At 35.7% G+C, this 72,089-nt stretch overlaps 5 protein-coding genes, 1 long non-coding RNA gene and 1 other non-coding gene across 14 annotated transcripts in view; 4 read left to right on the forward strand and 3 right to left on the reverse strand.

The window, feature by feature from the left end:
- Positions 1-867, reverse strand: part of LOC125671223 (uncharacterized) — a 43,482-nt gene extending 42,615 nt beyond the window's left edge. Inside the window, exon 1 of one of the 2 annotated variants that reach the window (XR_008802402.1) lies at positions 1-379. This exon is cut by the window's left edge and continues 1,700 nt beyond it. This is a non-coding gene — a long non-coding RNA (uncharacterized LOC125671223). The other variant, XR_007368547.2, reaches the window with a different exon arrangement.
- Positions 1-5,170, forward strand: part of LOC125671222 (uncharacterized) — a 9,736-nt gene extending 4,566 nt beyond the window's left edge. Inside the window, exons 2-4 of the mRNA XM_048906752.2 lie at positions 777-938; positions 1,070-1,213; positions 2,477-5,170. Of these exons, the coding sequence (XP_048762709.1) occupies positions 777-938; positions 1,070-1,213; positions 2,477-4,641 (2,471 nt within the window). The 3' untranslated portion in view covers positions 4,642-5,170. The remainder of the gene's footprint in view (positions 1-776; positions 939-1,069; positions 1,214-2,476) is intronic.
- A 13,210-nt stretch (positions 5,171-18,380) lies between these two features.
- Positions 18,381-18,452, forward strand: Trnaa-ugc (transfer RNA alanine (anticodon UGC)). The gene has a single exon. It is a non-coding gene; the product is annotated as a tRNA-Ala (tRNA).
- Positions 18,453-21,437: 2,985 nt separating this feature from the next.
- Positions 21,438-33,095, reverse strand: LOC125669778 (tubulin beta chain-like). Its single transcript, XM_048904537.2, has 4 exons — positions 32,766-33,095; positions 27,113-27,221; positions 22,487-22,842; positions 21,438-22,309 (listed from the first exon to the last, which is right to left on the reverse strand). The coding sequence occupies exons 1-4, from the start codon at positions 32,820-32,822 to the stop codon at positions 21,488-21,490; spliced, it is 1,344 nt and encodes a 447-aa protein (XP_048760494.1). The 5' UTR covers positions 32,823-33,095; the 3' UTR covers positions 21,438-21,487.
- Positions 33,096-38,613: 5,518 nt separating this feature from the next.
- LOC125671197 (uncharacterized) lies at positions 38,614-40,930 on the forward strand. Of its 2 annotated transcripts, none has more exons than XM_048906723.2 (5): positions 38,614-38,748; positions 39,563-39,690; positions 40,074-40,224; positions 40,412-40,542; positions 40,669-40,930. In XM_048906723.2, exons 1-5 carry the CDS (start codon positions 38,714-38,716, stop codon positions 40,914-40,916), a joined length of 693 nt encoding a protein of 230 aa, XP_048762680.2. In that variant the 5' UTR covers positions 38,614-38,713; the 3' UTR covers positions 40,917-40,930. The 2 variants fall into 2 exon arrangements, with proteins under 2 accessions (XP_048762680.2, XP_056018599.1); XM_056162624.1 differs by having other exon boundaries at positions 40,718-40,930.
- Positions 40,931-52,100: 11,170 nt separating this feature from the next.
- On the forward strand, positions 52,101-56,856 carry LOC130054125 (protein NATD1-like). The gene is made up of 3 exons (XM_056162626.1): positions 52,101-52,520; positions 54,557-54,669; positions 56,236-56,856. Exons 1-3 carry the CDS (start codon positions 52,385-52,387, stop codon positions 56,326-56,328), a joined length of 342 nt encoding a protein of 113 aa, XP_056018601.1. The 5' UTR covers positions 52,101-52,384; the 3' UTR covers positions 56,329-56,856.
- Positions 56,857-60,987: 4,131 nt separating this feature from the next.
- The window catches only part of LOC125671164 (4'-phosphopantetheine phosphatase-like), an 18,672-nt gene continuing 7,570 nt past the window's right edge, over positions 60,988-72,089 (reverse strand). For all 6 annotated transcript variants that reach the window (XM_056162625.1, XM_048906681.2, XM_048906679.2 and 3 more), the window contains 9 exons: positions 69,393-69,474; positions 67,384-67,487; positions 66,935-67,090; positions 65,211-65,323; positions 64,998-65,085; positions 64,478-64,682; positions 62,886-63,040; positions 62,451-62,620; positions 60,988-62,307 (listed from right to left, as the gene is read on the reverse strand). In XM_056162625.1, the coding sequence (XP_056018600.1) occupies positions 62,076-62,307; positions 62,451-62,620; positions 62,886-63,040; positions 64,478-64,682; positions 64,998-65,085; positions 65,211-65,323; positions 66,935-67,090; positions 67,384-67,487; positions 69,393-69,474 (1,305 nt within the window). In that variant the 3' untranslated portion in view covers positions 60,988-62,075. The remainder of the gene's footprint in view (positions 62,308-62,450; positions 62,621-62,885; positions 63,041-64,477; positions 64,683-64,997; positions 65,086-65,210; positions 65,324-66,934; positions 67,091-67,383; positions 67,488-69,392; positions 69,475-72,089) is intronic.

Below are 72,089 nucleotides of genomic sequence, written 5' to 3' on the forward strand. Positions count from 1 at the left end.
TCACCAGCTGAATCATAGCTATGATGATCCCGACTTTATTAAACTGTGAATTAATTTGCAATTTGGTAAGTAATGGTAACATCTCCTTTATGCGGTAGTCATAATTGATGTATAACTCGAAAAGCGTTGGGAAATGCTGGTTTTACAAAAATGAAAGCACTTTTAAAGTTTGGAAAGTTTTGCAAATTTGTACTTACGTAATCAAAAAACATATACATTATGTACTTGGCGAGAGCATGCAGCAGACCATTCGTAATTTGATCATAATGTTAATTATACTTAATAATATAACAAACGTACAATTGTTTTTAAATCAATATTTCGTAAGCCTGAATTTTATCAATAAAATATGTTCAAACCATAAGTCTAAATTCTAAACAAATTTACATAAGAAATCATATATTGTCTGATTTTAATACATAAATTGCAAATTTCGCAGGATCGTGTCGCCACCTCGTTATAAATGCCAACCATGGCATATTCCGTTTATATAACTTTTAAAGAATTCATTAAAAATATGTGAAAACATGCATCTTAAAAGGGTATTGCAGTTAAGTTTTTTTGTAGATCTCATGTTAGAATTTTGTCCCTAGATTATTTAAATTTGTATATATTTGAATGCTCATGAGGCAGTGACCTATTTTTTTTTTTATTCATTGTATAGTGTATATTAATGTGGCATAACACGTTATTTCAAAATGATATTTAAAACATACATTCATCAACATTTTAGATAACTTATCTACAACTTAATTTTTCTTCTCTGTTTTTTACAGTTGAAGAAGATGAGAACTGGTACTGGTATGTCCTTATTCCCTGTATTTGCTGTGTCATCGTTCTCATCATCGTGCTTGTCATCATTCTCTACTGCATGCAGAAAAGAAAATGGCTATTTGCCATGAAAATAGTTCATTTCTTCAAGGACTATGAAGACGATGGTAAAGCTTGTATATAAATTCTAGTTGAAACAGTTACTAGTGTCTACATGTATTCATATCAAGATGTAATGAGATACCTAACATCAAATGTTGCTGTAAATTAATACGCAAAACATTTTCTTTTCCCTTAGATGGCAAGGAATATGATGCGTTTATATCGTATAAATCGTCAAAGGAAGACGAAGACTTCGTTTTGCATCAGCTGTATCCAAAACTGGAGGAAGAGATGGGGTTCAAACTGTGCATGCATTTCAGAGATTTCACACCAGGAGACAGTAAGTTTCACGGTTTATGTCCCTGTACTTTTACTTTAGCGGTATTCTGAAGTGTACTTTCAGAATTGAATGCAATATATCAAAACCATATACAGCTAGGTACGAATGGTATTAGATGACGAAAGAATAGTCTACAATGGCATAGAGAGTAACAGACACATGTTCGGTAAACTTTTTGTGCAGCATGGCCTATTGCTACTTCAGTTTTTACCTAAGTGTTCCATTAATTGTTTTCACACAAACATACATTGTTCTTTACGACGACAGCATACATAATTATGAGAAAACATAGCCGTGGGCGAATTTGTGATGAGTGCGGAGGGAATTAACGAGGCACATACGAGCATTTTGTCATTCTAGGTCACACATAAAGAATACAAATGGATTAAATTTGTTTAGCTCTTAGAAATTCATGAATTTTCCAAAAATCCTCACAATCTGAATATTTTGAAAAATGCATGTGATATTTCTCTTTCTGGAAAAGTTCCAATGAAGATGATTCAGTGATTTTTGTAAAATTTGTAGACATTATACAATTATGTAATCGTCTTCTAATAATGGCCTTAAAATCCTTCTGCTAGTACTTTGTAGTAAAAATCATAGCTTTACCTCTGGAATAAAATATACCGAAGAAGTGCTTGTCCTTATTTTCTGTACATTAAATCATTTGAATTCCACGAGTATCTTCCGCATCTACATAAATCATGAAAGTAAATCATCTACTGCAATGTATGTTTTCTATACTATTGACACTTTCGGAACCTCAGATTAATTTTTTAAGATAATAGTTCGAACGTAGAGTGCAATCCTTGTTCGTGTGATTACTACTGTACCGTATTTAAATGAGTTCCAATATGCATATGGTAGTTTATGACGGTAGCGATAGTATGAAAGGTGAAGATAACGAACAGTGATCAATCTCATAACTCCTATAAGCAATACAAAATAGATAGTTGGGTAAACACGGACCCCTGCATACACCAGAGGTGGGATCAGGTGCTTAGGAGGAGTAGGCATCCCCTGTCGACCGGTCACACTCGCTGTGAGCCCTATATCCTGATCAGGTAAACGGAGTTACCCGTAGTCAAAACCAGTGTGCCAAGAACGATGTAACAATTGGTATGAAACACGTCAGACAGCATTTGACCCAATGATAGGTTGTATTGACGAACTAGATCGTTATAACGACCATAGAATTTGTGAAATGCTGACTTTAATCGAGACTGTTGAAATCAAGACTATTTCACCTTTTTCTATTTTCAGTCATAGCCAATAACATCATCCATGCTATTGAAAATAGCCGGCGAACGATAATGGTTTTATCTCCAAATTATGTGGAGAGCGAGTGGTGTCGCATGGAATACCAGAAAGCCCAACACGAAATGCTGAAGAGAAAACACAGGATTATTCCGCTAATGTTCAGAGACATTACAAAGTCTGATAAATGTGATAAAGCACTTAGTGATATCTTGAGCACTGTGACCTATTTACAATGGCCAGAAGACGGCGACTCACAGAAAATCGACCGTTTCTGGAATCAGCTTCGGTTGTCTTTACCAAAGAAACGCGTCCTTTCATCCACCTCATCTACGTCATCGGGAAGCGTATCCACAGTGGTCACAGATATCTACTCATCGTCCTCCTCCATTTCACCTCCCGCACCAAGTTCTACAAATCCATCTGAAATCGTTAACTCTCCGTGTTCCAAGAGTGATACCATTTTGAATATCACCGAAAACGAGAGTTCTATACTCAACAGTGCATATCCATCGTACACTACACCGAACGAGTACAAACCGACAGCTCAGACAGATACTTTGGATTCTTCGCTGCCAAATGCCACTCCCTCAACTGTCGAGTTGCAGACAGAAAATTCTTCCAGTCGACTTCGGAAAATTGTCAAGGACGTTTTAAAATTAAAAATTCACTCTCGTTCCGATTCTTTCGTGCGTTTGCAACGTGAAGGGTCCGTAGAAACACCCACCACTTCCTCTCCTAACGTGTCTTTAGATAAGGACATGAGTCCATTAATAGCCAAGAGAAAGAGCAAGAAATCTTCGACATGGTCAGCAAAATCACTCCAACAAACTCTCAGACCATGCGCACGTTCTATGAGCGAGAAAGACTGTTCCATTAAAAAGTTAGATATCCTTCCCCAGTCGTCTGTAGAGAAAAGAGATTTACCAGACGTCTGCAAACACTTAGAGAAAGACCACGTCAATAGCCAATTTGAAAATGAGAGAAACTCTAAAAGAATTGAAAAAGCAAAGAATGTTCCCAAAGAAAATACACAAGTGTTAAATGTATTAAGTGACCATCAAATGGGATCGACGAAGAAGTTCAGTAAAAATGTTGAGATATTTTTGGACAAGAGCGATGTTGCACCGCCACCTACTTGTGACACCTGTGTATATCCTTCACTAAATGTGGACAATTTGTGCAATAAATCCGTAATGCTTCCATGTAATACATGTGTCCAAAATATAGAAACTAGCAATCTGTCTGGTGTTGAACACGCAACGGACCAAAGCAAACAGATGTGTCAAAGCTTTAGAAATGACTTATCCAGAAAGAACAAGAAATCAAACATTCCAAGACGATATAGTGATGGCGTGAAATTTAATCTTCAATTAGCTAAAACTAACATCATGCAAGTGCCGGTGAACATCACTGAGAGTTCCATTTTTAACAGTGATTATCCATCGTGTGTTACAACCAATCAACAAGTTTCAGACCATTCATGCTGTAATTCATACATTTCTAATGGTAGCGAAAATCTCCAAGGAAACAATGCATGTAACATATCGAAAGTCTCGAATGACTGGATACATAAGCCATTTGAGGTGGAATATAGTTCAAACCAGCAAATAATTTTCGGTTCAGACTCAAATTCATCCAATGCAGCTTATCATCAAAACTTGAGTAGAATTAAAAATTTTGAGAAGAATTCACAAAATGAGACATTAGATACAAATAACTCAAACACCCGATATAACGTCTTACCAGATGAATCCTATCATCGGAATTGTGAGACATGTATCTTGTCAAATGACTCGGACACCAACTGTAATAATAACCCCTGCTACTCCATATATATCCATCCTAGTTACATTTTACCAGTTCAAAGAGAAACATCTAAACTCATGAATACAGCGACAGACTGTCTGATACCTAGGGGACCTTCTGCTGGTGGTATAACAAATGTTAATCGACGTTCATCGGTGCCAAATTCTCCCATAATTGGCAAACCGTTGAAAGAAAGAAAGAAAAGGTTGCCTAGGCGGGTGTCAGCCCCACATCTGCCAAATGTTATCTTGGAGACAAAAAGCAAGGAACAAACCACTGAGGGAGATACAGCAAAATCTGCTCCAGTTCCCCCTGTAAGGAGAAAACGAAAGCGGAGGACTAACAGAACGAAACAAGTCTGATATGTCAGTGGCAAATCGCTGTACTAGTGAAATCAGACTATTCTTGTTTGTTTTAGCATATTATGTTTAACAATGCTTGGAAAAATCCAAATACATATATAATAATAAATTATCTCCTTTATTACCTAATGTAAATTAGTTTAATCATATGGAAGTTGATGTAAAATGATTTAACATTATATGTTTTTGTTGTATAAACTTGAAATATTATCCATGTTCATTTCTTACATCATTTGTACAGTGACATCTTCTGAGTCATTTTGAAACATTACGCAATGCAATGTTCATGGCATGATGGATTCGCTGGCAAATACTTAACATTCTTGGAATGAAACCTCGTGATCTTTGTGTATTAAGTGCATTTTATGTCAAGGTATGACACGCGAAGGTGGTAAACTGCGATGTCTGACAACACATGCCAAAGAAATACTCAATATTTTGTATGCTTCTTTCTAAATATGTATCATCTTCTGTATAGTAAGGTGTCATGAATTAAATTGTTGACAGTATTAAAGTACAATAAAGAAAATAATTGTCTTTGTTTATCACGGGTCGCTTATAGACATACGTGTTCACTGTACGCATTCATTCAATATCTCCCTAAAATACTTCATATATTACTTGTAGAGTGGGCTTCTGGATGTTATTGGCTGCGACTTTCAACGCCATTTTTCGGAAATCCCCTTATTTTCCTTTTCAGAGTTCATCAGCCATAAAAAGACATGCTATTTCCCTCTAGCAACGTATATATCAACTTTTAAGTGCAATCGAATTGACCTACAATAACAATTGCATGAAGCTTATATCTTTCAAACAATATTCACCGTATCTTATTTGTCTTTAGCATGGACTTTAGCTAGGTATTTTTAAAAGTATTGTAATTAATATACATATGGACGTTTATTGTAAATGTCAATGTATAAGAAATCCCTCTTGACAGAGAATTTAGGCCCATGTCATTATTCATTAATCACCATCTTTTGTCGTCTGCTAATGATTCAAGCGGGCAGTGTGCAAGGTCATTAGACGGGGCATGATTAAAGAAGGCACGACTATCATAAACAACGTAAACAAGTTAGCTGCTAGTAACTGGATACTTAAAAAGAGAAAAGTTGGTTACGAGTATCCAGCTACTTGAAACTGGAAAAGCTAGCTATTAGTAGTCAGATACTAGTAACCAGCTAATTGACATTTCAGTAGCAGGATAAATAAACTGTAGGAAGGGGCATTGGAAGCCCAGTATTAAAAATATTCATTGTAATACCACCCAAACAATTGATAGACTATTTTTATTCTACATGGATGTATGTCAAACTCGAACCATTACCGACTATTCATGATTTTGTACGATATATTTCTTTCTGTTTAGAAATGAATTTTGCTCATTACATTTGCCAAAAACCGAAACATATCTTAATGTTTTGTTTGTTACACATTAAACTAATTTCCCAATTTATTGTAAATAACTAAATAAAGATTGAATAAAATTATCAAGCGTGCATCCACCAATGTATAGGTAAACTCCTGGTCTGCAATGATGCAGGGGAGTTTTATCAAAGTCGATCCATAACGTAGGGGTAACTTTATCTCTAACCCAGTGTTTCTCTCCTGTTTTATAGTCGTCAAACCTTAAAACCCATTAAATGAAAGGTGAAGATAACGAACAGTGATCCATCTCATAACTCCTACAAGCAATACAAAATAGATAGTTGGGTAAAGACGGACCCCTGGACACACCAGAGGTGGGATCTAAGAAACGCCTGTGGGATCACCCGCAACCAAGAACTGGAGCCCTGTAGTCCTTACTACACAACTGCTATGCTCTGGTTCTGGTGACAAATTGTAATCATAGTACTAATCTAAGCCCATATCACGGCGTTGTCTGTTGACTTCTATACACGTTTATGGTTTTTCACCATCTTCCTTCCACCTTCAGAATTTGTATGTTCAACAATACTACCTATCATACTGGAGTAAAAAAGAGTTCGAGCATTTCTGAAATCCTGTTGATATGATTGGTATCAATTAATTTGTGAACTGAGCCCCTTATCACATTCCGTTGCGGAGTTTTGGTCTGTGTTTTTGGCTTTGTACCATCCTTTCCAATGCAATGTGGGTTTAATGTATTTCTTACATCATCTTCACTGCTATCTGAATGACTGTCAATTTCATAGAAAGGTGAAGATAATGAACAGTCATCAATCTCACAACTCCTATAAAGAATACCAAATTAAGAGTAGGGCAAAAACAGATCCATGGAAATACCAGAGATGGGATCAGGTACCTAGGAGGAGTAAGCATCCTCTGTCGACCGGTCACACCCGCCGTGTAAAGAACGGCCTCGATTAGTGTGAAACATGTTGGACAGTATTCGACTCATTGATAGGTTGTATTGGTAAACTAGATCGTTATACGACCATGAAATTTGCAAAATACTAACTTTAAACAAGACTGTTGAAACCACTGTTACATCAACTAAAACTGATCATATGCAGAACAAGCTCTTGTGTATCGACCATGTGCAGGTGATAATGGAATATTGCTACATAGATATGGGAAGTTGACGACGGAGAAGCTGAAGTCATTCCGTTTTGCCGTTAATATCCATGTTCAATAAAATATCTAAGTATGAAGCAGATGTGGAAGATTTTTTTTATTTTTTTTTTTATTTCGAGTCCATCCATTTCATCTTATTCAGCGGATGTATCAGATCCAAAATTCGGAACATAATCTGGATCAGATTCACTAATCTCGCTGTAGTATTGTGAAACAACTTCATTCTGATCGTTTAAAATTGGATTAAACGCCTCAAAATGTTTCTGTGCATCTTCCTCATTGCTGGCTAAATTCCAATCATGCCATTTTATTACTTCGTGAACTAATCTAAAGGATCCGAACTACCAAGGCCCGAAATTACAATCAGAATATGTTTAGAAATGAGTGTGTATATTTCGAATTGTAAATATCGTATCGGCAAATGACACCATTACCTTTCTGGTGTATATTTAGGAGAATATACAAAGCATCAAGCCATAATTGTTCAGATTTAAAAAGTTAGAGCAAAGTTGCTGCTCGTCGGACCTCCGATGCCGTATGATGCTATGAAGAGTTAAAGTGAGGAAAGCTAGCTACGAGAGGTCAGTAAGTACAAGGAATAAAGGCTATAACTGCCGTTAGCCAACTACATGTACAAGAAACCGGTTACTGGGTTTGCATATAAATATCTATCAGGTTTATGTACATGGAGAGGAGTCATTTTCACATCAGATTTCATCTACTTAACCTATGTAGTGGAAATTACGAATAAACTTTGAAGTTGATTGTAAAGTTTTACATATGTAATTAGGTGGGTATTTATTGTACAAAAATATTCAATTCAGGGTGAACAGAGGCTGCTGCACAGAGGCGGCAAATCTCTCTAATCGGGATTTCGTGCCGGGTATTTAAATACTTGTGACGTAGAAATTATTTTCATCCAGATTTAAACTCTTTTGACGTATTTGACTTTCGGATTTCCAAGAACCAAGCTCAGGAAACAAAGTTCTCGTTAGCAGCCTTGAATAATAAAACACAGGTATCGCATGCTGTATTCGGATCTTGGACAAGAAGTCGTTAACAACATAAATAAACTAAACAGTGTCTATGTTGGAAGTTTATTTCTGTACTGCCCAGCCCTGTTCATCTAGATTCACTTTGGTGAGTTTACGTTCTAAGTAATCGCAAAACTCCTTGTGTCTATCCTCAAAATTTTCAAATTCCGTTCCAATTGAATTCAGCATCTTTTTCAGTTTTTACTGTTTCGTTTGGTATTGTAGCACTATTCAGAATGTGTACACTTATGAGATCTTCTACCTGATGAAGTTTATCTTTGTATTTGGAAACCTTTGTACAATAGAGCTTTTCCATCCTTTCTGTATTTCGTCTTAGTCTCTTACCGGTACCATCCGTTTCCTCTTCCTGAGAAGTCTGGACATTCATTTTCTCCACACCCATTGTTGTTTTCTCATCAGTCTCCTATGGCAGACGTCCTTTTACTGTACTGCCCAGCCCTCCGAAATAACGATGAAGACTGGGTAGAAGTTTAACGGAGAATTTCACCGTAAAAGGCTGTTAAAAAACCACAGCCAATTACGAACTATTCAGAGTACATCTACACACATATGATATTTGATTTGAATAGATATTTTAAAAGTTCTCGTACTCAAACATACATTTCTGTATACACTTGTCACAGCGCGCCAAATGTCTTGCATGTAAACAACAAAGTAAAATAAAGTAAAGTAAATTTTATTTAAAGGCGGCACTATATACATTCTACAAATCAAACACAAGCTCTGTAGAGCTTTTTAACCGACTAAACAATGTGTCTCAAGCCTGAGAAACTCTATATAGAAATTGAACACGTGAGCATAATCCTACAAATAAACTATGTACATGTAGACAATTAACTTCAAAATATATATGATATAAAGAAAACAATTACACGGTAGAGGCCAAACATAGCAAAACTTGAGCAAAGGTAAACACAAAAATGGATTCCAAATCCCGTGCTAGAGAAATGTTGAAAACATACTAAAAAAATCGTAAATGTATTACAAATTCATCATAAGAGGATATTAAAATTCCGGGGAAAATAGGAAACTCGGCACATTGTAATAAACAGAAATTTGTTTCACGGAGGCAGTTTTATCTGAATTTCTGGGATACCCCTGTAATTTAACGCTAAAAATCATATAAATTGCTTTTTTTAACTAAAATTATTTTGACTTATTCTTGTCAATGCCCATCTTTTAAACTTATTTTCAAAAATATTTTAATCAAGTTCCAACTGGTTTTATTCTGTATTTGAATAACTTTATTTTACTGATCTTTTTACGCAACACATTTAGGGAAATTAAAAGACATGCAACACCTTCTCTGAAAATGAGCTTTTACGTTACTATGGAGAAAATCATTAACTTATCCATCTACTTAAAGCTTTCGAAAAAAGAAAGAGTGCTTCATGAAAAGAATGACTGCGTGCAGCAGTGCAGTTCATACCTTCATGTACTGTCAAAACTGAAGTTTATTTCTTATATTTACACTGTTGTTTCATTTCTGTTGAAATAGACGTATTATTATAATATACATGTATATCTGTATTCATACGCGCATTGTTTACAACTGCAACACATCCATGAGAAAATGGCTATCATTACAATTTGTAGAAATAACAAAGACGAAAACATTGGAAATGTAAATATTAGTAAATGCAAACATAAAAAAAAATCATGTGAATCATATGCAATCTATCACTGGTTCTGTGAATTATATGCAATCTATCACTGGTTCTTGTTGAAGACTATACAATGTATATCATTTATTTGAATTCATTATTTTCTCCATATTTTAATAAAAGTGAATATTTAGTCCTCCTATCCCCTCCACCTATCCCTTTTTTCTCTTTTGTTTTACTTTGTCTGCCTCTACTTATAAAGTAGTATCTTTCCATTGAAGAGTGGTTGTCTTCAATCGGAACTCCTCGAATGTCTCGCGCACTCAACATAGATCTCGGATGTAATACGATGGCATCCATGAGCGAATTTGATGCATTGTCGATTGTGACGTCACAGCAATGCATCAAATTCGCTCATGGATGCCATCGTATTACATCCGAGATCTATGTCGAGTGTGCGAGACATTCGAGGAGTTCCGATTGTGGTTGTCTTAATACCTACAGCTCGGGATCGGCCTTCCATTCTTTCATTTCAAGCCGACATTCACGTAACTAGACAAAGATTCTCAAACAAAGAACGGATATCAAAATTTGACAGTCACAGACATACCTTCATGATCAAGATCGTAAAATCGGTATCTGAAAAAAAATGTTTTTAGCATTTCTAGAGAGCTGATCCAAGTGTTCGCAGATGCCGAACGTCTCTGTGTAGTCCTCATCATGCAGAATTCCTCTAGTAAAATGACGTTATTATAGGTCAAGGTCAATTTGTAAACGAACACATTTTAGATGTAGGAGATCGACGAGTATTGATATAGGGCAAGGCCACTCTGTGAACGAACACGTGTTGAGATAGAACAAGGTCACTCAGGAAATGGTCACGTGTTAATAAAGGGCAAGGTCACGTCGTTTAAAACAAGATTCGGTCGAGGATACATACATACTATCGTTCCAATAACAGTGTGTCATTTCCCCTGATTGAGTGTGCAATATTCTTTTGGCGAGGTTTCTTATAGATTTCAATGAAATAGGTTTAAATTTTGATCTCAGTAACTAATCAGATAGCGTGATCTTCCAGAAACCAATTCGTCAGACAGTGATTGATATTGCAATTCAAGAGTGGGATTTTCACACGCTTCTTCACAGTTTCAGGAAGGATAGTAATTGTCGACTTTACAGAATTGAATTCATTGCTTACCAAAAATATGCTATACCTCTTATTTGAATAATGATATAATTTCCTCAAAATGAATTGGTAATATCACTAATTCAGAAGCTGAATATTATCATCTATACGAATAGGTTACATCCCTTAAAGGTAATAAATAGCTACACAGCGCATCATTAATGGTACTGCGTTCCCCGCCTCGAAAGAAACACTGCTAGCCAGTTTCAGGGAGTCCATTGTTACCATCGTTCCGATAAGAGCGTGTCACTTCGCTTGATCAGGGTGCAGGTTTTGTTTTTAGCGAGGCTTCTCATAGATTTCACTTTGTTTTCAGTGAATAATTACATTGAAAGAATGGCTTAACGTGGTTAGCCAGACTCGCTTTTATTTCAACCATAAGTGTACGGCCAATCAGCCAGTGAAATGTCCATGCTCTATCAAGTGAAGTGACGCATTGTTAATGGAACGATAGTAAATAATATATAAAAACTGAATAGTATGATTGTATTTTCCTATTAATTATTGTATTCACTCATTAAAGCCAGTCAAGGGCTTTCTCGCCTAATTATACACAAAGCGCATGTGTTGTCCATTGCTAGTATGTATTTTAAATTCATTCTTGCATGACATGAAGTAGGCATGTGAAGAGGTTATGCAGTTTATGTGTTGACCTTTTAGTTTTGTGTTTTGTTCAAGCAGAACTATATGATATAAGCACTGTGACATTTCATATAGACACGGGGTTAATGGTAAATGGAGTTTGAGTGTTCGACAATTTCATTTATCGGTTACTAAAATGTTGCCGACATGGAACTTTTCTATGGTTTATATAGATTTGAGTCTTTTTATTTTTCTTTGGCATCCTTTCAACAATTCACATTATCCTTAGAGGAAATAGTATACTTTTTAGTGAAAAGTAAGTTACAGAGTTACATGTTTATCAACAAATATTTACATTTCCAATGTTTTTACCTTCGATATCTGTACCAATTGAAATGATACACATTTCCTCATGAATGTGAACGATGTGCGTATGAATCTTGATAAATGTAGTTCGACTATTTTCACGGCTTGGAATATTCCGACAAAAATAAAGTAAAATGTAAATATAAAAAGTAAAATTTTATTTTTGAAAATACATCAGGGTATGACCAGCAGCGAACCACGCCAGCATGCTTCTCACGAAGAGGAGATTGGTTATCATATCTTTAAAAGACCTTGAGATAACCTTGAGATATTATTTTTCAAAGTTAATTATTGTTTACACACATGACAAAATCCATTCAAATGTGTCATTAATTACCAAATTAAAAGTTTACAGATGCCATTCTTGCTGGTCTGCCACCACAATTAACGAAGCAGCTGTACGCAAGAAGATTCCGGTTGTACGAATCTTTTAAGAACAGGATCTTGGTTAATTCTACATACCATATTTTGTCAACAATCAAGCAATGATGTATGGCTAAAGTGTCAAGTCTTATAACACAAGACCAAGAGCGACTCTTAGAGATACAGTTTTATTACAGAAGCAGTTCAAATTAAAGATACAAGTCAATTAAGACATTAATAGTACACGGGAGGCGGATAGGATAAGTTCTTCAATATGATCGTATAGTGTCTGAAAATTCCACTCTCCTCGGTTCCCCCTATATATATGTATATCATTTAATAACTTTTAAAGTGATGACTTATCAACGATGCTGATTGGTTGAAAAATTCGTTTGATTTCTCTGTCAAAATTTCGTTCGGAGTTCATCTGCACTAAGCACGCGGGACTACTTTTCTCTGGAATACGTCTTCCCCGTTCTAATTCTAGCGCTATTTACAGAACGGGATTTCCACACAAGCATTTATAGAACGACATGCATTCGTTTGATTTTTGTTTTTCATTGCTATCAAAAATAAGCACAACTAAAGATATGAATAAAATACAAATTAATTTAAAGAAAGAACATACATAGGCGATGACGTGACAGAATAGTAAACTTGATGACGTAGACCACTTACTGGTAGAAGTAGACAGATTACACGAGTTCCCGGTATGAATCGTCTGCTTTACGAGATCGATAACATGACGGCGCAAGTGGCGACTTCTGATCTGGTAAATATTAATGAAATTGAACTGCGTTAAATGGGGCTCAGTCAACGAGTGCATTTTAGATAAAGAGGTGTTGAACTTTTTACTCGATATTGAAATGGAGCCGAGTTGCATTCCACCGTTCCAACGACACAACCAGTGTTCAACGTCTCTTTCAACACAATGCACCATAAATTCAGTCACCACTTGTTATCTTCCTTTATATTTAATTCAGCTTTTAACCATTGCACCTTTAATTTGGCGTATAATCCATTTAAATCTGCACAGTAACGGTTCCTGACCTAAACGCACAGCCATGCCGTTTTGTTGTTGTTTCATTCTTATATATATGTATTCCTACGCGCTATTTCAAAAACGTTAATTCAAGCTTTTTGATGGGAGAAACTATTTGTTTTTCTATCTTAAAAACATAATTAAATGATAAGAAATAAAACTTATAATTCTTTGTTTGATGCATGTATCAAACGAAACATTGGACGGAAAACTTTTTCATCAATGCGCTACGCGCATTGATGAAGTTTTCCGTCCAATGTTTCGTTTGATACATGCATCAAAAAAAGAATTATAAGTTTCATTTCTTAAATCCAGGATTAGATTCAATCTGTTGGTCAATGCCTCAGGTGACCATTAATAATATTCGGTAATTTGTTGACTCAGATAATGTCCATTAATTTCTCCATCACCATTGCGGCCAGTTACCACTACGAGAATCAATCATAACAAAGGTGTGCCCAGCATCTCCGTCACCGTTTCGGTACATTGTACTTCAAATGACCATTGTCTTTGATTTATAAAGTACATTAAGATAAGCTTAGCAAGGTATATGAAAGTCAAATTATATGTATATACAAGGCAATGTTAATTGTGTTACAATACTCGTTTGTTCTTGTTAATCGATTAGTTTCAACAGTCATCATATCTAGTTTTAAGGGGGGCGGGGCTTGGTAAAAACTATGTGAATTTAGTTTTTTGTCAGACATTAAACTTTTGATCTCGCCCCTAAGTCAGTTGGAAGCGAGTGGTAAATTGAAGAATGTCTAGTCAGGAACTATCATTCATAAACCAGCATGTAACAGACCTGTCAGAATCAATGCCCGGCCAGTAGGAGTTGCGCTGATTGATGGCTATTGCTTGTTCAGAACCTTCAGTTACATTTTATCAGGGTTATAAAGTTATCGTGCTAAAGTAAGACGTAGAGTCATTCTATGTTAACAAACTGTTTCCTGTTTTAAGGATATACTGATGAAAGTTTGAGTGAAATGTGGTCAATAGGGAACAATTCGGGCATTTCCGATAGTGTTAAACATCCACCTCTACGTGTGCTGCAATTACGGAGGAAGAAATTCCTGCAATTAACTCTTCTGCGGAAAGCAACGTTTACATGCAGTATCGATACGAGCCCGTATTGGACTATTTAGCAAGCCACCCTACTTACCTATTGGCCTCTATGTCCCCTGACAGTTCAAGTAATGTTTCGAAAAGTGCACTCACCGATGCCTTATCAATAATGAAAGTTATTGTTGGTTTCTTTATTGTCTGTAGATACATGTAGATAACTAAATGTACATGCATCTGCAACTTTATATTTCACTTATCAAATGAGCTACGATTAACTTTTTTTCATTTTTGAAACAAGAGATGTGACTAGATCATGCGTCAACCTCCATGATGTCAAATACAAATAGAAAGAATCCAAGGTGGGGAGTTACACGCTTACAGATACCCAATAAATACACGATTATTCATTATACAAAGTGAGGACCGCCAGTTCAGTACTATAAAACAGCCAAGTAGTCGGTGTTTTTAACCGGATTACAAGTATATATAGATCTACATGAACTACTGTAGTAAATCAAGTGCCGAGCTTACAAGATCCTGACAAAGCTTCAATCTTCTGAATAGCAGTACATCTGGCGTGAATTGACAATCGAAATAAGGAATGCAATCTTAACAATGTTCTGTGATGTCTTTTCTTCCTAAAATATGGATTGCACAGAAGCATTTGGTATATTCGGGGTATTTTTTCATTGTTGAAATATGACCCCCTGACTACCTGACTGAGATATGGATTGCACAAAAACGTGTATCTTTCAATGTTGATATATGATTCCCACGACGGGATTGAGATATGGACTGTATAGAAAACTTTATGTTGATTGATTGATTGATTGTACTTGTTTAACGTTCCCCTCGAGAATTTTTCACTCATATGGAGACGTCATCAAGACCGGTGAAGGGCTTCAAAAGGCCTTTGATCGGTGTTTACGGCCATTGAGCAGTGAGGGTTCTTTAGCATGCCACACCTACTGTGACACGGGACATCCGTTTTTAAGATAATCTTCGAGGACCCGTGACATTCACACCTGATGCCGAGCGTTTGGCGATGGAACTGTCACTATCTGTTTTAACGACTTAGGTCAGTCGCGACCGGGATTTGAACCCTGATCTTCCGCATGAGGGGCGAACGCTCAACCTCTAGACCACCGCTGCGGTTGTAAACCTTATGTACATTGGCCCGGGGTTGTATTTAAATGTTGAAATATGGCCCCCCACTACCTGACTAAGATATGAATTATACAGAACAAAATGATAAAGGGGTAATTTTTCAATGTTGAAATATGACCCCACCACTTGTCCGAGATGTGGACTGTACAAAAACATTTTGTACATTGAGGGTCTTTTTTCAATGTTGAAATTTGACCCCACCATAAATGATCTTTAAGGGTAATTTTCAATAAAGGTCAAAATTTCACGCAATCTAATTAAAATCAGATCTTCTTTAACCGTTCTTCAGTGTAACGGTTAGAGACGATCTGATTTTAATTAGATTGTCTCCAGTCTAACGGTTAGAGAAGATCTGATTTTAATTAGATTGTCTCCAGTGTAACGGTTAGAGAAGATCTGATTTTAATTAGATTGTCTCCAATGTAACGGTTAGAGACGATCTGATTTTAATTAGATTGTCTCCAGTGTAACGGTTAGAGACGATCTGATTTTAATTAGATTGTCTCCAGTGTTACGGTTACAGACGATCTGATTTTAATTAGATTGAATTTCACGCTTAAAACGGTAGTTAATCAACGGTGTAAGTCAATTTTCAGTGTTGGAAATTGATCAAACATCCGTTTATTTGATGTTACACCGGCAGAAAAGCGAAACTTCCCGAAACCAAAATTGTGCAACACCGAATGACTTGAGAAGTTCTGCATGCAAATGGGACTTTGAAACAAATGAGAAATGATTTCAAATCAACATAGCTGGTCAAATATTATAGAATATAGGTCATTATATGTTAATGTATTGTAATTTTGTTTTCTCGTGAAAGAAAAGTACAAACTGTTTGTCTGGATGCAGATAGTTAGGATATGACAAAGTAAGAATAAATCATCTCTTTGTTGCGGAATAGACAATCTCGGGAAAAAAGGAATAAAAGTTCACGCTGTCTGGATGCAACATCAATAAAGGAATTATTGAATTAATGAATAATCGTTTGGATATGAATTCGCCAAAATAAGAATAAATCATTCTTTTCTTGCGTAGCGGACGACACAGGTAAAGCGTCGTCTGAAAGTCACTGGCCACTACAGAAGTCACAAAGTCTGTGGTTAGATATTAAAAACAAACAGGAACCTGTTGAAATTATTCTTCTAGTTTGCCGTAGCAACAAATTAGAGCGCATAGCAGATATAAGTTAATTGCTTATCTAAATAACAATCAACATTTATTGCAAAATAATCTGTTTGTAACATGGTAAAATAAGTCATATAAATATGTGTGTGTGTGCACACACACGCGCGCGCGCACGCACACTTTATATATGTTATGATGATGAGCAAAAAGTACATTTAAAAACAATTTCATTTTTTTTAAATAAATAAAATCTACATTTGACTGTCATTCTGTCGGAATTCCCTGGCGTTGAAATAGACGTTCAATATTATATCTATCAAGATTCGGACTGTTTACAATTGCAGCGCCTTCGTGGCGAAATCATTAATCTAAAATATACCAAAGGCAAAAACAGTGTAAATGTAAATATTGTAAAACAGACGGACATACATGTATACACATACACCAGCTGCCTACTATGGAACACTAGAAAAAATAAATTCTTTTGATTATGACTTTTTTCTTCAATTTTTCCCCTTGCAGAATATGTTTAATTTCATCAACTAAATTAAAGTCAGTTTTTAATTAGAACAATGGTTTGTAGAAGTGTACTTTCGCTCGCGTGAATCATATGATATACATCCGACTGTTGGAAATTAAATGAGACTGGAAAGTGCAAACATTTTATACATAGTTACTGATTGTAGTACAGAGATGCATTTGTGTCGCTTCAGCTATGTACAACTGGTGACGTCTCAATATGAGCAAAAAAAATATTTCTCGAAGGGATGTAAAACAAACATAAAAGTGCCGAATTTGCTTTGAGTAAACTGACGTTGCTCGAAAGCCTGCTAGATTAAATTCAGTAAACAGAATTAAGCTGGCCCCGTGTCTTAATTTCTATCTGGAAAATCCACGTTAACCTAATTTATGATGTCCAGATCAAATAGTTCAGCAATTGGACTTACTTGAATGCTCTTCGCCTTACAATTAGAAGAAATTGTGAGCAAAGCAGTATTTGAGTGACACTCATTTGTCAAATAAACAAGCGCTGAACATAATCTTTTAAAGATTTTGAAATAATTGCCTCTGTCAGAAATTATTTCACATGAACTAAACTCAGAAATTTCTCGTATAATAATGTAGGTCAAATATATTCAGTTGCAGTTATAATTAAACATACAAAATTGTGGACAACTCTTGTTTTAGTTGAGACAGATTCAAAATTAAACTTTAGATCAACTGCGTGTCTTTCGTAAATAATGAGTTGCCATCGTCTCCACCCCTGGCTTTCCATTTATCATTTAGTAATTTTTGTTATCTAAAATTGATGATAATTACATATCTTGACGTTAATTAAAGCATCTGTATTCTTTAAACAAAGATATCAATATAAGCACTGATTAATTAAAACCTTAGCTTGATTCTACTTTTATTTCACTTAATCAATTTGTCGACAAATTAATTAGATTCATTTCTATATATCAAGTATCAAATTAATGTTAAAGATCAATTTTTCTTTAATAAAGTACAGTTCGATAGTACACATTGCACACTGATTTTAGTTGTTGTGAACAGTAACATGTTAAAAGGACACGGTGTGGGCGCCATCTTCTCTGTAACAAAGGCGGTGAAGGTTATACGTATATGGGGATGTAGCTCAGTGGTAGAGCGCTCGCTTTGCATGTGAGAGGCCCCGGGTTCGATCCCCGGCATCTCCAGATTTTTTCACACAATATTATTGTTAGAGTTTATTTTGCTGTAATTGTGGTAAAAACAAAAGAAAAATAAAGAACAACAATTCATCTCATAATATTTATATTTCCAATATTTTTTTTATTTCGATGTCCTTACCAATTGTTATAGCCAGGTCTAGAGGTAGAGCGTTCGCCCCGCATGCGGAAGGTCGGCGTCCGATTCCCGGCCGCGACAGACCTAGGTCATAAACACATGTAGTGGCAGTTCCATCGCCAAACGCTCGGCATCAGGTGTGAATGTCATGGGTCCTCGGAGATGACCTTAAAAACGGATGTCTCATGTCACAGTAGGTGTGACAAGCTAAAGAACTCTTACTGCTTAATAGCCGTAAGCGCCGAGCAAAGGCCTAAATTTGAATCCCTTCAACGGTCTTGGTGACGTCTTCATATGAGTGAAAATTTTTCGAAAGAGCTACAATAAATCAATCCCTACGAAGGCGATGTAGTTGTAAACAAGTACGTATGAATTTTGATAGATATAGTATGTCTATTCTAACATTTGGGAATTCTGACAGAAATCAAAGTAGAATCCGCATTATTGCGCCTTTGTCATCCCGCGTTATTGCAACGTCAGAACGAGGCTTACCAAAATTTCGGTATTTAATTTGATTGGTTGATTCAACACACCTTCAAAATAACGACTACCGAAGAAATTTGTAATAGATTGAATTTGCCGTTTAAGCTTAAAGATTTACAACTAGAGTATTTATAAAAACTTTTGTATAAGGAAATATTTATTTGCTGTTCTACCAACGGAAAATGGTAAAACCGTTTTATTAAAACTACTTTAGGAGGCAAAAGTGAAAGTACAATTTCCAGCTGACAAAGAGCGTAATTTTTTTTATTGTACATGTAGTAGTGATTTTCCCATTAGTATCATTAATGAAGGATCAACTAATTAGCATCACATTTCGGAATTGGCTGTTTATGTCGGAGAGAATCCAACGGAAATTAAATTAGCGCTCCCTAGCGGTAACAGTTATTATCGCGTGTCTTTACCAGACTCTCTGCTTGTCGGAGATCTACGAAGACAGCCGAGTGTTTGGTTAAACGAGACTATTGTTATCCTGCGTTATTGCGCCTTTGTTATCCCGCGTTACTGCGCCTTTGTTATCCCGCGTTATTGTGCATTTGTTATTTCATGTTATTGTGTCGTTGTTATTTCACGTTATTGCGCCTTTGTTATTCCGCGTTATTACGCCTTTGTTATTTCACGTTATTGTGCCTTTGTTATCCCGCGTTATTACACCTTTGTTATCCCGCGCTATTACGCTTTTGTTATCCCGCGTTATTGTGCTTTTGTTATCCCACGTTATTGCACTTATGTAATCCCGCGTTATTGCGCCTTTGTTATCCCGCATTATTACGCCTTTGTTATCCCGCGTTATTACGCCTTTGTTATCCCGCGCTATTGCACCTTTGTTATCCCGCGTTATTGCGCCTTTGTTATCCCGCGTTATTGCGCCTTTGTTATCCTGCGTTGTTGCGCCTTTGTTATTTCGCGTTACTGCGCCTGTTATTCCGCCTTTGTTATATTCCGCATTATATTGTGACTTTATTGATACGCCTTGTAAACCCGTGTTATTACGCCTTTATTTCGCGTTATATTGTATACTTATAGGAAAGACATTGTGTTTTTTTGTCCTATTCATTAGAAGCCAGACACTACCCATCAATAACAATTATATACAATTGTATAAGAGAGAGAGAGAGAGAGAGAGAGAGAGAGAGAGAGAGAGAGAGAGAGCAATCTTCAGACCTTACTTTTACCGTACTCATACTAGGCCATATTTATTTTCAGAACAACTCTGAGCAACTCCAAAGCATACTCGAAAAATCTTGAGCATGTACTTCATTTGAGCACGAGAAAGATAAAAGTTTTATAACCTTCACTTTTGAATATGAATGTGATTTAGAACGCAGAGTTTGAGTATGAAAATGTGCTCAAAAAAGGCCTGTTTCATCATGCAAATTTTCAACGTCATAGTAAATTTTTTGATGCAATAACCCCATATTATAATTAGTATAAATGTATTCCCGATTTTTGTCACAGAAAGCACAAGGACAAGCCTGTTCCAATGGACTACGCTGCATTACAGGAAACAATACCAGGATTACTATTACATGTACTTTCCCACTATCGATTATGGCTATTCTGCTTCTTCACTTACCTCATTAATCAAAAGGTGAAGATAACGAACAGTGATCAATCTCATAACTCCCATAAACAATACAAAATAGAGAGTTGGCCAAACATCTAGACACACCAGAGGTGGGATCAGGTGCTTAGGAAGAGTAAGCATCCCCTGTCTACCGGACACACCCGCAGCGAATCCTGTCTTGATTAGGTAAACGAAGTAATTCGTATTCAAATTCAGTGTGCCAAGAACGGCCTAACAATACGGTATGAAACATATCAAACAGCGTTTAATCAACAGGGGCTAAGCCCGTTTGGGCCCGAACTCTGGGATACCTTAAATATTTATGGTATCACAGAGTTCGGGCCCAAACGGGCTTAGCCCCTGTGATTTAAGCCAATGATAGATTGTATCGGCAAAGATGATTATAACGACCATAGAATTTGCAAAATGCTTCGATTTTTAACACTCCTTTCCTGCGTTCATCGGTTAGATTATACTTTCGGTCCGATATGAAGTGACCGTTGTAGATAGATAGATAGATATATAAGATTAGATTAGATTAGATTGATTGAGAGAGAGAGAGATAGTTTCAAATCTCAGCCTAGTCCAATCAGGAGCTTGAAGTTAGGAGATAAAATTATGGGTCTTTCGGACAAGACTCCGATGAAAATTGAGGTCCTGTGTCACATGGCACAAAAACGAGTCCTCACTTCAGATGACCATTGGTGTTGTATCGATTGGACTGAAAATTGTTCGCTGGGCTATACAAGTACACATGCAATAATTAAAAAATATATCAACAGACTGGTTTCAAACTCTAAATTTATATCTGTAATCAAACAAAATATACTTTATACATTAATATTCTTCCTCTTCTTCTAGCTCTTCATTAAAATCATCTACTTCATCCTCCACAGTTGCATCCTGGTACTGTTGGTACTCAGAAACAAGGTCATTCATGTTGGATTCTGCCTCCATAAATTCCATCTCGTCCATACCTTCCCCGGTGTACCAATGCAAGAAAGCTTTACGTCTAAACATGGCTGTAAACTGCTCCGAAATTCTCTTAAAAATTTCCTGAATTGAAGTTGAATTTCCAACAAAAGTTGCAGACATTTTCAATCCTCGAGGTGGAATGTCACAGACCGCAATTTTTACATTATTTGGAATCCATTCAACAAAATATGAACTGTTTTTGTTTTGGACGTTTAACATCTGTTCATCAACTTCTTTCATCGACATTCGACCTCTAAACATGGCAGCCACTGTAAGATATCGTCCGTGTCGTGGATCGCAGGCGGCCATCATGTTTTTGGAATCGAACATTTGTTGTGTGAGCTCAGGAACAGAAATTGTCCGATATTGTTGACACCCTCTGGATGTTAAAGGGGTAAACCCCGTTATAAAGAAATGTAGTCTAGGAAATGGCACCATATTTACGGCAAGTTTTCGTAAGTCCGCATTAAGCTGTCCAGGAAACCGGACACATGTTGTTACGCCAGACATAGTTGCTGAAATAAGGTGATTAAGATCTCCGTATGTGGGCGTGGCCAATTTTAGGGTCCGGAAACATATATCATAAAGCGCCTCGTTATCAATGCAGAATGTTTCGTCCGTGTTTTCGACCAGTTGGTGTACAGACAACGTGGCGTTATACGGTTCCACCACCGCGTCTGAAACCTAAATAAAATAAGTTTTTGTAAGTAAATTCCAAAGAACATTTAAGAACATATTTAAATGAAGATATGGGCAAAATGTTAAATTCTGAAAAATGTGTAGAAAATCACAATACGTTCACACAACAATGGGCAATTATCATATGTTGTATGTAATGTAGAGAGCATTAGCTATATGTACCTTTGGTGAAGGTAAAACGGAAAAGGTGGCCATGATTCTATCAGGATATTCCTCTTTCATTTTGCTAATGAGGAGAGTTCCCATACCAGACCCCGTCCCACCCCCTAGGCTATGAGCCATCTGAAAGCCTTGAAGACAATCGCAGGCTTCTGCTTCTCTCCTTAAAACGTCCAAGACAGTGTCCACTAATTCCGCTCCCTCGGTGTAGTGTCCTTTCGCCCAGTTGTTCCCGGCGCCGGAATGTCCAAAAACAAAATTGTCCGGACGGAAAAGTTCGCCATATGGTCCAGATCTGACTGCATCCATGGTGGCAGGTTCCAAGTCCAGGAGCACTGCTCGGGGTACATACTTACTCCCTGGTTAAAGAGAAATACATCAAATAACTTAGTGCGTGCAAATGTAATGAGTTCTAAGACGCCGAATTACATAAGTTTCCACAAAGCTGTGTTATTTCACGACTATAAATGTCAATCATACTATTATAATTCAGTTCGAACTGTCGTTTCTGACAATTACTGCACCACTGATAGATTACAACATTTATTCAAAATAGTACAAAATTTGAATTTATTAACTTTGATTGATAATTTTACGTTTACCATGGCAAATGTAGATACAGCACAATATATTTTAAGTTGATCGTGACATGTCACATTTGTATAAAAAAAAAAAAAAATAATACTGAATAGAACAAAGCTAATAAACACCTGATGAAAATTACATCAGTACCCACTAGTATTTATTTATTTTTAGTTATTTTCCACAACGAAACTAAGTCTGGCATTCTCTGTGTAAGGAACGCAAATTACATGTGCACGTGATGCATGTATGTTCATAGCAATTATGCAGGAGTAGGAGAAGGACTTCCAGGAATACCTCACAGTTAAGCACACAGCCATTGGTATAGGATGGATGCAGGCTGAGAACGCTGTCGACCTGTAGGACCTGTTCTGATACTTGGTTTTCACACCACGTATCGTATATTTTACATCATATTGGAAACATATCACCGAGGTTATGCAACTGTGTAGGCGAGAAACAAAGAGTTCATACAAAATGAACAGGACGTGACAATTTCAAGGGTCTACAAGCAGATCAAGATTGTATTCAGATCACACCTCAGCCACCATTCGTTCTAGGCATTGCATATAATGGTTGAGTATAGATGGGTTTTAAAGTAGACAAATTGTGAAACTGGTTAACAAATTTGTCATTTCCATAAAATAGTTATGTGCTTGCTGCTATTTGTTAAAAATAATTGCTATAATATATTCTATGCAAATAATGCTTTACACGGCTGTCAGACCCGTCCAGTGTTACAAATGCCAACCAACTTGATAAATACATCTGAATTCCACAGCATTGTTTTTATATGCCAGCTCTCTGAGAGGCAGCAGTAGAATTCTCGAAGATCTGTTGAGTTTGCGATGTTTTCATATTTCAAAACGTCACATACCAAAATAATTGTAAAGAGATATGTAGACAGAAGAACCCAGTGATTTCCATATCATGACATCTTCATATAATCCATATGACATTGAAACTTTAAATTACATACCTTAAATACCCCCTAGTACACAATGTGGATCTGCTATGACATATTAATGCAAAATTCAAAGGGCATTAATTTAACAAAATTTTAAAATTCATATTTGGGAAAAATGAACGTCAAAGCGTTTCTCATATAATGGAGACTGTCTGTACATGAAAGCTGACGATGAATTTAGCTGTAGTTTGTCTTCGAAAATTCGTTAATAAAAAGAAATCTAAATTAGACAAAAATGATGATAGCCAATGCTAGTAAAAATAATCTGTTCTAAGATTTGAGGATGGTGTATAATTTTGCAGGAAGTGATTCTCACCTTGTATAATTATTATCAAAAGAACACACAATTCGAAATCTCTCAGCTGATAATTCTGACTTATATTCTAATTGCTTGTATACCGCATTTGAATTGTGTAAGTATAGTCAACTTCCCATATTTATGTAGCAATATTCCATTATCACCTGTATATGATGTTTATTTCTCTCAACTGATCGATTCGTTAGAGCATGTTCTACGTATGATCAATTTTATATCGACACAAGCTAGTGATCTTGTTGATCTTACACAGTTTTCAACAGTCTCGTTAGAAGTAAGGATTTTGTAAATTCTATGGTCGTTATTATGATCTTATTTGCAAATATAGTCTGTCGTTAGCTCGAATGATGCATGACATGCTTTATACCTGTTGCTAGGCCGTTCTCTCCATACTGATTTCGACTACGAATTACTCCGTTTACCCGATCAAGATTGAAAGGTCATGGTGGGTGTGACCCGTCAACAGGGGATGATTATTCATCCTGGGCACCTGATCCTACCTATAATGTGTCCAGGGGTCCGTGTTTGCCTTACTCTTAATTTTGTATTCTTTATGGGATTAAATAGATTGATCACTGTTATTTTTTATCTATAACATTTAGAATATTCATATAAAGATAATTTTTAGTAGTATTTCTTTTGATATAATAAATAGACAGCTTTGGGGATTAACCGCATATTTTCTTACAGCTCTTATCAACTTATTTGTGTGTCTGCCAAAATCAAGTCATTTTGTCTCCCATGTCTTACAATAAATGTGTTATTCATATCAATGAAAGCACAAAATTTATGATGTATACTGCCTTTAAAAAACACACAATTGAAGACAATTTATCGACGTCTTTAACTACCCCCCCCCCCCCCCCTGGCTGTTGAGTCCGCAGCTAAGCAATGGACTTCGGTGCAGTTTAAAAACTTTGTTTGAGAAGCGAAAAATACAAGATACAGCGTCTGATGATAGACGCTAATCCCGTGCACGCTTTTGCTTACACGTAATAATAATAATATGTATGTTCACATATAACAATCATGAATGTTACTGTTTTATGTTTGACTGTTCAATAAGGTTGTCTAACATCACGCAGTATACCACATGTACAATTGAAGCAGTTACTAGTATTTCTGGGATAAAGCTATCTAATCCACTAAATCTGTATGCACTTGTATAAAACAGACCACTTTCAGATATCTAGTACCGAAAAGACAAACAAAAATGACAGCATATAGATTTTGGGGGTGTTTGTATTTCGTAAATACGTCGGAGGCGATTCTCAATTTCCTGGAGTCTACATCTGAAGATTTTTGTGGACTTGACGGAAGAGGCCGATAGATGTTCCGATTGGCATCATCAGCCGAAAAGACGTACCATTATGTTCAATGCACTGTCCAAGTGAGGTCACTGAATGCACAAATACTCTCTCTCTCTCTCTCTCTCTCTCTCTCTCTCTCTCTTGTCCAGGAAGCAAAAAGTCGCTTAGGAGTAGGATATTCTGTTCAGTCTTTAATTAGGTGATTCTAAGTTATGTACTGCTTCTTAATTCAATAATTTGTAATCTTAAGGAAAACCTGGAGAAGTTTCCCATGTCGTAACCTAATATTAACTAATAATGCTCCCTAATAACATAAAAGCACGTGCAATGAAATTGTAAATTTAATATGAAAAAGATATATTTCGTTATTGATGGAATAGAACTGTCAGACGCCCTTGTTTCGTCGGTGAATTTGCTTGCAATTCGTGAAACTAAAAATAGTTAGCTTTGAATTTGTCTCATTGCCGCGATGAGGACTATCTACATAGGATTAAAATATAACCTACCTAAACCACTGAAAACTCAAGTAAAACATTTTAGGTCAGTAACCTAGTGATATAAAAAGAGACAGACACATTATGTAGATATATATATATATATATACACTAACTTGTCGTGCCCATTTTCTCATTTTGTACATGAAAAACAATTGAATACATGCAGGTTTTAGCGTCGGCGTAAATTACCAATGCAAAATAACGTCAGTCCCGTTGAAGGTACATTTGCAGTTACATGCTAATTGTGGAAATTACACTATAATCTTATACAAAAGTCATTTAAAATGTCATCTATTGCTTTCTCATATATGAAATCATATACTAGAGAGCAGTGTTTTCTGAATAACGCAACATTTTTTTTTAGAAGAGTGTCAAAATGTACATTTGTCAGCCCTCTATAATTTTGTGACACGGTATTCATATCTTTCGTGAAAATATTAGAAACCCACGGACTGAGGTGAATGACTGAACACCAATACAAAAGATCACCAATCCTATATTTCTTCTCTTACTTTGACCATAAACGGATTTTTCATAAACAAATCCTTAGTTACAAGTAAAATACGTCTTCCCTTACAGTTGCATCTGTTCATTATAATCTTTTATATTTCTACTTATAAATAACTCTTTAAATATGTAATTATTTCCACAATCTCCTTTTAAACCAAATACGAAGGTGAAGGTTTCGGGCTATCGATTGGATTATTCAACGACTCCGACAATGAGAGAATTGTTTTTATTCTATTTTAATCTTTCTTCCACATGCACTGTAGAAAGGTAAAGTAGTTCGCATAATGCACAATGCGCCCTTTGATTGGATGAATAATTTCCACTCAGCTTTCAGGTTTATGTCACGATATCCCTTGATTTTCATAAGGAAAGATTACAATGCATGTAATAATAATAATAACGATAATAACATAAATTCAATCCATGGATGCATTAAGAAAATCTTACCACTGGCTTCATTAAAATAAACGTTGATTCTCTCCAGCTGCAGATCTGAATCTCCATGATAATTCCCTGTTGGATCCAGGCCGTGCTCGTCCGAAATAACCTCCCAGAACTAGAGAAAACAAACCACTTATAAAATTACTCGGATTTTCATTTCATAAATAGCTACAAATGGTAAAAACATTGTCTTCTTTTGTACTGGATTAGTTACGGCGTTCATTTACGTTGAGCTGGTCCGTAGTTACAAATCTATGAAAGGTGAAGATAACGAACAGTGATCAATCTCATAGCTCCTATAAGCAATACAAAATAGATAGTTGGGCAAACACGGACCCCTGGACACACCAGAGGTGGGATCAAGTGCCTAGGAGGAGTAAGCATTCCCTTTCGACCGATCACACCCTCCGTGAGCCCTATATCTTGATCAGGTAAACGGAGTTATCCGTAGTCAAAATCAGTGTGGCAAGAACGGCCTAACAATCGGTGTGAAACACGTCAGGCAGTATTTGACCCAATGATAGGTTGTATTGATGAACTAGATCGTTATAACGACCATAGAAACGCTGACTTTAAACGAGACTGTTGGAACCCCTGCACCATCAACTTGTTTGTCGGTAGCTTGCTTCGATTTAAAAACTGATCATAAGCAGAATAAGCTCTTGCGTATCGAATCAATTGGGAGATATAATTATAAATACCATATGCAGGTGATAATGGAATATTGCTACATAAATATGGGAAGTTGACGATGAAGAAGCTTAAATCACCCCGTTTGTCATACAGTTGAGTTGTCAGTTTGTCGTTAACATCTATTTCAATAAAATATTTAAGTATGAAGCAGAAGTGGACGACTCTGTGGTGTCTTTTATTTCGAGTTCACTGGGATATATTGAATCGACATACGAATGAATTACGTAAAGATACTGTTCATGAATTACAGAAGTGAAAAGTATACATCCTCTTTAATTCTATGAATATATTACTCATATCGTGACGTCATCAAATCCAGGTGAAGAGACTGACGACTGGACATTGTATGAGATGACTGACTATTATAACCAGGTTAATACAAAGATCAAAGGAATGTCGCAGTCATAATTCTGTGATAAACCTTCATACGTTCATATACAACAATAAAGTCGATAACGATCTTATAATCATAGAAATTAATATATATATATATATATCTTTCTCTCTCTTTCACCACCCCTCTCTGTCTATCTCCACCAGTCTTTCTCTTTCACCACCCCTCTCTGTCTATCTCCACCAGTCTTTCTCTCTCTCCACTCCTCTTTTTTTCTATCTCCCTCTTGCTTTAATGTATATACGTGTATGCATTTGTACACTTATTTGTGACATAGATCTTTCTCTAAAAAATATATATATACTGGAGTATATTTAATTATTATAAACTGGACATGTATGAGATAAACCACATCGTTACATTATAATAAATATACATGTTTGAGATAATGATATTTAGGGTGGCGAATCACGTGACTTAGACATGATCAATTGCACGGAAAGGTCAGCACAAAGGAAAATTCAAACGAGTAAGTGATACCTTTATCAATGCCGAATTGTCACATAACTTATATCAACATTTGAAGGATTTTCTCAGGAACAATTCTATACTAAAATGGTACATCTGTGTGTGATAGAAGCAGAGACCACTGACACAGGGTTTTTTGTTTTCAGTCAAAAAATTACCGACCGCCAAAAAACTGTGTCAATGTTCTCTGCTTCTATTGCACGTAGAACTACCATTTTAGTTCAGATTTGTTCCTGAGAAAATTCTTCAAATGTTGCTTGTGTTGACGTGTGTCGCCTTTTTGCTGTGTAAGTGATCATGTCAAAGTCACGTGATTCGCCACCGTGAAGATCACCTGTACCTCTTGACAACCCAGGTTGAAAATCAGATTTATTTTTAGTGAGATTTTTTGTGTGCTGAAACTCGTACAAATGTTTAAGCTAAATATTTCACAATCCTACAGATTATCCAAAGACGACCTTGTACGAAATATTAATTTCTATGTCTGAAAGTTACAAAGTTTTGGCCTATACCGGATATATCATTTTTTTTTTTTAGCTTGCGTATAAGCATCTTCCAAATACCATACAGATAATGACTATTGTTTTTCAGTATAAGGGAATTGCATTTCATAATTATATAATACTTAACGCTTCTAAGAGGGGTGTGACCTCACTCCCCGTACATCCTCCCCTTGGTTACGGGTCTGAGCGTTTCTTATAATATTGAGGTTGATCGCTAAATCAAAAATTTATCTAATGGCTCGTTAAAGCATGAATGAAGTATCATTTCACCATAAAAAGAGCAATAAAAGCTCTTATTTTGTACGATTTTGTGTGTGTGGGTTGGTTTTTGTTTTGTTTTTTGTTTTCTTTCGGAGTAATTTCAAAAGAGGGTGTTTTGTTTGTAAATAAGAGATTTTTCGGTCCACATTTCCCTGCGATTTGATGCATGATATCAATAATTAAATTTATGTCTAATAACAACATATCTAAAAGACCGAGAAATTTCACATATATTTCTTATTTTAAAAATCAGAACGTCTATCTGGGTCTACTATATATAGCTAGGCATATTTTATCAGATATTCATATCATGCATCAAATCACACCAAATGTTGGACTCTAAACTCTCTTATTTGCAAAAGACATATTTTATTATTCTTTACGAGTCATTCAAACTTTTGGTGTATCAGTCCACCTTAAGTCAAGAATCTATATTTGAAAATGCATTTGTGTGGTTTCATTTATAATTCAGTCATGGTATTGTATTTTTGTTCTTTTTACACTGAACTTTAATTAAACCGTAGACAGCTCTTTAATATTCTGTGGCTTTTCTACTAACCTGTTTTACCTTCATTCATACCTTCTGACGTCATGTACACGCATCTTGCTTCAAAACCGGGAGACCTGGGTTTGATTATCGACCCCAGCGCCGTGTCAAAAGTTAGGTAATGGCTGTTCCCTCGCCAAGCGCTCGGCAGTTAGTGAAAGTCCCGGGTTTTTTTTTCGGTTATGAAATCGAAGGTTCCGTCACGATAGGAGTTGGCATGGTAAAAAACCTTATCATATCCAATGAATAAAAGCCAAGCCCCCCCCCCCCCAAAAAAAACCCCAACATTGTAAAAGATGAAATGATTTTTCAACAATTTTCAACAAACATAGCCTTCTTAAATCAAACTTGCTATTATTCATAATTTAGTTCTACATATAATATATGTATGTATATATTTATGTATCATATAAAATTTTAATGTGAGACGAGGCTGGTGTGTATATAAGAGGTTTGTCTCATTTGAGATGAATTTATGTGAAAGTTCGTACATTTCCCGATATCCTGCGGATTAGTGTTGAACCCGAAGAGATACAGCGGGAAAGAAAGATTGAAACAGAACCGGTGAAGTTTACGATCCATAGTATGAGAAATTAACAGATATGAAATAGCTAAAGGACAATTTATGCTTTAATGGTCATCTCAATCTCAATCAATCTAAATACATGTATAAAGATATAAACTGCTAGAAGTCCTCCTTATGTAGGATTGGAGTGCTGCGGTCACTAAGCCTATTACTTAAAACAATAATATATCAAACACAAGATGTTTAACTTGCTGACTTAATAAGATCATGAATGTGCGTTAATGACGTTTTGCCCCCAGAGGAGGGGTGGTGGTATATAAAGTAGGTGTGTTCTTTCCATTCTGTACCCAGCTGCTTGCTAACACATAGATTGTCAATGCCGACATTTTAAAAATTCTTGTAAAACGCTTTGTAAATTCCTATACAAACGTTTAACTTCGCTTAATCAATTTATGATGCAGAATTTTCAGATAAAATTGTTTTCCCGCTTGTAAACAAATTCCAAAATTTTGATTTTAATCATAACAAAATATTTTCTTCCGATTTTTCGGTGTTATCTTAGCTACATTAATCATTTTAATTCTTTAAAAAATCTGTTCAGTTTTCCGTTCCACGTTTTAGCAACATCCAGTGAATTGCACATGAAACGTCTCGGAAAAAATATATATATGAGAAACGTCACATACAGCATCCTCCTGGTACGATCGACAACTCTTATTGAGGCAAGTTGCGTAACTCTCGCTTGTAATAAAACTTTGTCGAGAGCAAAGTCTGAAAGATCGTGGCACAACCTTGATGACAAACCTATATTATTTGGTTGCGCCGTAATTCATCGATTTTATTCAAAACCGTAGTAATACTAAAACTGTTTATTCCCCCATTCATGTACGTGGACATTGATGTAAGAGTTATTTGGAAAACTGTACAAATTACATGTGCATGTACATGGAATTTGGGTTGTAACAACCAGTGATACGCTTTAGGATCTACCTTAACGATCAGCCGAGGAGAGTATCTTTGATCTCCTACAAGGTCCACGATAATAAGTTGAAATATATCAAGCATTGAATCTTTTCGAATGAAATGTGAAATACAGAAAAAAAGAACAAAAGAGAGAAACCTCCCTGTTGCGTCCTATGAGAAAACTTTCTCCGAGGCAATCTTTACGTAGTAACTAACGGTACACGATTTGCCTGTTATAGCTTGGATACATGCAGTGACTCACAGACAATCGCTTTGGTTCGAATTTACTTTTTTAAAGAGAAAGGAAATCCGAACCCAAGCGACATACTTGCCTGCGGTGTGACTAGTACCGTCTGCTCTTAGGACAGGTGGATTACTTTAACAAGAATTTCTGCATCCCAAAGGATATACTAGTATCTAAATTCCAAATGTCCATGACAAATATGAATTGTTTAAAATTTCCATAGTCCAACTCTGCCAAAACTTATCCGACCGAACCAATATATAAGCATTTTCTAAGCGCAATTAGCATAACTCTGCCAATAGTATTTTAATCTGAACCAAATACGAGCATTTCGCCCCATTTAGTCGCCTCTTACGTCAAGCAAGGGGTACAGAGGACCTATTTTTAACCCGGATTTGATTAATTGTAGATACTGTTAATATACATGTATATGTATATGTACATTATTTGTATGTGTTTTCATGCTGCCCCTTGAGGGCCCTTGATTGGAAATAAATATAGTATAGTATAGTATAGTATAGTATACATGTCCAATGAGTACGTGAGGGTACTATTAATTCGTTAGGTTTATCCGTCGGTTTAGAGTTTCATTTATTTGTGTAATATAATACTGTCCAGCAACGAGTCCGTAATTTATACCGACATTGTGACAAATCGCACAGTTTGGATGGCTTCCTTTATCACTAAGTGTAAGGAATTCGTGTGCATATTTTCAGTGACTGAATTCACGGGGTACAGACGGGGCAAATAATATACAACTGTTGAGGATTCCTCGCAGCATCGAAAGTATTACACACCACACACACACACACACGGGAAAGAAAAACAGAGCATTACAGTTTTGTTTTAACTACACGCATTAGTTTTCGGTGTCAATTTTGTCGTTGTTGTTTTGTTTTTTTGCCGTGTTCCTCGCATATCTACAGCACGTGATGATGATCCATTACAACGCCGACATAATTATGTGCAGCGGAGTCGTACTTGACATAGATTCTAATATTCTAACCTTGGCGAATACACACTGTACGTACTTTTTGTTCCTATCAAAATAAAATCTAACCTTAGATCCTATCTGATTGCCACATTGGCCAGCCTGAACGTGGACTATTTCCCTCATGGTAACACTGTCGTCTGGTGCAGTAAATGATGATGGAATGATGGCGCGGACGAAAGCTGGAATCCGTCCAGAGCCGCTCCACAGCTGTAGAGGAGCTCAATATGGCACGAAACAACTCTAAACACACAACTGTCGAAGTAAATTGTAACAATTACTAGAGTGCTTTCCTCTGGTGTAGTCATTACACTCGTTGTATGCAATCAAGAATCTGTGGGTGAGTAAACGTGACTTTGTACATGAATTGTGTGCACAGAACCGCACAGAACACATTTGAACATAATTTATTTTGATACTAATGTGTGAAATAATAAACAACTCCATCACAGAAAAAAATAATTTAATAGCATAAATTCCAGAACGGAACAAATAGGAGATACACCATCTATAATTACTAATTAAAATGGGGAGTGCCTTTCAGATAAAAGGTTTCTCCTCCAATATTAAAAGGTGTTTACTATGAACTCTACTTCAGACAATTACAACCCTAACAAAGGATACACAGATTTTTATTTCCACTTTCAAATGAATTTTGTGCCGCAATATCCTGCAGATCTTTGAGATATACGAAGAACACCGGTTAATACGGAATATCGGAACCATTATTTCAAACATTTTTTTTTTTTACATTTAGTATACCCAATGAGATCACGTTTTGTGCGTTAACTTGGGCAACTTTCAGTAGACAAGCACTTAGTTATTCATAATTAGTATTAGATATAGTGAGTTCAGGCAAAGTTTAGCGTCGATTTTGAAAGTTGAGGGGGGGGGGGGGGGCAAACGGAGAAAAAAGGTGCCGTTATATTTGTAGAAAAAAATCTTAGCTCAAACTCCAAAATCGCCAACTCAAAAAAAAAGGGGGGGGGGGGGGCTAAATGTTGCTGCATATCGTTTCTGGAGATGATTATTTATATGATTTAACTTCCTTTCACTTTATTAACTTTTTTTAATTTTATCTCCGTTACGAAACATCAGAAATTTAATCCAATAACTCATGTTTTTGGTACTAAGGCATTCACTTGCAACATTATGAAAAATAACTTTCAAACCAGTCAGATATTTTTGCATCAGAAATAAGTCGTCTTTGGCAATCATTAATTTGTACACAAGTCTTGCCCAAATGACGCATAATTTTCGTAACTTTTTTTCTGAAGAGTTCCAAAATTTTGTAGTTCTGTTATCCCGTAAATCAAAATGAACTTAGTCAATTGTAGTTCCATATATCTAAAGGATTTTTTTTCTTGCGCGATTTTTCTCATTTTCTCTTCTTTTCTCTTAATTTTTGTACCTCTGATTAGGAAATTTTGTGTAATTTGTAAAAATAACCAAGTGTATACAAAGGAACTATTTGCTGTTGGTAGCTGAGGCTACTTCATGAGGTGCACTCCGGCTGTTTACACACATGTGAAAAACACGTGGATTTGAGGGTAGTCTTGTTTGCGGGTAATTTTTTTTTCGAAAATACCGCGTAGGGTATTGTTTTTCCGGTATCGGCAGACGAGACAGGTAACATGGAACATTTCTGACCGCGTTATTCGGCATCAGTTCTGCAAACTGATTTTTAATGATTTTGTCCCCTCTATAGTAATATATAGTGAAAATAATTACCGGTGTGATACCTTTACTCGAGTCTAGAATTCTGAAAGTCTTCCGTGATTTGCATATAAAACTAATATGATATATTACATCCACTGCTACGATAAAAACTAAATCAAATTATATCATTGTCATAAGTAGAAGTTGTAATATTTCACTGGATGTGTATAAATACAAAAATTACAATATGTCATCTTCATCCACACGGGACTGAAAGAAGTTGATAGTTTTGCTTTTTGAGACGATTCAAATGACGCAGGAGAATCCAGGACAACAGGATATGAACAGGTGACAAGTGAGTGAACTCTGGTGATACATGTAAAAAAAAAAAAAAGGGGGGGGGGAAGTGATCCAGGACAACAGAGGTTGTGAACCAGGAAAACAAAGGTTGTGAACCAGGAAATCAAAGGTTGTGAATCAGGAAATCAAAGGAAAGTGGTTCAGGACGAGAGGTTGTGAATCAGGAAAACAAAGGTTGTGAACCAGGAAAACAAAGGTTGTGAACCAGGACATCAAAGGAAAGTCATTCAGGACAACAATAGTTGTGAACCAGAAAAACAAAGGTTGTGATCCTGGAAAACAGAAGTTGTGAACCAGGAAATCAAAGGAAAGTGGTTCAGGACGAGAGGTTGTGAATCAGGAAAACAAAGGTTGTGAACTAGGACATCAAAGGAAAGTCATTCAGGACAACAATAGTTGTGAACCAGAAAAACAAAGGTAGTGAACCAGGAAATCAAAGGAAATGATTCAGGAGAACAAAGGTTGTGAACCACGAAAACAAAGGTTGTGAACCACGAAAACAAAGGTTGTGAACGAGGAAATCGAAAGGAAAGTCATTCAGGACAACAATAGTTTTGAACCAGAAAAACAAAGGTTATGATCCTGGAAAACAAAGGTTGTGAACCAGGAAATCAAAGGAAATTATCCAGGAGAACGGAGGTTTCGAACCAGGAAAACAAAGGTTGTGAACCAGAAAATCAAAGGAAAGTGATTCAGGACAACAAAGGTTGTGAAGCAGTGACCCAGAACAGTGATAAATGATCGAGGACAACAGAGCTAATTGATTCATGTCGGCCGTGACAACAACAGTATATGACCCAGGATAATGATCAAAGGAAAGGCCAAAACCGAACAACGTTACCTATATACATTTACTATAATATATAACCACTTTTGTGGTCGACGTCTTTCATTGAAAATATAATTTTTTAACATGTGTATATTGTGAATTGGTGAACTTCAGCTGATCGAATTCAGACGTTGCCCAACCCATGATCCACTAGACCAATATTACCGGGCCAATCTTTAATGACACTTGTAATCGTTCACAAAAGAAAAGAAGATTCTGTCAAAAATTGTATCTATAATATATCTCAGGCTTTCGCTCCCTGTTTTTGTTAATCGAGATATACTCGTTTTCAGGGATGTTTCCCATATGTATATTCATCTTTAGGGTGCAGGGGGTCTATTTCCAGGCCTAAACCGTAGCTCTTCCCACGCTTCCTTTAATTATATATCCAGTTCGGTTTATTAGCACAACACCATACGCTTCACAGGCATGTATTAATAAAAATGCATCACATACGTGTACATGTAGAAGAGATAAGAACATTCGTGAAAGGTGAAGATAACGAACAGTGATCAATCTCATAACTCCTATAAGCAATACAAAATAGATAGTTGGGCAAACACGGACCCCTGGACATACCAGAGGTGGGATCTGGTGTCTAGGAGGAGTAAGCATCCCCTGTCGACCGGTCACACCCACCGTGAGCCCTATATCTTGATCAAGTAAACGGAGTTATCTGTAGTCAATATCAGTATGCCAAGAACGGCCTAACAATCGGTATGAAACACGTCAGAGTGGTGTACCAACACATATTATACCATAAGTATACTAATATAAACGTATGTACATATATATTGAACATTCAATATATTTTTTACATTATATCATGATATACAATTGATTATATGCGCTATGAGCATACATTTTTTTCTATGGGCAGTATAGCTCTTTGAAGAAAGATACAAAAATGTGAAGTTTTCTGTTTCTAAGGCTAAGTAACTGAACAAGCTTAAAGGTAAATTACCTTGTCCAATAATATTTTTATGTATATACTATACCAATGGACATTCCAAGATAAAGTGATATTCATCTTCGATCACATACTGAATAATTTGCAAATATGTTGAGCACGTTCTGTTTAACGACCTTGATTTATAGCCAATTTATGTGAATTAGCATACAATGTATATTTCAAAAGATAGTGAATAAGGTTTTCCTGCATGCTTTTTCTAAGACAATACTGTTTATCGAAAGTATCCGATAAGCATTTGTAAAAAAAAAAAAAACAAACCATTTAGAAGAGTTTTTAAAAAAAAAAAAAAAAAAGTAAGTTCCTTTCTTGGATAAATATATCTGGCAGCCTTTGTTTTGGTATAGCAAATCTTTTTGTGGTTGTTAACACATTGTGAATACCAGACATTGTTGAAACCAAGAGAGCATAACTTATCCTTCTTCTTAGATACCCATGAATTATGATATGGATAGACCTACATTTCATCATAGTAATTTTTCAATATGCAATTCTGAGTTATTTAAGATTTTGACTTAATACTTCAATATATGTCATTTTCTGTGTATTAAAGGTTCACGACCCACTTCTGTATAAGGCATATTATTTGAAATGGAGTTTTAACTTTCAATATCAATATACAAAACCGTGTGTGAACCTTCTCAATGTCCTTTCCTAAATTGAAACCCCATATATAGCCCCCTACAAACAATGAAGACATTTATTCCTTATATAACATTCATATTTTAGGTCATTTGAGTCACTCAAGTGACCAATTGCAATCTGCCCCCATCCATCATAGTTTTAGATTCTTAACCCCATTTTGATAATTACTCAATTAATTATTTTCAAATGATTTTGTATAAAGACTCTTTAGGGTAAGAAAAATCTGTAAATTTCATTACTTTTGCATTTCATGGGCCATATATGGCAAAAACTGCCAAACTTTCACTATTTTTCGAGAATAGTTTTACACATCTGAAAGGAAAACTGAATGCACGGTTAGGCAGAGCAACCAACCCTCTATCAAAGTTCCAAATTTGATTATCCCCAGAACAGGGGTTCAGTCTCTAGGGCGGGGCCAAAATGGGCACATAGTGTTACTGTCTGCAATATTCTCTACCATTCTTTTCTTTTGTTGATGCCACATAATTGGGACATATATAGAGAAATATATCTTCTGGCTCGATAATAAGTGCCTTTAACAAGATGTAACATTTCATTTTATGTTTAGTTATTATGCTTACAATGCTTGCTGTCTCTGTATCAATAAGATATGCTATCATTCTATAAAATGCAGTTAAACAAGATTGACATTTTTGCTGAAAGACTTTTGAAATATCGGTATTTGTTATGGATGTTCCTGTACCCATTAAGCCCCGTGCAACTCATTTGTGTATCAGTTTTCATGTGAAGTTGTAAAGTCTATGGTTTTATTTAAATACAGTGATTATTATTGAAAAAAGTAGTGACTAAATGTATTAGAATTCGATTTACATGCCGATATGAACATATGACGGAAGAGAATGTCAAACCAGAACTCTTGTTTGGCTGTCTTCCGAGTTCTGACTTGTTGCACGTGCATGTGTCCAGTGCGTGCGGTCTATGCTTTCGGTCGTATAACATGACTTTTCACTCCCCGGGCACGGTTGACCACAAACATATCTTTAACGGATTGGTCCAAATTTATAGTACAAAATACATTAGATGCATAACGAACGTAGTACATCTGAGCATACATTGAACAATGACACCTGAGATTCTGTATTTAATTGTATTGTTTATTGCCTCATCTGAAGGTAAGCGTATTTCATTTTTATCCAAATACTTTTTAAAAAGGTGAGAATTTCTGTAATCACTGACAAATATATTTTACAGGTAGACATTTATTCTGAAAATCGTGCTTTCCCTTCTTCTTTGATACTCGACTCACTCAGGATTAAGTAAAGGAAGTTTCTTTCAAATTCACTGCTTTATTGGTTTTAATGCTTTCTGTTGTTTAGGTGGGTTTTTTTTATCGCGCTTACATGAAATAAAAATCTAAGATATTTTGAAAATAAATACGTATGTACATGCAGGCTATTTTCACACGTGTTGTTCAAGCGGATTTTCTTTTCAGGAGGAGAGATTTTGACAACATGCGATTTAGTAGGGTTAAATCTATGCGCTTGGAAACTTGGACAAAATATCAGTCAAGAATACCACGGGGAACTCTCGGCCATGCCCTCGCCCAAACAGGTGTCGCTGCTTTGCAGGTAAATCTCGCTTGTATGTACGAGCATGATCAGATGCAAAATACTTCAATAGCCATTTTCATTTTCAGGAAATTTATACATGTTTCTTGCCATTCATGCTAAATGTATGTGAAAAGTTTTGTTTTAATTGGGGTGTTAATATTCAACGGCGGTGTTGTTTTCTATCTACCATTCCAAACTTCTAAAGAAATACCGGCACCATGTGTTATAAGCAGAGAGCGTATACAGAGAGTGCACGCTACACCGAACACGCTGATCTGAGTGTACCCTCAGATCTAAACCTTTTATCTGCATCACAATGAGACACTGCGCGTGTTGTGCTAGTTAGTAATATATGCAATAATCTCGAGTGTTGGAACAGGCGCTAGTTAGGTAATCAAAACATATTTTATATAAGATACTTTATTGCAATTACGACCCCAATATAGATATTTTCTCATAAGAACTATTGCTTATTGCCTCAGTCCCTTGTACATTCAGATATTGCATAGGTTAGACCACATGTTATGAAACCATAAAAATAAATTTGGTGCGATATTCGACATAAAATAGAGAATAGTGTGCATGAGGAAATATTTGGGTTTTTTTTTTTATTTAATATTTCATCAAAATTTAAATGCTTCGCCAACGAACTTTCGTTTTACTTTGTAGTCCTATTCTCAAAGCAGAGAATAATTTGCATGAAGAAATATTTATTTAGATGCTTCATTAAGATATAAAGGCTTCGCCAACGAACTTTCGTTTTACCTTGTAATCCTAGTCTTTGTGATACATGTACAGTATGTATATCACATTACAACATGGCCACTTGTAGATTCCGACCCGAGTACAAATTGTGTTATGAAGGGAAACTGACAGGGTGTAGTCTCAATCTCGTCTACCTCGCTACCCTGGCAACCACCCAGAGTACCTCCGACTTCCTGTGTGGGGAGGGCCACACAGGTAGGACAATGATTTTATTTACAATAAAATGACCTTTCGCATCATAAAATGTTACCAGGCCTGGATGTTACAAAACTTACCGTACTCAGACTCAAACTCAGCCATGTTTGTTTTGAGTAAAACTCTGAGCAAGCTTTGAAGCATACTCTAAAAATCTTGAGCATGTACTCCATTTGGGTATGAGAATGATTTTATAAAAGTTTTATAACCTTCACTTTTATGACTACGATTTAGAGCACGGAGTTTGAGTATGAAAACGTGCTCAAAAAAAGTTTTATAACCTCCTGGCCAGGTTTGTTGGTGTTTTTTAAAATAAAAACTTACATGAATTAATACTTTACATTCACTTTCGATAGCCTGCTAGTCTTTAACATTGATTTTAGATTTGTTGCAAAATAATGCATGCTGGGAAAAGTCTTTTGTTCGCAATTCAACCAACCACTGCAATAAAGTGTATGCCAACAGCGCTCAAGAACTCTTAAACAAAAACAACCATCGACAGATGTCACAGACAGAAATTAACACCTGGTGCAGGTATGCATTACACGGTACATATAAATACATGTATGACAAATATGTTTTCACTTTATACTATACCAAGGCGCAGGTCAGATTAAGTGCTCTCTGCAAACATTTTAAAGCTGTATGTAGTTTTAGACCATAATTGAAAAACCGTGTTTCCTATTAGAACTATATAGCATATGTGTATATTTGTCTTTAGCATCATAAACATATCGTCCACGTGCATGCACGATACTGTCCTGGAGAACTGTGTCGCGGAAGCTACGTCATTTGTCGATAAGATGATGCAAAAGGCAATGGAAAAGCTGGTGTCATTTCTCAAGTGCCAAGGTAACTCTCATAAAAAGGACAAATATATTGGACGTGGAATGTAAATTATGTGTCAGATATACATGTACTGTAAATAAGAAATAAATTTGAATAAGGTTTAAGCTGAATTTAGCATTTGTATCATAGTAGGCGAAGGAAATTTGCATGCTTCCAACAACGATACCTTTCATAATAGCTCCGATCCATCGACTGTCAACAGACAAATTCAGTCCCCACTAGCAATCAGTAACAGCGCGTCTTCCCTGGATGTTGGAAACTTGGAACTCGGATACCTGAGTAAAGCGGATATACCATCACTGTTCAGAGGCATCACCAGTATCGTGTTCATATTAAACTTTTGCTTGTGTAATATATACGAGATGTCTTTTGAATAAAAACAATATTGATTTGGTGTTTCTTTTTAAATTGATTGAGTGCAAAACATTAGGATCAGCTTGGACACTTGTCGGAGAGACTGGGGTGAACACTACACGTGTACGTGTGCACATTGAGTATTGTAGTTCTTGAGAAGAATGACCCAGTCCTGATCCGGGATTCATGTTATGGATAAACTTAAATGCACACTACACGTCTACAGAAGTACAGTGTTTAATTTTTTGTAGAATCAATATTTGAGCCGATTCGCGTATCGAGCTTCTCCTTAATGGGATCGGGTCCGTTTTGCGTATTCACCGCTTCACTACCACCCTAGCTCATACGCAACTGGATATAGTTTGACTGGCAGTGTATTTTTTATGAAATATAATCATTGTCATGCACATAAAATTCTTAATAATATCAATGGAACACATTGTTTGTGAAAGAATGTGAAAATATTTAGAATCAGGCATCGACATAGCAGGTCTGCAACTGAATACAGTTGGGAGAAGGTGAGACTCTGCGGATATGAAAGACACAGCATGTCTTTCATTGAGTTTAAGATTTGTTAACATGGTTAATAAAGATATGCATGATATATTCAAATTTAAGCCAAACAATAATGATGAAAGACTTATGAAGTCTATGGAAGTGATGATATTTTAATCGTGCATGAATATACGGAGAGAGAGGGTTAGAAATAATTTCCTTTAAGTTGTAGTATAGGAACCATTTTAATATATGCGGAAGATCATGATAGTTATTTGGTCCAGGTATATAAGGCTCTATTCAAGGTAAATTGGTCATCGACGAGCAATAAGCCAGTTCGAACACGTTTTTTTCCCCTTTTTGTGTGTGCATCTTACATTATATTTTGTAGATTGTATTTGACGTACTTCTACACTGGTATTAAACTGACGATATCAACGATCGTTACTATCATCCCAAGATGGCGGAAGGAAATTCCGGAAAGACCACGTTTCCTTATTATATCTATTTGTATTGTTTATTTGCGAATGATATGTAGGTAGGAAATATCATACACTAGCAACAATTACGATCAGGTGTTATTTTATCTTTTATACGGCTCATATGAACAGAAAATTCGTCGTTGAAAAAACAGCGAGGATGATAGTAACGAAAGTTCTTGCGTTACTATCATCATTCATTTCCATTCCTGTTTGGTATATGTTGTCCACGATTCACTGTTGTACAGTAGTGTACTGATGATACATGCCTGGTACACTGACAATTTGGTAGTTGCTGTCAATTTGGGACTTTCCACACATATGATACGATAGGCGACCTAGCCTAGTTGCAGCATTCCCGATGCGCTGCCTGATCTCGACATCCAGGGACAGGTTATCGTTGATGTTGAACCAAGGTATGTGAATTGATGAGCAACGTCCAGTTGGTAATTGTCGATGGTAATGACTGGGGGCTGTGCACATTTTGGTCCATCACATTGGTCTTTTTCAGGCTAAAAGTCCTTGCAAGCTTGTGAAAACCTGTCCATGAGACACTGGAGGTGCTGTTCGTTGTGTGAAGCAACTGCAGCGTCTTCAGCAAAGAGCAGAGTGCCTGACGAAAGTCTCACGTACCTTGGTCTTTGCTCTCAGTCCCACGTCCATCCGTCCTGATGTGTAAGTACACTTCCTCGCTGGATGTCCCAAAAGCAAGTTTTAACAACAGCGAGATGCCAAAAGGGTGGACGCCAGGACACAGCCTTGTTTCACTCCGCTCTTGAGTTGAATGGATCTGGTATTCTACCTTCATACTGGACAGCTGCCTCCATATCGTCATGGAAGGACCTGAGAAAACTGTGGAGCTTTGGAGGGGCATCCAATTTTCAGGGGGTTGAAGAAACCTTCCTTACTGACCAAATTATATGCTTTGGTGAGGTTGATTAAGGTTATGTAGAGATACTTCTGCTGCTCTGCACTTTTCTTGTAGTTTGCAGAGGGAGATCATATTCATTGTGGAGCGTTCTGCTCGAAAGCCATGCTGATCTGAGATTCTGGATATACACGTTCAGCCAGCTTTTGGAGACACACAAGGATGAGGCGAGCATAGAGTTTGCCAACAATGCTCAGAAGGGAAATGTCCCTGTAGTTGTTGCAGTCGCTTCTGTCACCCTTGTTCTGGTACAGAGTGACGAGCTTGGCGTCTCCCATATCCTGTGGCAAAGATCCTTCTCTCCAGCATTGGCAAAAGATGTCATGCAGTGGATATAGGAGGTTGGATTTGCACTGCTTTATCAAGTCTGGAGAGAATGCCATAAATACACGGTGTCTTGCTACAGGTCAAGCTGTCGATAGTCTTGCTGAGCTCCTCTACTGGAGCTTCACCGCTGATGGCTCGACATTAAGGTCTGTCATGGTGGGTAGAGATTCGATTACTTCAATTGCAGAAGCGGTAACACCCTCTCTATAGTACACCTCTGGGTAGTGATCAACCCACCTCTTTATCCGCTGGTCCATGTCAGTGATTGTTCCCCCGCTGGACAATTTGAGAGGAGACATTTGCTTTGAGTGGGACCAATAGCTTTCTTGATCCCCTCGTACACCCGTCTGATATTGCCTGTCACGGCTGCAAGTTGGATGCTGTCACTGAGCTCCTGTCAATAATCGATGGTGCATCTTCTTGCAGTTTGTTTCTAGCAACTCTAAGTGGTTGGGGGACTTTTCATTTGCTGAGCGCTTGTATTCAGGAAAGGCAACGCGCTTTGCTTTGATAACAGGAGTCATCTCCCTCGACATGGCTTCAAACCAGTCACAGTTCTTTGAGGTCTTCCATCCGAAGGTTGCAAAGGCTGATTTTTGAATAGCTTTCCGGAGGTGGTCCCATTTCTCAGCGGCGGGTGTGTGTGAGTGGTTTACAGACATGACATCTTTGAGGAACTTGGCAAACTCCTGAACTTTCTCAGGGTACTGCATGGTGCTGGTTTTCATGAGTGACTTCCAGAATTTCTTGCTGCGATGGATCCTCTTGGGGAGTAGCCTGATACTGCTGCATATAGTCTTTGAACGTTTTCAGCTTCTCGGGAACGGCTGAACCTGGACTAATTTTGGAATACATGTATAGCATATTATGGGTCTAGCGGAACTAAAAATTGTGAATTACATTAAACCCGCCTCCTTGGAGTCTGAGGAGTGTGGCCAAGCCATAAAAATTAATGTAATCTACAAAATTCTTCCTTACTCCTGGACATCAAGCAGTCAAACGATTAGAACGATTATAAGAAACAAAGAACCTTTTCCAAAAATGTGAAATTCATGGTCCCAGGGTGGGTCCAAGTTGGTCATATATGCCTACTACTAAAAATGCATTATATCTCCAAAATTCTTCATGAATCTGTCTAGAAGACATCAAGGAGGCAAAATGTTTGCATTTCTGGGCATCAAGCAGTCAGCATAATCATAATGAGCAATGAGCTCCATACCAAAGCTATGAAATTCATTACCCCTGGGTTCAGGCCCTAGGGTGGGGCTAAGTTGGTCATATACTGAAAATGCATTATATCATAGAAAACCTTTTCTTTGAGGCAAAATGTCAATCTCTAGCTCTGTCAACGTCTCAAAATAAGCAAATCCACAAGATCGGTAAAGTTGGCTACTAGTAACCAGCTACTAGTAACTGGCTACTTAAAAAGAGAAAAGTTGGCTACTAGTAACCAGCTACTTGAACCAGGAAAAGTTAGCTACTAGTAGCCAGTTACTAGTAGCCAGCTACTAAAAGTAAGAAAAGTTAGCTACTCGTAGCCAGCTACTACAAAATATAAAAGTTATAATTACTGATAGCTCGCTACCAGATAAAGGTTAATGAGTTTGAAAATTATTATCTATCAGATTTATTTCTAAAGAGGACGAGGAGTCGTATGATATTTCATGCTCAATTGTGCCCAGTTACATAACGTTGCAATGCAAAATACGAATAAACTTTTTCAACTGAGTGCTTACTTTAAAAGTGATACGGATTGAATTCAGACGTTCAATCATTTTATATACATCCATTTTGAGATATCTGCTACTTTTACAATTTGATTCGAGTTACCCTGAAATTTCAACATAAGTGTGAATACCGTAAGAAACTTTATGTTTGACTTTATGTTCGTATTAGATATCTGACGAATTTACGACTATACATATGGCAAGAAGTGATACATGGTGTTTTGGTATGCCACGAATATTCAGATATCGCTCTTTAGGAAATCAGTTACTTATACATTTTGATTATCGGTACAATGAAATTTCAAGATCTGTGTGAATACCATAAGGAACTCCGTGTTTATATAATATATTTAACTAACTTACTACGATACGTATGGCGAGTAGTGATATTGGGTATCGTGACATGTCATCAATTTTCAGATATCACGCTTAAGGAAGTCAGCTACATATACCTTCTGATGGCAGGTAAACTGAAATTTCAAGTTTTTCGCAAATATCTTAAGGAACTCTGAGTTTGTATTAGATATCTGACTAATTTACAATTATCAAAGTGAAGAAGAGTGATATTAGGTATTTTGACATGCCATAAATTTCCAGATATCACACTTAAGGAAGTCAGCTACTTATACCTTTTGATTCCTGGAAAGCTGAAATTTCAAGTTTTTCATAATTATCTTAAAGAACTCTGTCTTTGTATTAGATATCTGACTAATTTACAACTGTCTACGTGAAGAAGTATGATATTGGGTATCTTGATATACCAACAATTTTCGGATATCATACTTAACGAAGTCAGCTACTTATACCTTTTGATTCCAGGTAACCTGAAATTTCAAGTTTTTCATAAATATCTTAAAGATCCCCTTGTATGTATTAGATATCTGACTAATTTACAACTATCCATGTGAAGTGGAAGAGTATTAGGTATCTTGATATGTCATCAATTTTCAGATATCACCCTTAAGGAAGTCAGCTACTTATACCTTTTGATTCCAGGTAACCTGAAATTTCAAGTTTTTCATAAATATCTTAAAGAACTCTGAGTTTGTATTAGATATCTGACTAATTTACAACTATCCATGTGAAATGGAGTTGTATTTGGTATCTTGATATGCCATCAATTTTCAGATATCACCCTTAAGGAAGTCAGCTACTTATACATTTTGATTGCAAGTAACATGAACTTTCAAGTTTTCTACCAATATTTTAAGGACCTTCTTGTTTGTATAATATATCTGACTAATTTACAACTATCCATGTGAAGTGGAATGGTATTAGGTATCTTGATATGACATCAATTTTCAGATATCACCCTTAAGGAAGTCAGCTACTTATACCTTTTGATTGCAAGTAACATGAAATTTCAAGCTGTCTACCAATATTTTAAGGAACTCCTTGTTTGTATTATATATCTGACTAATTTACAATTATCACAGTGAAGAAGAGTGATATTAGGTATCTTGACATGCCATAAATTTCCATATATCACGCTTAAGGAAGTCAGTTACTTATACCTTTTGATTTCTGGTATCCTGAAATTTTAAGTTTTTCATAAATATCTTTAAAAACTCTGTGTTTTTATTAGATATCTGACTAATTTACAACTATCTACGTGGAATGGAGTGGTACTAGGTATCTTGATATGCCATCAATTTTCAGATATCACTCTTAAGGAAGTCAGCTACTTATACCTTTTGATTCCAGCTGACCTGAAATTTCAAGTTTTTCATAAATATCTTAAAGAATTTTGAGTTTATATTAGATATCTGACTAATTTACAATTATCCATGTGAAGTGGAGTGGTACAAGGTATCTTGATATGCCATCAATTTTCAAATATCACCCCTAAGGAAGCCTGCCACTTATACCTTTTGATTGCAGCTAACCTGAAATTTCAAGTTTTTCATAAATATCTTAAAGAACTCCTTGTTTGTATTAGATATCTGACTAATTTACAACTATCCATGTGAAGTGTAGTGGTATCAGGTATCTTGATATGCCATCAATTTTCAGATATCACCCTTAAGGAGGTCAGCTACTTATACCTTTTGATTGTGGGTAACCTGAAATTTCAAGTTTTTCATAAATATCTTAAAAAACTCTGTATTTGTATTAGATATCTGACTAATTTACAACTATCTAAGTGAAGAAGTATGATATTAGGTATCTTGATATGCCAACAATTTTCGGATATCATACTTAACCAAGTCAGCTACTTATACCTTTTGATTCCTGGTAACCTGAAATTTCAAGTTTTATCAAATATTTTAAGGAATTCTGAGTTTCTATTAGACATCTGACTAATTTACAATTATCAAAGTGAAGGAGAGTGATATTAGATATCTTGACATGCCATAAATTTCCAGATATCACCTTTTGATTCCAGGTAACCTGAAATTTCAAGTTTTTCGTTAATATATTAAGGAACTCTGCGTTTGTATTAGATATCTCACTAAGTTCAAACTATCCACGTGAAGAGGAGTGATATTAAGGATCTTAATATGCCATTAATTTTCAGATATCACCCTTTAGGAAGTCAGCTACTTATATCTTTTAATTCCTCGACACCTGAAATTTCAAGTTTTTCATAAATATCTTAAGTAATTCTGCTTTTGTATTATATATCTGACTAACTTACAACTATCCACATGAAGAGGAGTGATATTAGGTATATTGATATACAATTAATTTTCAGATATCACCCTTAAGGATGTCAGCTACTTATACTTTTTGTTTCTAAGCAACCTGAAGTTTTTCGTAAATATCTTGAGGAACTCTGCATTTGTATTAGATATCTGACTAACTTACAACCATCCACGTGAAGAGGAGTGATATTAGGTATCTTGATACCTATTATCACATCGCTTCACGTGGATAGAAGTTTACTAGTCAGATATCTAACAGAAACACAGAGTTCCTTAAGCTATATACAAAACACTTTATATTTCAGGATGTCTGGAATCAAAATGTATAAGTAGCTGACTTCGTGGAACGTGATATCTGAAAATTGATTGCATATTAAGACACTTCATATAAAGCCCTGTAATATCGGGGAATATAAATTAGTCAGATATCTAACATATCTATCTGAAAATTGATGGTATATCAAGATACCTAATACCACTCCACTTTACATGGATAGTTGTAAATTAGTCAGATATCTAATACAAACAAGGAGTTTTTAAAGATATTTATGAAAAATTAGAAATTTCAGGTTACCTGGAATCAAAAGGTACAAGTAGCTGACTTCCTTAAGCGCGATATCTCAAAATTGATGGCATATCAAGATACCTAATATCAGATTTTGTCATATGTGCATTGGTAAAACCAAATATTTAAAACAAAGACGGAGTTCCTTAAAATATTTTCTAAAAACTTTAATTTTCAAGTTACCTGGAATCAAAAGGTATAAGTAGCTGACTTCCTTATGGGTGATATCTGGAAACTTATGGCATGTCAAGATACCTAATATCACTCTTCTTCACTTTGATAATTGTAAATTAGTCAGATATCTAATACAAACAAGGAGTTCCTTAAAATATTGGTAGACAGCTTGAAATTTCATGTTACTTGCAATCAAAAGGTATAAGTAGCTGACTTCCTTAAGGGTGATATCTGAAAATTGATGGCATATCAAGACACCTAATACCACTCCACTTCACAGGTATAGTTGTAAATTTAATCAGATATCTAATACAAACAAGGAGTTTTTAAAGATATTTATGAAAAATTAGAAATTTCAGGTTACCTGGAATCAAAAGGTATAAGTAGCTGACTTCCTTAAGCGTCATATCTCCAAATTGATGGTATATCAAGATACCTAATACCACTCCACTTCACATGGATAGTTGTAAATTAGTCAGATATCTAATACAAACACAGAGTTTTTTAACATATTTATGAAAAACTTGTAATTTCAGGTTACCAGGAATCAAAAGGTATAAGTAGCTGACTTCCTTAAGGGTGATATCTGGAAAGTTACGGCATATCAAGATACCTAATACCATTCCACTTCACATGGATAGTGGTGAATTAATTAGATATCTAATACAAACAAGGAGTTTTTTAAGATATTTATTAAAAATTAGAAATTTCAGGTTACCTGGAATCAAAAGGTATAAGTAGCTGATTTCCTTAAGCGTGATATCTCAAAATTGATGGCATATCAAGATACCTAATATCATACTTCTTCACTTTGATAGTTGTAAATTAGTCAGATATCTAATACAAATACAGAGTTCTTTAAGATATTTATGAAAAACCTGAAATTTCAGGTTACCTGGAATCAAAAGGTATAAGTAGCAGACTTCCTTAAGCGTGATATCTGGAAATTTATTGCATTTCAAGGTATCTAATATCACTCTTCTTCACTTTGATAATTGTAAATTAGTCAGATATCTAATACAAACTCAGAATTCCTTAAAATATTTGATAAAACTTGAAATTTCAGTTTACCGGCAATCAAAAGGTATAAGTAGCTGACTTCCTTAAGGGTGATATCCGAAAATCGATGGCATATCAAGATACCTAATACCACTCCACTTCACATGGATAGTTGTAAACTAGTTAGATATATAATACAAACAAGGAGTTCTTTAAGATATTTATGAAAAACTTGAAATTTCAGTTTACCGGCAATCAAAAGGTATACGTAGCTGACTTCCTTAAGGGTGATATCTGAAAATTGATGGTATATCAAGACACCTAATATCAGTCTTCTTCACGTGGATATTTGTAAACTAGTCAGATATCTAGTACAAACAAGCAGTTCCTTAAAATATTGGTAGAAAATTTGAAATTCCAGGTTACCTGGAATCAAAAGGTATAAGTAGCTGACTTCCTTAAGCGTGATATCTGGAAATGTATGGCATGTCAAGATACCTAATATCACTCTTCTTCACTTTGATAATTGTAAATTAGTCAGATATCCAATACAAACTCAGAGGTCCTTAAGATATTTGCGAAAAACTTGAAATTTGAGTTTACCTGCCATCTAAAGGTATATGTAGCTGACTTCCTTAAGCGTGATATCTGAAAATTGATGACATATCACGATACCCAATATCACTACTCGCCATACGTATCGTTGTAAGTTAGTTAAATATATGATATAAACACGGAGTTCCTTATGGTATTCACACGGATCTTGAAATTTCATTGTACCGATAATCAAAATGTATGAGTAACTGATTTCCTAAAGAGCGATATCTGAATATTCGTGGCGTACCAAAACACCATGTATCACTTCTTGCCATATGTATAGTCGTAAATTCGTCAGATATCTAATACGAACATAAAGTCAAACATAAAGTTTCTTACGGTATTCACACTTATGTTGAAATTTCAGGGTAACTCGAATCAAATTGTAAAAGTAGCAGATATCTCAAAATGGATGTATATAAAATGATTGAACGTCTGAATTCAATCCGTATCACTTTTAAAGTAAGCACTCAGTTGAAAAAGTTTATTCGTATTTTGCATTGCAACGTTATGTAACTGGGCACAATTGAGCATGAAATATCATACGACTCCTCGTCCTCTTTAGAAATAAATCTGATAGATAATAATTTTCAAACTCATTAACCTTTATCTGGTAGCGAGCTATCAGTAATTATAACTTTTATATTTTGTAGTAGCTGGCTACGAGTAGCTAACTTTTCTTACTTTTAGTAGCTGGCTACTAGTAACTGGCTACTAGTAGCTAACTTTTCCTGGTTCAAGTAGCTGGCTACTAGTAGCCAACTTTTCTCTTTTTAAGTAGCCAGTTACTAGTAGCTGGTTACTAGTAGCCAACTTTACCGATCTAAATCCACATGAAAATCCACTTTTTACGGCTAATAAAACGAAGAAATCGGGAAAATGTAGGACAAGCAATTATTTGTAGTTTTCCTTATTACTATGGATTCTAGGCCTGGTGCATTAGAACAACCCAATATCCGCATTTCAACCTAAATCAATGCTTCTTGTGTCACAAAAAGACATGACATATACTCAGTATTATTTCATTGCCGTATATTTTTGTAACTGAAGTCGAAACCATACTTTTTTTTTTTTTTTAGCATATCTGCCAATTTAAAGAAATCTTGTAAAACTCTCGAGACGTTGACAGGGGTTCATGTATATATATATATATGTGTGTGTGTGTGTGTGTGTGTGTGTGTGTGTGTGTGTGAGGAACGATAACTCTGGGTAGAGATTGTCAAAATGTCTGCATGGTTATAACGGACATTGAGTCCTCTACCAAAATTGTGTGAAATTCACGACCCCAGGGATCAGGTACCAGGGTAGGGCTAGAATGGTTATTTATATTAATATATATTTTGTTATTCAATGCATCAGAAGAATTTCGTGCTATGAAAGTTGCCGACATAATGGGATTAAAAATGTTTACCGTTTTCAGCAGACAGTGTCCGTAACCTTTGCAAAAATGATTATTATCAGCATGTAAAAAATAAATTTCAAATGAGAATATCAGCAAACAACTTAGGTTTTGTTTCCTTCAAGCTATCTACTCTTTAGAAAAATACTTTTTGGGGTGAAATAAAGACATTTTTACCCTGAAGTGCAACACTAAAATATTGTTTCCTTGATTGTGTTTCACTCGAAACTTGTATATGTATTCGAGTTTTTTAACACTCAGAATCTAAAATTCATAAATCCACAAAAATATCAAAATAGCACTGAAAGTAACGTTTGTCATGAACCTTGAATCAATCCTGCATACATTCTGAAAAATTCATAATGATTACGCTAAAATCAAATTTTAATGAAGTTTTGAATATTGAAATTTAAAAGACAGGAACTACTCTTTTTTTTTTTTTTTTTTTTTTTTTTTATCCTTGAGTGTATATAGTGAAAATTGAAATTGATCAGATTAAATGCATTTATCCACTGTCGGATAAATATGCAGATTACAGTACATGTAATTATATTACAGAAAAAAAAAAATAAAGGTTTAGAAATGGCTGAAATAGAAAATCTAAAATGATTTCTGGGCATATTTGGATTTTCTGCTGTCTTACTCTGTGAGAAGAATGACAGGACGGGGGATTGCTGGGGCGTCAATCTTAACCACGGTATTTAATTATCGCCTTCGCTCGGAGGGGGGATTGAGAAGGAAGCCAATCTTCATTACGGTGCTAATAATTATAATTATCGCTCGCGCTCTCGCTATGAGACGTAACATAATTTAAAACATCAAAAATAAGTAGGCCTACATTTAAAACAGAGAAATAACACTAATTAAGATCATATTTATTTACCAGCTCCCGAATTGTCGTGCCCGAAACATCGCGCACCCAAACCGTCGTCACCGAACTCCCGAACTGTCGGTGCCAAACTCCCAAACGCGCTCCCGAAACGTCGGGCACCCAACTCGAAGTAGAGATTGGTAAAAAGCTCGGGTTCGAGCTTCGTTGTTGCTAAAGTTGAAAGTACAAGGACTGACGGAGTCGTGATAACACCAAGTGACTGACAGCCTAAAACAGGTGGCAGAAATTGAAACTATCACATTTGTATGTGATGTTATAATTGATATGAATCGATTAGTGACAAGATGTCACTCTAACTTTAGCCTAAGAAGACATATTACATGTAGCGCTATGAGTTCCGTGCCGAAATTTCAAACTAAACACGATCCTGGGAAAAAGGAATTTTTCATACAACTTAAAGGTCAGCTGATAACGGGGGGAAATCCCCAATCTTTTGGATAACATGATATAACCATTTTGTTTTCTTGTGTATAGTATGGCATAACCATTTTGTTTTCTTGTGTATAGTATGGCATAACCATTTTGTTTTCTTGTGTATAGTATGGCATAACCATTTTGTTACTTGTCAGTTGTGTTTATATAATGACACAAATCTTACCGGTAATCAGGTAATGTGACAACTGACAAGGAATGTTAGACACTGGCAAAAAAAAAAATGGCCCAAAGTATCGGAAGATGATGATCTAAATCATATTTGTCAGATGCAAGTTACCTTTTTATCATTGATATCAGTAAATACGGCATTCGGAAAAAATGAAGCTATTGAATTAAACAAATGGGTCGACTTTTTGTCTGCCTCCGTGACCGAGTGGTAAGAGCATCGTGCTCAAAATCACAGGTCTTTCACCTGTGGTCGGCACGGGTTCGAATCCCGCTCGCGCCGGTAAGTGAGAAAGTTTCTCAGTTTATTTTCGGAAGGTCGCTGGTCTCTTCCCAGGTACATTGTATCTGGGTTCTCTCTTCCACCAATATAAACTGGGCGCCACCAGATAACTGAACAAGAGGCCCATGGGCCACATCGCTCACCTGAGTCACCTTGGCCCATATCTGAAGACTTTCCATATATATTTGCATGTAAAACTTTAGTCCCTATTATGGCCCCAACTACCCCTGGAGGCCACGATTTTTGCAAACTTGGATCTACACTACGTCAGAAAGCTTTCATGTAAATGTCAACTTCTTTGGCCCAATGGTTCTTGAGAAGAAGATTTTTAAAGATTTTCCCTATATTTGTATGTAAAACTTTGACCCCCCCCCCCCCCCCACTTGTGGCCCCATCCTACCCCCGGGGGCCATGATTTGAACAAACTTGAATCAGCACTATGTCAGAAAGTTTTCTTGTAAATATCAGCTTTTCAGACTCGGTGGTTATTGAGAAGAAGATTTTAACTATATATTTGTATGTAAAACTTTGATCCCCCTTGTGGCCCCATCCTACCCCCGGGGACCATGATTTGAACAAACTTGAATCTGCACTATGTCAGAAAGTTTTAATGTAAAAATCAGCTTTTCTGGCTCAGTGGTTCTTGAGAAGAAGTTTTTTCCTATATATTTGTATGTAAAACTTTGATGCCCTATTGTGGCCCCATCCAACCCCCGGGGCCCATGATTTGAACAAACTTGAATCTACATTATGTCAGGAAGCATTCATGTAAATCTCAGCTTTTCTGGCTTAGTGGTTCTTGAGAAGAAGATTTTTAAAGTTTTTTCCTATATATTTGTATGTAAAACTTTGATCCCCCCCTTGTGGCCCCATCCTACCCCCGGGGGCCATGATTTGAACAAACTAGAATCTGCACTATGTCAGAAAGTTTTCGTGTAAAAATCAGCTTTTCTGGCTCAGTGGTTCTTGAGAAGAAGATTTTTAAATGACCCCCACCCTATTTTTGCATTTTTGTGATTATCTCCCCTTTGAAAGGGACAAGGCCCTTCATTTGAACAACTTGAAAGCCCTTCACCCAAGGATGCTTTTGGCCAAGTTTGGTTGAAATTGGCCCAGTGGTTCTGGAGAAGAAGTCGAAAATGTGAAAAGTTTACAGACAGACAGACGGACGACGGACAAAATGTGATCAGAAAAGCTCACTTGAACCTTCGGTTCAGGTGAGCTAAAAATTGTTAAGTGTGGCGGAAAATATCAATCAAGAATCTATGTTTATTATGATTAATCGTTATAGAGAATCATGGTAATAGTCTATGTTATTTCATGATGTTCTAAATTTCAAACCTCAAAACACCCAATTTTACTAGAATAAATTGACAGAACATTGCTTAACACAAGTAGAAGCATTTGTGTCTAAAATTTCAATTATTTATTAAAGAACATGTACATGTCAATGGATTCTGAATGAAAAATAATGAATTTTGAAAATAAGTTGGGAGAGGGAAATTGAATTGTACATTCTGATTATTGTCACCATTTTGCATGATCTATTTTAGATGATAAAGCTTTCCTACAATATGACTACATCAACAAGAACAAGGTAGATCTCTATCACACAATGGTACCTACCACTTACAGGGGCCAGGGAATCGCTGGTGTTCTTGCAGAGGTATGAAGCAGTCAGATATTGTGCTCTTTATCAACAAGGCAATTAATCACCTTATTATATACTTTCAATTTCATCTCTTCTTTTTCCTTTAAAAGTTTGCGGGCATATATCAAACATTCCGGCCCGCAAACATCACGTCACAATCAATACACAAGCCGGAACTACACCGTTTTTGCATGTTTATAATGAATTTACACTTACAGTGAAGTGATTCTCATCCCCTGTAGTTTTAAAGCATATTATGAACTTAATTGATATAACAATTTACATTTGTAATGAATCATAATTGTTTGTCCCCAGCACTTTGCTATTTAAGTGCATTTTACTGTATCATGACATGAAAATTTTATGCTTTTGAAATTGATGCTTAATGTGTTATATTTTGAATGTTTTGATGAAGGTCTTGCTTTCGAGTCTTTAAAGTAATACCAACTAATATGCAAATCAGAAAATCAGCAATCAACAAAGGTGATAAACAACATAATAAACTCATTAATATTAATCACGTATAATATAATACAGCATACACAACATATGGTATAAACTCATTAATATAAATCACGTATAATATAATACAGCATACACAACATATGGTATAAACTCATTAATATAAATCACGTATAATATAATACAGCATACACAACATATGGTATAAACTCATTAATATAAATCATGTATAATATAATACAGCATACACAACATATGGTATAAACTCATTAATATAAATCACGTATAATATAATACAGCATACACAACATATGGTATAAACTCATTAATATAAATCACGTATAATATAATACAGCAAAACTGGAAATATGAAGGTTGAAATTTCACTAAAATAAAAATTTAGATTATACCTCTATTAAAAACCTTGACCTCTGCAAGGTGGGGCATATCTCCTTGCAATGAGTGTCTACAAGCTTTTTCTATGATGTCCTGTTGTGACTTTGACCTTTTGACCCCAAAATCAATAGGGTTCTTTCTCTTTTGATAACAAAGCTATACTAATATGTAAAGTATCACTACATGTGTAGTATGAAATCAGTTGAACAAAGAATGTAGCCACAATGTCTACAGGGTGTCTACAAGCTCAGTGTTACTCACACATATCCTTTTTCGCAATGAATTGTGAGGGAATAAGAAAGGTAGGCAGGTTTGCATATATTTTAACCTCTGTCTATCTTATGCATCTAGGTACAAAGTGGTTACTTAGGTTAGTAGCAAATTGTTAGCCACAGAAGATAAATAACGGCATTGAAATGGCTGGCTTGGTACAGAGTATAGCACTGTCACATGACATTGATTTTCAAAGTGTTTCACATAGGCCTAATATTGTTATTTGAGAATTGGGAATTTAAATATTTTGTGAACTTGAAATTGAAAAAAAATATGAACTTCCTCTTTTTTCATGAATTCTTAATCTGCAAATAGTAAATTATATATCTACCAATTTTGGTTACAACTCATAAAAAATTGCACCTAGAAGAAAATGATTAGTTATAGATTGTCCAATTTTATTTTTCTGTTTGAATCTTTGAGTACATGCAAGATATTTTTTTTCTTCAGACAGCCTTTAAATACTTCAAGGAAAATGGAATGGAGATGGAACTGACCTGTACCTACCTTCAGCACTATGCTTCACAACATCCGTCCACATAACCATCAATGGACATTGCTCTTCAGAATTTAAAAACAGAATTGATATCTTCATATAACACCAGGCAAATTCTCCAACACCGATTAAAAAGAAGAAAATGACCAGACACTGTCTGTCCACCATGAATAAGATAGAAATGGTGTAGAAATCTGAGGCAGTTGTAATTTTTTAACACTTTAGTATGATTACTAAGATAACTTTTCACTAGTCATTTCATCATGTGTGAGCTATATTTTCACAGATATATGAATACCAGGCATATCAAAAAATGCATTTTTAATAATAAAAAAAAAATCCATTTTTATGACAATGTGTTATACATTGGAGAACTGTGTTTTGGGTTAAAAATCATGATGATTCATTTTGTGTGGTGTTGTCCAGGTTTCTGTGGGTTTTTTTTGCGGTCCTACTAAACAGAGTACGTTAGAGTACTTTAGAGTACGCTGGTAAAATTTCATAATTTAATGCAATTTAACTGCTGTTTGTAGGTGTTCTTACTTTAGTTTAACCTTATAAATATATATCTGGAATATATTGTGTTTGTTTTCATTATATTTAGAAAATATTTTGCATTACAGTTTACCGTTTGATCCCAATCAAATTTAACTACATATGTATATAAGTACCAGCGCATTACACTAAATTTCCCAAGATTATGCCTTAATCTTATTTTTAAAGTATTAAGTCTTTTTTAGTCAACTGAATAGTGAATTCCATGAAAATAAATCATTCAGTGGTGGTATTTAGATTAACATAAAAATGAAATGATTACATCTATGAAGATGATTTCTTTGGTGATTGTTGCTGTGGTTTTAAATCAACACTGGATATGTTTTTAAAGGCCAGCAATTATTCAATTTTAAATAACTATCAATCATACGTAAAATTAATTACTGATGCAATATGTCACATCGCTTAATTCTTTCTCCAATCAAAATACAGATGTAGTAATAATCGGGATCGTGATGCCATAAATCGTCAATAACTTTAATGTAACAGCTGTTTTCTGGTCAAAATATTGCTAAAAAGCAAATACTTTTGATAAATTTTGCAATATTATTTTACAATCATGTTTATTTAAGTGGTATACATACAAATAAACAATTAAATTGCATTAAACTATGAAATTTTACTAGCGTACTCTATAGTACTCTAACGTACTCTAGAGTACTCTGTTTAGTATGACCCTTTTTTTTGTGTGTGTGTATATTTCATGTTATATTACATTACGAGTAAGCAAATCGGACACTTGGCTTGCGAAGATGGTTATATTAGTGCTGGTATATTTATTAACACTGAATAATAATAACTCAACCATTAAAGTTCATTTTATCCTTTATATTAATGATGTTAGGCACAGCTCGACCTAAATGATGTAAATATGCACTGAATTTAAAATCTCTTGTATTCGTATTTGTTGATACAAACAATTGTTCTAATTTACTGCATCACTAATTGCTTGATCATTTTTTAGTAGGCTTCTCATTGAGTGTTCACTCCCTGGTATTCTGAACAACATTCTCATTCCCATTGTGTAAGCAGGAAGGTCCATATACATTAGATGTAGTATTATGTTTAGTAGAACAGAACCCAATTTGAACTGTATTTTTTAAAGAAGAAAATGTGTATTCAGTACTGTATATACTTACCGGTACATACAAATATACACCCATGAAAGCTAAAGCAATGAGGTCCTTTGATGCATGGATGTTGGCCTAAAGAGAGTTGGAGGAAATTGGAGTACTTGTAGTGGGCAACCACCAAACCCTCTCACATACAACCAGGCGCGTAGCCAGAAAGAAAATGAAGTGCACGTAAAGTACGGCAAGAGGTATGGTGGCTGCCTTGAGACTGGGGCCCAGGGGCGAAGCCCCCGGAAGCTCCTGGGTTTTACCAATGATATCACTGAAGTATTTTTTTTGTGTGCATAGAAACAGGGTTTCTTGTAAATTTCCAAATTAAAAAAAGTCACAAAATTTCTTTCTTAGGTGTTTCATTGTGCCAACTCACCGTGTGTACTTGGACTGACTTTACATTTTTATTTTTTTTTTGAATTGTATTGTCCGCTTTATATTTCCTTGTTTTCGACTTGTGTAAATGGTAAATGTTTCTGATAACAAAGAATATACTAAACCCATGTACTACATATGCATATATAATATGTACATTAAAGTGATATTGAATATGATGTTGAAAATTTGAAATTCAAAAAGGACTTTAAATTTGATTGAATCAACATGATGTTGATTAAAAATTATAATTCCTCTCTCAAACAAATAATGTGTACGCAGTCGCGTACTTGCGTATAGGCAGCTACGCGCCTGACAACCATTGCCGATCACGGGGATCAAACTCAGGTCGCAGCAGTGAGAAGTGAAGAGCTCTACCTCTCTGCTACCCCGGACACCCGCTTATATTTATCAGGCCACAACATGTCTTCTGCCGCACATTGCAAATACTCTGGTTTCATCAATTTTTGTATGAATCAAAATTAGTGGGTATTTGAACAAGAGTCCCACAGGCCTTATCAATCACTTAAGTACTAGTTAAAAGTATCACTAGTCCCAAGGGCAATGAAATCTAGAAAAAAAATTGCTGTTCTGAATATCTAAGCTAAATTCTAATGTTCATCAACAGTATAAAACAAGATGTGTTCTTAAAACTTCACTGCTATCAAAAGTACATACTGTACACTGTCAGATGAAAGGCTTTACATATTACATGTAAATATAATAGGTGTATTAACATTAAAAGATATTACTAATATGGACCCATCTTAGAGTCAAAACCCTGGACTGTGAAGTTCACCAATTTTTGTACATCCTTTTCTGCTATTCCTAAGTATGCATTTAGATTTTATACAGTATGAGCAAACTTACACATAATACTATATGCTAAGTTTGGCCCCACCCTGATATCAGAACACCTACTCTGGGGATCAACAAATTTACAATTTTGATAAAAGACTACCTGCTCTTGCTAAATATCCATTTAGTTTCAATTTAGTATCAATACCACTAAAGAAGATGTTATTTAAGTGTTTTACACATAAACACTATATAGTAAGATTCGCCCCCGCCCTAACGTCAGAACCTCTACCCTGGGGATCATGAAATTTACAATTTTGGTTGAGGCCTTCCTGGTCTACATCATTATGAATTTATGTCCCCCTTGTTCCAAAAATGCTTCATACCAAATTTGAAAAAAACTGGAATGATAGCTATCAAGAAGTTAAAAATGTCTATTGTTCACACATTTAATAATTCATTGACCATTTTGGCCCCGCCCTGATACCAAAACCCCTACCCCTGGGATCATCAAATTTACAATTTTGGTAAAGGACTACCTGTTCTTTCTAAATATCCATTTAGTTTCAATTTAGTATCAATAGCACTAAAGATGTTATTTAAGTGTTTTACATATAAACACAATATATTACCAAGTTTGGCCCCGACCTGGGGTCAGAAGCCCTAACCCTGGGGATCATCAAATTTACACTTTTGGTAGAGGCCTACCTGCTCTACATCACTATATGCATTTAGTTTTCCTTGCATGTGTGTGGGTGTAGAGAAGTTTTTTTTAAATTGGTAAATTTTTTACCCCACCCCTAGGGCCCTAGGGGTGCTGGAGTTCTGAAATTTATAGTTTATGTCCCCCTTGTCTTTTAAAATTTGAAAATTGGTCAATTTTGTGCAGTTTTTGCCCCACCCCTAGGGCCCCTGGAGTCCTGACATTTACAATTTATGCCCCCTTGTCTCAAAGATGCTTCATACCAAATTTGAAAAGAATTGGACTGGTAGTTATCAAGAATAAGTTTTAAAATGTTCAATTGTTAATGGACGACAACCAATACGGAAGTTCCGAGTTCCCCAAGAATTATTTCCCTTTGTCGAACTCTTCCGTAAATTATGACGTAAAATATGATGACAGTGGGTACATTTGCTAATTACTATCGTTGTATTATTTCTTAAAAGATGATATCCAGAGTTTCTGAGACCATCCTATCTCAGGGAAAAGGCAACTTTAGTGAGTTTATGAGTATTGGATAACAAAATGGCATTGCCATCTTTCTTTGATAAAAGCGTCACTCATGTAGAAGAGGAAATGAATAATGATTCAATAGCCAATTTGATGATCTTATTCAAACAAATTATGTTTGATATGGCCAGAATATGCATACCAGTGATTGATATAAACAAAAGTTACGCTTTATTACATGAATCGTACATAATCATTATGTACAATGCCAGTCTAAAATATAATGTATACATTGTGTACCCACCATACGTCATAAAATGCGAAAGAGTTCGACAAAGGGAAATAACTTTTGGGTAACTCGGAACTTGCATATTGCAATACGTCACCTGAGTTTACTTGGATGACCTAAAAATCTCTACAAATAGACGTCTGTAAGAAAAACTAAATGCATAGTAATGTAGAGAAGGGAGGTCTCTACCGGGGTAGTGGTAACTGATAAGGCCTGTGGGTCTTTTGTTTGGAAAGGGGGAGGGGTTCAATTTTGTTTCCACAACATTTCATAGAAACGTGACATGTCGCATCAAAATGAAATGTGAAAATGTATTAAGGGGTACCGTAAATATTTTCTGTTGCATGGATTGTAGATTCCCTGAATATCAGAGTTTTTATATGAGAACTATAAATCACTTGATATCCTTTATTATCATGTTCTCCACAGAAATAAATATATTTACAATTCTCCATGACATAAAATATGACACAAGACAATGAACACATACATTGGTATTTTTATGTATCACAGAAACTTGAGCATTCTCAAAAATTTGTATAAACCTGCCATTTTTTAAAAACTCAAAAGAATTAAAAGTATTAAAACTAAAATTGATAAAACACATACATGTACATGCAGCAACAATATTTGCTATGTTAAAAACTTTTTCTTAAGTATTTCATATTAATTTTTTGTCAGGACATTTCTGTCTCTGGGTATAATTAATCATTAAAAGTACATGTATACACATCCTTAATATAACAAGCCCTGAAGTGTGTCAATTAGGCAACTGGATAAAAAATATATTCAATTTTTTAATAGCAGTCTGGGACAATATGCAGTTCAAAGATGCGTAAAGAAAGCAATAGATAACCGTGTGTAAATAAATCTGTTGGGAACAAAATTTGGATCATATAACAACTAATCAAACTGTAAAATAGCATAAATGATTAATGCAAGCTATAAAATAGCATTCTTTCTCCATCAAAAACAAAATAATAAGAGTTCTAATAGGATTTAAGTATTACATCTAAAATGTTGGAAACAATTATTGTCTCCTGATGTTCATCATCAAATCACATATTTCTTGTTTATGTTTCAAGTTACTTACTGCGTTTCTATGAATGAGAGAAATCAATTTCCCTCCACACAAAAATAATTCACATTTCATTGTGCTATGGTAGTTTTTTAAAATGCGTAGTGGGAATACAAATTGGTAGTCAAAAGATGTTATCAACCAACGATCGGAAATGATGGAGAATTTTACATTAGAGGGGGTACAAATCCTGTTGGAAACTTTAATACACTTCTTTCAAATAAATTAGAATTTTAAAAGATTTTTTCTTCTTCTAGAAAATCAGCATAGATAACCTATCTTTAATTTGGCTACATCATTTTATTATTACTTGAGTAACATGTCAAGCATAAGTTTCAAATAAAACAATTTTGGTTTGTGCATCAGGGCCCCCCCATATATATATAACAACCACTCAGTAAATATCATGTAGTCCCAGCAAACACTTTTCTAGATGCTTCATATTTGAACATAACACTGAACATATCACCACCAAGTCTATTTGCCAGCCATCGATTTTTTATCACAGCAACCTTCAGGACTTCACATGAGAAACAAGCGTCGAAGTTGGTGTGAATTGCCCGTCCCATGCCTTCGATGACAATTAAATCTGTGCCCTCTCTATTCATTACATCCACAAGCTGACAGTCAATTAATCTGTTAAAAAATGTTATGTGGAATTCAGGTTTACCAGTAATGGAACTACATCAAGAAACATACATATAAAATAAACAAACATTATCTACAGGGTATTCATTTTCAAAAAAACAAAAACTTGGATGATGAAATGTTAATTAAACCTTAAGTCCAAACATGGTGATCCTTGTCCCGTTTCCATAACCATCAGTCGATTTTCTAACAGAGATTTATTAATTTGTTCGTCAATCTCCGCTACCCGTTTGACAAGTATAGAGAGTTCGCTATACATGACATCATTTAATGCTGGCCGACTATTGGCACACATTATCACCTAGACAGAAAAATGGCCCATTTAAAAAAGAATTCTCTTTTCATGAACCTCAAATAATATCTTTACAAAATCATGAAAAACAATACTGTGTCTAACTACAACTCAGTGTAGCATACATGTAAGTGCAGTTTCAAACCCAAGACAACAGTTAATGGCTAGACTGAAGAACATAAACTGTTCTAATGTTTTGGTTGTATAATTGCCTTTGATCTTGTGAATGAAGACAACACACAGTATCTATTTTTAGCATGAGAGTTACATGTACCTTTGTTCCTCTAGATAGTAAATCTCTCACAAAGGGGAAAATTCCTAGGATGATATCAGCTCCACTGTTATCTACAAAAATGGCTGCACATTTGTGGGGTTTTCTCTGAAGGCGGTTCAGCCAGGCATCAAACTCGTCAAACAACCAAGGACGTTCTGAAAAGATAACGTGTGTAATGTGATAATGCTGGAATGTGATAAGATAACGTGTGTAATGTGATAAGATGATGTGTGTAATGTGATAATACTGGAATGTGATAAGATAATTTGTGTAATGTGATAAGATAACGCATGTAATATGATAAGGTAATGTGATAAGATAATGCTTGTAATGTGATAAGATAACGTGTGTAATGTGATAAGATAACGTGTGTAATGTGTGTAATGTGATAAGATAATGTGTGTAATGTGATAAGATAACGCATGTAATGTGATAAGATAACGTGTGTAATGTGATAAGATAATGTGTGTAATGTGATAAGATAATGCATGCAATGTGATAAGATAATGTGTGTAACGTGATAAGATAACGCATGTAATATGATAAGATAATGTGTGTAATGTGATAAGATAATGCGTGTAATGTGATAATGTGTGTAATGTGATAAGATAATGTGATAAGATAACGTGTAATGTGATAATGTGTGTAATGTGATAAGATAATGTGATAAGATAACGTGTAATGTGATAAGATAACATGTGTAATGTGATAAGATAATGTGTGTAATGTGATAAGATGATGTGTGTAATGTGATAAGATAATGTGATAAGATAACGTGTAATGTGATAAGATAGCACGTGTAATGTGATAAGATAATGCATGTAATGTGACAAGATAACATGTGTAATGTGATAAGATAACGTGTGTAATGTGATAAGGTAGCGTGTGTAATGTGATAAGATAACGCGTGTAATGTGATAAGATAATGTGTGTAATTTGATAAGATAACGTGTGTAATGTGATAAGATGACGCGTGTAATGTGATACGGTAGCGTGTGTAATGTGATAAGATAACGCGTGTAATGTGATAAGATAATGTGTGTAATGTAATAAGATAACGCGTGTAATGTGATAAGATAACGTGTGTAATGTGATAAGATAACGCGTGTAATGTGAAAAGATAACGCGTGTAATGTGATAAGATAACGTGTGTAATGTGATAAGATAACGCGTGTAATGTGATAAGATAACGCGTGTAATGTGATAAGATAACGCGTGCAATGTGATAAAATAACGTGTGCAATGTGATAAGATAACGTGTGTAATGTGATAGGATAACGTGTGTAATGTGATAAGATAACGTGTGTAATGTGATAAGATAACGCGTGTAATGTGATAAGATAACGCGTGTAATGTGATAAGATAATGTGTGTAATGTGATAAGATAACATGTGTAATGTGATAAGATAGCATGTGTAATGTGATAAGATAACGTGTGTAATATGATAACACATGTAATTTATGTATCATGGTTTAGACAGTGACAACCTTGATAATCGTTTACCCTTTCTTACCTCACAGATATTCCACTGGGAGACTTTACATGTACATTTGTTTCAAAAAGATATGAAAAACAACAAATCTCAGTGCACCTTGAAGTCTTTCAGTAGCTTCTTTGAAACCGAAGGTCTGAGTTTCCATTATCTGAGTGACCTCCCTTGCTCCCCAATCAAACACATTGCCAGCTAGCATTCCCTCAGCTAGTGCAAGCTGTCTTTTTTCAAACTCCATTCTGTCCAGTTCCTGTAAGTACTCCGCCAGGCATTTCAAAGATTGCTCATTTTCAGTTTGTTTTAACTGCAACGTAAAAAGTCTTGATGTGTGTAAATTCTGAATATTGGGTAACACTAGTTGCTGAACATGTATAATGTATATTGTCAGTTATTGTCATTCACAAATATTGACACATTAAGATGAAAAATACTTCCATTGTACTGCAGCATGTGAAATACACATAACATCCTTGGCTATTATATGTGATCTTTGTTTTTTAAAATCCCAAATCACATTAATTTATTCTATCATCCTGGCATTCATTTTAAAAAGAAACAATAACACAATATCACTGTATATTCATGAAAATAATTCTGCTTTATAGAAAACTGAATATACCTGTAGATAAGGATCAGTGAACATGAATTCTTGGAGGTAATGACTGCTGGTGTCCAAGAGACTTCTAACAGTGAGGGATCCATAGGCACTGAAAGTGTTTTAAAACATACCACTTTAACTAGAACCACACAGCAATTAATATAGCAGGACAGAAAAGTGTTTATTAATGACTAGTACACTTTTTAAAATATTCATGCCGTGCTTCTCATTTACCATGGATTTTCCTTTAGCTCTGTCAGTCTCTCTATGTATTTAGTTTTGAATTTTTCTGCTCGCTCTTTGGCATCTGGAAGATTATGTTGGCTTCTAATGGCCTGTTCTTTTGTCTGTTGAATAAATCACAATCTCAACACTAGTGTATCATTTATCAGATCACAATCTCTACTCTAGTGTATCATTTATCAGATCACAATCTCTACACTAGTGTATCATTTATCAGATCACAATCTCAACACTAGTGTATCATTTATCAGATCACAATCTCTACACTAGTGTATCATTTATCAGATCACAATCTCAACACTAGTGTATCATTTATCAGATCACAATCTCTACTCTAGTGTATCATTTATCAGATCACAATCTCTACTCTAGTGTATCATTTATCAGATCACAATCTCTACACTAGTGTATCATTTATCAGATCACAATCTCTACTCTAGTGTATCATTTATCAGATCACAATCTCTACTCTAGTGTATCATTTATCAGATCACAATCTCTACACTAGTGTATCATTTATCAGATCACAATCTCTACACTAGTGTATCATTTATCAGATCACAATCTCTACACTAGTGTATCATTTATCAGATCACAATCTCTAAACTAGTGTATCATTTATCAGATCACAATCTCTACACTAGTGTATCATTTATCAGATCACAATCTCTACACTAGTGTATCATTTATCAAATCACAATCTCTACACTAGTGTATCATTTATCAGATCACAATCTCTACTCTAGTGTATCATTTATCAGATCACAATCTCTAAACTAGTGTATCATTTATCAGATCACAATCTCAACACTAGTGTATCATTTATCAGATATGTAAAATTAGACACAGTAGAACGTGTTCTATTTGCCTTTTATTGTGTTTGGACGAACATGTTTCAGTTTCTCTAATTCCTGGTATTGGAGAGAGAAAATGTTTAAAACACATTTTCAAAGAAGTGTGATGATTAACGGTCGGGCTCGGAAAAGTTGGGCTTGGGATTTATCTAGCTATTACGTAAACCGAGCTTTATTGCTGTGCATTACCAAAGCGCCCGGGGTTAGTTCGAATGCGCATTAGTATACAAGGCGGTGATGAGCGATATTTCGCCAGTTCACTGTCGGAGCTCAAAGGAGTAAGATTGTAGCAGAAGCGGGAATGAGAGAATGAATTTAACCCTGGTTATTTTTAGTATACGGTGGCTAGTATACTGGTTTTAGGGTGTTATACAGGGAATTAAAACTGTTTGTTATATTTCGATATAATTGTAGTTAAGTTCTGTCTGGGTATAGGACAGATCTGGAGATACATCCAAGACCCGTACTTGTATAGGATACATACCTGTCCCAAGGATACATACCTGCCCGGACACAGACCATATGCCTAATTAGATTTGTTTGCTCTTATATTAGGGATAAATAATCCTAAGACTTATCTGTATATATTGATTCATTGTTGTTCACATCATCATTTTTCGTAATTATTGCTGATTGCCATTTTTCTATATATACAATCATTTATTTATCATTGTCTTGATCTATCCAAATTTACGGACCCAAACACGTTCCAGAAGTAAAAAACAGATGGAGGATGATAACGGGAGAAATAGCTTATGTTTTACTGTCACTTGTACAGTCGAGTGGATACATAGAAATTCCTTTTCAGTCAGTTTCTCTTTCCATTTGCCAGGTGTAGCCTCAAACAGTAAACATACATACCTTATCAACGCCTTTCATGAAGCAATCCAGCCAGTACTCTCGAGCACTGCCATCCTCTGTCAGTTCTACGGTGTCCGGTAGATAGCTCTGCTGGTCCAGTAACAGAGGGCAGGGCAGGAGAGCGCGATCTAACTGGTTCAATTCCAGCATCTCAAACTGCAAAACAGAAAAACCCAATAACCACCTGTATAATAAATCAGATTCCTAAAATGCCACCACAAAATCTAATATCAAACAATAACAATAGCCGCATAATCGAATAGTAGGAAAATGCTCAAATACACTATTGTGTGGCAACAGGATAAATATTTCAGTGGCACTGCAAAATATTTCATGTTTAAAACACAGTCTATAGTCATAGGTATTATGTTATGACTAGATATACTACAGATTGCTTGTTTACTTTTATAATAGTAAACATGGATATTCTGTTATTTCAATACACTTACTGTAGAACTTCTGTTTCGCTTGTCTCGCCAGGGATGATTTTTATTGTAGCTACCAAGTCCAGAACTACCTGCCAAATTCTCTCCCCAAGTAAAACCCCTGGTGTCTGTGGACAAAACATAAATAAATGTAGATGAATTCCCCTGGTACAAAAAGAACAACTCTAAACTTATTGTCAGTGTCATGTATTTAAGTGAAAAATAAGACATGAAAGACAAGTATCGTGTGCTCTCATCCTTCAGGTATATAAGATACAATTGTGTTAAATAAGTGTCTATGTGAAGGAAGTTTGACCTTGAAATTGAAAATAAGGACTTTTTGAACATCATATTCCAAAATAGCTTAAACATTTGACACCCTCACCTGATTTTCATGTGTTGTCTCATGTTTAACTTTACAGAAATACAAATATGCATAAATTGACACTAACACAATTACAATAATTCAGTAATACATAATTTAATATTTTCCGATAGAAGAACACTGTAGCTCATAATATGCTGCATAACAATCATTAACATAAGAAGAACACAAGTAATAATTGTAGCAGGATGCTGTTATTAAGTCTCCCAAATGAACACCAACACAAAACTCAACAAAATTTAGTAAGTAGGGGTGGTTGGGTGTGGCGAATAAAATGATCAACCTGCCATTTTTAGCTTGCCAGGGTGAATATCAATTGACACATTGGGCAAGGGTTTCCCTTAAGAGCAGAGTTTCGTTGCAGTTTTGGAGGCCATTTTGAAAATGACAAGTACACCATTTTATTCAACATCCTCAACTACTCCTACATACCAAATTTTGTTGAAATCGGACAGCATTGAAAGATTGACATGTTTTCAGCAACCATTTTTTGAAAATTTTCACCATTTTGAAAATTTTCAGTTTTCAATTTTATTCACCATCCTCAACTTTGATTTAATTGAGATCAGAATATATTAAAAAATTTACACATTTTTGGCAGCCATTTTGAAAATAACAGGCATTTTGAAAATTTTGAGTTTACTATTTTATTTGCCATCCTCAATTACCCCATAATAAAAAACTTAATCAACAACGGATGATGCAAAAATATGCCTTTTTTCTGCAATATGTTCAGACAGAATATTGTTTTCATAGACTTCTTGTATGAGTGCATATTCTTTATAGCGAGAAGAAAACGAATTTCATCTTCTACTACAGCTGCTTTACAGACAATTGTAAACTCAACCATTTTATTAACTTAAATGGACATATGCCTTTCGTTTTAACACACATTTAATCTAATTTTATTAGGAGTGCCTCTCTCTGATTTGGTTTTGAATTAATCTAAAGAAAACTATGTTATTTATCATTAATATACTTTCATGTAGATTACTCGCATCTGATTGGTCGAGAGACATTTTAAAAAACATATTGTTACCCTCTGAGAACAGAAAGCATGTGCTCAAGGGTGATAGTATCTAGCAACAGGTAACAGTACTTAACAACAGGTTATACTATAAAAATTGCCACATGTGTCAAATTCATGCGTGTACGGTTTGCCGTGGATTGGTAGACGATGTCGTGTAATAAACGCGAATACCCGTATCGATATACGAAATATCGCATGACAGTGATTGATCAAATGTCGACAGATGCAAGTCTTTCTGCTTTGTTGTTTATATAACATTCAGCATAATAAAACAAATATTGCATGTAGTTGACGGTAACAATGAAAATCTTCACCCCTCGACAAACCATTGTCAACCTTGGCTACGCCTTGGTTGACAATGGTTTTCTCGGGGAGAAAATTTTCAATGTTACCTTTAACTACATGCAATATTTATATATCATAAAAATATTGATAAGACACTAGTTGATTTTTGAAGATTACAGAAACCGAAGTGGACAAATCATACAAGTAAAAGCAAGTGGATACATATTGAATATGCCATACTCATGCAGATATTTCAATAATTTGTTGCACAATAGAGACAAACTTCTTGAAACTTTTGCCTTATCTATAAAATGGAGTACTGTTATCTCTTACCATCCTCCTTTGCTCCTTTGATGAAGGCCCCAATAGCACCAAGATATCCTTCATGACGAAGAAACAATGCTTTTATCTCTCCCTGTTCAAATTTGTTTATAAACATATCACTACATCTTTACAAAAGTTCCCAGTTTACACTGTTTTAAAATATTTTATAATGTGTAAAAGATTACTTAGCCAGTTCCTTGTTTGCAATGCCTCACATTTTACTTTACCTCGATCACTTTTGAATTAAGCAAGTTTGACCTTTTCTCACATTTGAAATGCACAAGTTTTACCAATCCTCATAACTAAATTACACAAATTTGATCTTTCCCCACATAAATTTTTCAAATTCTGCCTTTCCCCTCATCTAATTCACTTGTCAATCAACTCAACTAGGGGCAGGGCTATTGACACAATTAAACAAGTATACTACTCAATGTGTTTTGATAGTAACATGCGACCTGTCTGTATTATATCATTCGAAATGCTAAAAAATTTACATTCATTCATAACCAGAAATAAAACAATTGCTATTTTGTTGCGATATCGATATTATCACATACATGTATTTGTCCATGCAATAGAGAAAGTACAAATATAATCTCTTTAGCCTTTAGTCTCCTATTAAATTCATAAGAAATACAAGAGGCCCATGGACCACATCACTCACCTGAGTCACCCTGACCTATACTTAAAGATTTTCCCTATATATCTGCATGTAAAACTTTGATCCCTATTGTGGCCCCAACCTACCCCCATGATTTATATAAACTTGAGTCTGCACTGTCGGGATGCTTTTGTGTAAATGTAAACTTCTTTGACCCAATGGTTCTTGAGAAGATTTTTTTAAAAATTCTCTTTATATCCGGAGAGGGGGGGGGGGGGGTTAACAAACTTGAATCTGAACTGTCAGTAAGCTTTCATGTAAATGTAAACAGTGTTTTCCATTCATTTCATTTGAACAGGCCCATTTAGAATTGTAGCAGGCGGGGGGGGAGGGGGGTATGGGGGGGATTCCCCGCCATGAAATTTTGGAAAATTAGACGCAAAATCCTGCATTCTGAGGCATTTCAGGGGGCAAAATGACCCTTGTTCATATGCCACTTTTTAACTTACATTTTTAAATATATACCAAAGGGTTGAACATTTTTACCTCAGACAAGTTAGTCACAGTGGTGTGAAATACACACCTTTCCGATGTTTTGACTGGAAGAAATCATGTAATGTATTCGTTCGACGATTCATTATTTTTCACTGCCATGTGCTTCTCACGCGCAAGGTGAGATTTTAAAATATCGTCCAATCAAAATCGCTGTTTCAAAAAGCTCTCGATAAAAACATAAACAAGGAAGAAATATGAAAGATATTTATAGCCAACCAATTGCTATTGCATACATTCTTTGCAAAGATCGATCGTGTAAATCAACATCACTGAAATTGACAACATATTATTTTTTGATTTTTTTATATTTCAACCGGCCAGAAAATCGTTTGAAACGGTCAATTTGGCCGGCGGCCGGTTCTTAGGGAAAACACTGTGTAAACCTCTCTGGCCCAGTGATTCTTCAGAAGTTTTTAAAAGATTTTCCCTATATATTTGTATGTAAAACTTTGATCCCCTATTGTGGCCCTACCCAAGGGGCCATGACTTTAATAAACTTGATTTTGCACTATGTCAGGGAGTTTTCATGTAATTTTGTACTTTCCTGGCCCAGTGGTTCTTGAGAAGAAGATTTTAAAGATTTGTGAAGGTTGGAGTCCATCAGAGGTCAGTACTCAGCCCTCTCGAGGCTCTTTCACACGAATTTTGCACCGGTGTTCCCTAGGAGGATATGTATGCATATGACCTGGTTATCATTGCTGACTCATTGGATGAATGTGTCAAGAGACTCCTGACTTGGAAAGAAGCTATGGAAAGGAAAGGACTGAGAGTGAATGCGGACAAAACCAAGATCATGATCTGCGGTACGGGTCTCGACTTACTTCAGGACTCAGGTAGCTTCACATGTGCTGTTTGTCGTACAGGTGTAGGGAGCAATAGTATTTTCTGCAACAGCTGCAAGCACTGGGTGCACAAGAAATGCAGTGGGCTCATGCACCTGTTTGTGGACCCTGACTTTAGATGCTCAAGGTGCAGGCTGCAGAGTGATGTCCAAGTTGGTCTGGACAAGTTGGAGGTTACTTCTGCTACCTAGGAAACATGCTTTCCACAGCTTGTGGTTGTGACCCTGCAACCACTACGTGTGTGAAGACCACTTGGAAGAAGTTCAAAGAGCCGCTACCGGTCCTGACATCATGCCACCTGTCGTAAAAGACCAGTGGTCGAGTGTATAACACTTGTGTATGGAGCGCTATGCTCCATGCCAGTGAGACCTGGGCACTGACCAAGCCAAATCTCCATCGCCTACAGCGCAATGACAGGACCATGATCAGACAGATCTGCAAAATCAAGCCAGAAGATATGGCCACTGTAGGTTCAACTGAATTGTTGGGGCAGCTTGATCTTGATGACCTCGACCTCATCTTAAGGGAAAAGAGAGTCCGCTGGTATGGCCACATTGTCAGATCCAGCAATGCAGTCATGCGCGCTCTCAATGTACAAGTTCCTGGTAGGCATAGATTTGGTTGACCCATGATATCATGGAGAGAGCTGACGGAGAAAGATTGAAGAGAATGGAAGCTCACTACTGCCGACGCTCTTGATCGGCA

This window comes from Ostrea edulis, chromosome 4 (assembly GCF_947568905.1).
Source record: "Ostrea edulis chromosome 4, xbOstEdul1.1, whole genome shotgun sequence".
Lineage (NCBI taxonomy): Eukaryota > Metazoa > Mollusca > Bivalvia > Ostreida > Ostreidae > Ostrea > Ostrea edulis.

What these genes read in the sequence shown, in the direction of transcription:
- LOC125671197 (XM_048906723.2), top strand. Translation starts at nt 38,714, where the DNA reads ATGCCCTCGCCCAAACAGGTGTCGCTGCTTTGCAG. An exon ending in GAAATTAACACCTGGTGCAG is followed by an intron (nt 40,225 to 40,411) that starts GTATGCATTACA and finishes ATTTGTCTTTAG; the next exon opens with CATCATAAACATATCGTCCA. An exon ending in GTCATTTCTCAAGTGCCAAG is followed by an intron (nt 40,543 to 40,668) that starts GTAACTCTCATA and finishes TTTGTATCATAG; the next exon opens with TAGGCGAAGGAAATTTGCAT.
- LOC125669778 (XM_048904537.2), bottom strand. Translation starts at nt 32,822, where the DNA reads ATGAGGGAAATAGTCCACGTTCAGGCTGGCCAATGTGGCAATCAGATA. An exon ending in GCAATCAGATAGGATCTAAG is followed by an intron (nt 27,222 to 32,765) that starts GTTAGATTTTAT and finishes TGTTTTCTCTAG; the next exon opens with TTCTGGGAGGTTATTTCGGA. An exon ending in TTATTTTAATGAAGCCAGTG is followed by an intron (nt 22,843 to 27,112) that starts GTAAGATTTTCT and finishes CTCTTTAACCAG; the next exon opens with GGAGTAAGTATGTACCCCGA.
- LOC130054125 (XM_056162626.1), top strand. Translation starts at nt 52,385, where the DNA reads ATGAATCGATTAGTGACAAGATGTCACTCTAACTTTAGCCTAAGAAGA. An exon ending in ATTTTTCATACAACTTAAAG is followed by an intron (nt 52,521 to 54,556) that starts GTCAGCTGATAA and finishes GATCTATTTTAG; the next exon opens with ATGATAAAGCTTTCCTACAA. An exon ending in TCGCTGGTGTTCTTGCAGAG is followed by an intron (nt 54,670 to 56,235) that starts GTATGAAGCAGT and finishes TTTTTTCTTCAG; the next exon opens with ACAGCCTTTAAATACTTCAA.